Consider the following 72,089-nt stretch of genomic DNA (forward strand, 5'->3'; position numbering starts at 1 on the left):
GATAAGCATGGAAAATATGGAAAATAGCATAATATTTTGACTTGGTCACAATAAGTGTTACAGTTGTATTGTAACTAACAAGTCTTGATATGGGGGGTTCTGACTGTAATAATCTATGGCGTTAATGTCATTGTTTTAAATGTTTTTTCATTAGGCCTATGTTTGGTCTTAAATACGTACACCATTGGTTCTCAAAGTGGGGTCCCTGAGGGAGTTCCAGGGGGTCCCCAGCTAAATGATAGATAGATAGTTGGGAGTTAGATTATTAACATTGATTTTACAATATAAATTGGGGTCTCAGAGATAGAAATGCCATTAAATGGGGGTCTGTAGCCTAATGCATGTCAAACTGGGGCTCCTTGGTTGGGAATCACTGCTAGAGCTGTAAACGGTAGCCAGATAAGTTGCCCTCTTTCAAAGTCGCCCCCAAACTCGTTTCCCAACGGGTCTGTGGCCTTAAGCTAGATGCAGAATAGACTAAAATCAAATATTTGCTTCTGGGGGTCCCTGGAACAAAATATTTTGTAATGGGGGTCCGTAGCCAAATACATATCATTCTGGGGGTCCTTCACATGACAAAGTTTGAGAAACACTGATGGCAACATAAGTTTTTTTCAGAATTTTTTTATGATTTAGAAGACATTTGTAGAATGTGCCTATCAGTGGTTAAAGGGGAAGACCACCCATTTTCAATATAGAAATATGTCATTAATATACCTTAGAGGAGTTGTGTGGAAAAAAAAAAAAAGTTCCCCCTCTTCTGTGTTGCCTAGAACTGGAGGATTGATTTTGGGGTTTGTATTGTAAATTACAACTTGATGACATCACACATTGTACTTTACAATACAAACCCCAAAATCAATCCTCCAGTTCTAGGTAACACAGAAGGGGGGGAACTTTTTTTTCTATTTCCACACAACTCCTCTAAGGTATATTAATGACATATTTCAATATTGAAAATGGGTGGTCTTCCCCTTTAAGGACCCCCAAAATGTGTTTTTGGCCGTAGACCCCCATCTCAAAATATTTTGTTCCACGTTCGATGGACCCCTATTGCAAACTTTTTTGTTCCAGGGACCCCCAGAAGCACAGATTTGATTTTAGTCTAATCTGCATCGAGTTTAAGGCCACAGACCCGTTGGGAAACGAGTCTGGGGAGACTTTGAAAGAGGGCGACTTTTCTGGTATTCCTGTAAACATCCTCTCTTATTATGGGGGACCGGACCCTGGCATATCTTTTCAAATGGGGGTCCGTGGGATAATAAGTGTCAATTTGGGGGTTCTTGACAAGTTTGAGAAGCACTGCTCTACAGTACACCTTGTAATTTGTCTAGAACGATTTTGAATAAAGAATTTTGAGTTTATACAAAAAAGAAAAAAGAAAAAAAAAACGAATTCTTCCGGTGTGGGCGGGGTCCCAGATGTCTACGTAGCACTAGTAACGCGTTGCCTTTTCCTCATCTGCCTCTCTGTGCTTTACTTTTAAACTAAAGTAGGGTATCGGCTGCAAAGAAGCCCCTTACAGGCACCGAGTCATTAATCTTCTCCAGATATAAAGAAAAACAACCGCATTGAAAGATGGTCGCCAAGCAGAGGATCCGCATGGCCAACGAGAAACACAGCAAAAACATCACACAAAGAGGCAACGTCGTCAAATCCACGGTAACGTTATCAGACGTTCTTGTGCTTTCTCTTTTTATATAAATATATATATTTTATATATTAAAAAAATATAGGCCTATATATATTTATATGACTGTAATAAACTGTTCATTCAAGAACTGGCTGATTTTCTTCTTGAACCTCATAGTTGAGCAGCAAGATATGTTGACACACTGTTTATGTATGTTACTGTTGACTTGGCTAAGATGACGTGTAAATATTAGCTATTTCAGCTGCATCTTTCCCCATTCCATATGGCATTGACGTATAGCGATAGTAGATTACGTGTGCACGTTTTGTATGTCGACATGATCTAATAGTAAATTGGTGTTGAAATGGTGTCATCTCTTACTGTGTGTGTGTGTGTGTGTGTGTGTGTGTGTGTGTGTGTGTGTGTGTGTGTGTTGCAGAGAAGTGCTCAGGATGACAGAGTGGCTGTGGGACCCTGGCTTCTGGCCCTCTTCATTTTTGTGGTTTGTGGCTCAGGTGGGTGTAAAACTTGAATTAATACTGACCAGACGAATACAACCTAATTACATCTGCCATAGTTGCTGTTTTATGTTCACTTCAACTCAATACAGTTCAAATTCTATTTCATGTGACTGTTGATGCAAATTTGACTTTTGGGGTGCCCTAATGTAACCCACACAAGGGGGTCCACCCTATGTTCCCCACCTCACAGCATTAGTTTTAGTGAGGTTAGGGTTAGGGTTAGGGGTAGGTTTAGGTGGTAAGAAAGTGGGGAACATAGGGGAACATAGGTACGGTCCCCAAACAAGTATGCCAGTTCCCTTGTTTCCCTTGCATAAATACAAGACAATATTAGTAATTGCAATGATAGGCTACAGTGATACAAGTTGTGTGCTGGTGAGGAAAAACTCAACTGTAACTGCAGCCTACCCTGTAAATAAAGAGGAGGTCGGAGGTAGGATGTGTAGCAATCTTTACTTCCCAGTCATTTTCCACTTACTTGCTCAATTATTATTATTATTATTTGGAACAACCAAAATATCAGGTGTTGGCATTCACACGGGTATTTTGAGTTTATCTACAGATTTGCCCTTGTCAGGAACACGACATGATTAGATGAGAGCACCTTATCTCCTTCTCTCTTGTGACATTTTCATGGTCAGCCAACTCACGTCACAAACACAGCATGGCCACAAACAGTTGTAATTTTATTTTTGCTAGTACCTCCTGATTACATTTTTTTATTCTCCTAAAGTGTGTCTTTTATGAAGGGAATAGTTCTCTCTTCCCTATCTAGTTAGGGTTTAGGGACTCAAGGAACAGAGCCTCCAAGCGCTGCTGAATGTTGTTATTCTTTCCTATGTTGGTAGTCCTAATCTTTCTAAGCAAGGTGGTTCTGTACACGTGTGTTTGCATTTTCCATGTTTGCCCACCTCAGCAAAGTCTACATAAGGACATCCACAATTTGATGAGTGTTGGCAGCCACCTTGCCTGTCGGGCTGCTGGAACTCAGATTATCTCTTAGATTGTCGGAAAAGAGTTTTGGTGTAGAGGGGGAAAGTATAATGAAAGGTCCAGTTTACTACACGTTCAACATGCACTGATGATAATGCTGGCAAACAAGTCTACGAAGTTATCTATGAAATCTAATAATATACTTTTATACAGTATGTAGTGGGGGTCCCTGCTTCATCTCTCTCTCAGCTAGGGGGTCCTTGGCATGAAAAGGTTGAAGACCCCTGTTTTAAAGTAATACTAAGCACTTAGGCTGTGTACGTGACTGCTGCTCTGGGTCACATAGCTCCATAGTTGACATTGTACTGTATGGTCATGGTGGTCTGGCAGCAGCATAAAGCATCAGAGGTTATAGAGAGGATTGTGGGTTCAGATTTGTAACTAGAATGTCCTCGTCTGGAATTTCCTTGTTGACAATTTTGTATGGTTATACTGTATATTGCAGTTTTGGGGTTTCTGGATATCTTGACTGTATCATGTGTTTTGGTTTCTTTGATCTGCTTATTTCCACATGTGAATGATAATGTTTCAATAGTCTATTATGTCTTAAAAAAAAAAGTGTTCAAGTGGGTTTACACCTGGTAACAGTTCAGTGGTGAAACTAATTAATAGGAAATCAGTAGAGTTTAGCACAGATTAAATTAAAGTGGCAGATTTGTTGTTTTTATTGTGATTTGATTCATTGAACTCTTATTAGGCATGTCACTCAAAGTCAATTATTACATAGTCGTCTGATCACAATTATTTCAGATAATCATTCATAATTCATAATTGTCATAATTGTTTCTATGTTGAATAATACATTTTCCCAAACATAATGGACATAACAGATCTATAAGCTCACAAATCATTGCGATGTGATGGTTTGTGAGCTTGTAGATCTGTTATTTCCATTATTTTAGTTTGTTTTTGTTTTTTCAGTATGTTATTAAATATCAGTCATTTCTTTCTATTGAAGTTATTTGGCATATCTGCCCTTTGCAATTGTTGTTTACGAACCCAGAAATGTAATTTTCCAATGTTCAATAATCACAATTATTTGTGTGACAATTAATCTTCAAGTAAAATGGCATGTGTGTGACAGCCCTATCCATCTTTTGTTTCTTTTCTCCACAGCCATCTTCCAGATTATTCAGAGTATCCGGATGGGCTTATAGGATGACATCTACTGTAGCTCAAAAAATCTGTTCATTCCACTGGCTACCTGTCCGTCCTTCTGTCTGTTCTCCAATCAACTTTGGATCAACTCTCTCCTTTGTTATTTTCAGTATTGTTTTTTCCTTCTAAAAGAAGAAATGTTTTTTATTTTTAAACTTTTTTCAATTAGATTGGTAATTTTTCAGGCCATTCCTTCTCTGTGCCTTAAATGATTCAGGTTAACACTTGATCACAGAACTAAAACAAAAGCAATACACATTCCATTCCATTCCATTCGCTGGTGGCAGGGCAGCCACCATATAAATACTTTATTCATATTTGTTCAATTGATTTTAATTTTGCTTTCTAGATTGTTTGCATATTGATTTATTATTTTGTATTAGTCTATTATTTCTTTCACTTTTTCTTTTCTTTTAATTGAAAATAATTTAGTCCGATCATAACATGGTTTAACAACATACTGTACACAATATGTTTCACACAGCTTTGGACTTAAGTCCACGGTACAACACATTACACTATTCTCAGCCAGGCACAAAGACACCTTATTTATTGACATTGATTTAATAGAACACTTTCTTTTTTTTTTTCCTTCCTGGATCAACATATTGCCAATTGTTTTGTTGAACTGTGGCAAATCCATCACTTGCTCTATGCCCTATAGGACATGCATATAAGGTTAATCCTGTATCCTAATGGTTATCTCCTCATCTGTGTAATGTTTGTAAAATCAGCCTCTCGTGTACAGCCCACTTTATGGCTCTTCATAACATGTAAATGCCTCTTGTCATTTGTCAGATTTAATGTGATCTAAATATTACATTTACTTATACTGTCTGGTTATACGAATAAGATGGAATCAAAAATATATGTTCAATTCATTTATTGTTTTCGTATTTATTTTGTTATCATCCAGGGGTTTCTGGGTATGTATAATGCACTGCAGTTAGAACATATAGCATTTGAGGAGATGTTTTTTTTATCACAAAGTAGAAGCAGGAAAATGTTAGTGGGACGTGTTCCACAGACCACTAACGATAGTATATAACAAGATATACTAGGTATAAACTATAATGCAGGTTTATGTGAATGGACATTATACTAGTGATTGGGGTCATCTAGCATGTTCATTAGCCTTCACGCAGTTAAAACAACATGAAGTGGAGGGCTGCTGTCTTTCAGAGCTACATGTTCTGTATACACAAAGCCTTTACAATCTTATTAGTGAACAGCCTTAGATTAGTCACTCAGACAAGTTCATCTAAATGTGTGTAATGTCTCGAGTAGGCTTATATGTTTATTATAGCATTGCTACTATATGAGCCAGAAATTATGGTGTTTCACAGTCTATCAGGGTATCAAAATGCAATTTCGGTCCGACCATAAAAGCTTTTAAAAGGATCATGAACCACACCTTGTGTATCAACAACGTTTTATATAATTTATCTTCAATGTAACACCAACATTTTACATTCAATATATTTCAAATAGACATGGTTATAGCTCCTGGTGGACCACATCTAATCAGTATAAGAGATGAGATGGTTGTCTGGCAGAAATGATTCACTAGGGGGCACCACAAACGTAATTATCCTGAAATTGCTGTGGCAGACAGGTCAAATTCAACTTTTCACTTTCACTTTTCAAGTTAAAAACATTTAAATCTGGGTGTCAGGACTCAGGAGTATTGAGTAACCATGAATCCTGGTGGGATTAAAATACTGTACATCATTTCCAATGTGTGGCACTGCTAGATAAAGGGACTGACGGAGCTGACACTGTACTTACTGTAGGCTCATAGGTTTTTTTACACTTATTTTTTATACTTATTTACTCAAGTACATTTTGAAATCCGGACTTCTACTTGTACTACTAGTAGTAGTACAAGTAGAAGTGTAGTAGTCTACTACATTGCAGTATTGATACTTTTAAGTCAAAAAAGAAATAGTACTTTCCACACAGGCTTTTTTTTTATATAAATCTTTATTCAAATATCATGACATTATACAAGACAATACAATGCTCTGTGGTGATGACGCAAGGTTCGGCAGTCACAAACGTGGGCCCCCGCCCCGCCCACATGATGTGTGACAGACAGCGACGGGGGCCAATCCAACGCGAGGGCCCACCGGAAGGCTGCAACCACTGCCACAGGACGTTGCGTCAAATCTAAAACAACCTCCAGGCTGCTGACCATGACGAAAACCCCCAGCTAGGTTTTCTTGAAGCAGAATAACAACAACACATTGTATATTATTGTTAACATTTTCATCAGTACGCGGAGAAACTGGACTGCGTGTTGGACAGGTAATTTGGCAGAACGGGTGCCGCAGGTCTTTGCTGCTGCCTTGAAGCAATCGGCTAAGCAGCGATGCTAGTTTAATTACCTGCTTTCATTAACGGGATAACGTTACGTTAGCCACCGCAAACAAAAACCACCACAATAATTGAATCGAAATGTTTTTAGTTTTTTTATGGGAGCTGCTCCCCCCTTTTTTTTATTTGTCAAACAAAAATACACCGTAAATCCAGAAATACTGCACATTGAATGATGACAGTTGGAAGCTTGTGTGTGCAAAGCTGTCCTTTGTTTGCTTCAGTGGATGGTCTGCAGAGCAGCCCAGTGCAATGACAGTAACGTTACTTTGTTGAAATCATAAACCAGCCAGCTTACTGTACAGTCGAGACTTGGATGTAACGTCTCGTCGTCAATTTCTGTTTTTCGAGTAAAGGTGACATTTGCTTGCAAGTCATTGTCGTTTGTTTATCACTATATCTATGTGTTGTCCCAGGCAGGCCAGCACCATTTCAATTCAATTCAAAGGAGCTTTATTGGCATGAGAAAACATATAGGTTTACATTGTCAAAGCAAGTGTCTGTCAAAATATAATAAACTATAATAACAGTTGAAAATGGGGACATATACAGTTAGAGGGAGTAGACTAGAGCATTGTGTCAACTCGTTATATACATGTTATATATACAGGGCATAAAGCTTTTTGGAACAAATAGCAGCAATATTTTGCAGTCGCTTTGGAATGATGTAAGCTTACGTTGTTATAATATTATGATCAGAAGAGACAACATACAGGATAAACTAGTTTAACACTGAACAGGCTACATTTTTACCTTCCTAAATCCAGTAGAGACACAGACACTACATCCAACATTTATGACTTGTGCACTGGACTAGTACCTCAGTCATTTATTTTTTATTAGTCTATTATTATTTAATCAAAAAGTTAGAGGAATCTTCTTTGGTGTGCGGCGACAACCAGGTAAAAAAAACTAGGATATTGACACTCGCATGAGTAAAAAATGCACATTCTATGATCTTAGACAGTTGTCTGTGACAAATCATGCCTATATAGACATCAGACAAAGTTCTAGATCCTTATTGCAATTTGCAAATCAGCCTAACTGTTATGCTATGTTTTCTTTTTCTTACAACTTCACCAGGCTTGTTGAAGATTCTCCTCGCCACTCAGCATGGTGGAGTATTACCACATATTAGGTGTGCGGCGAGATGCAACTGCAGAGGACATAAAGAAAGCGTGAGTAGCTGTATACTTCACTCTAGTTGTGGAGCTCCTTTTTCCCTTTACCTTTTCAGTTATCTCCAAATTTAGGGAGTAATTTGTTTAGTTCTGTCAGACCTCAAGTGGCAATGAAAGCATCAGATTGCCTCAATCTTAATGTTTGGAGTTTTGATCAATGAACAAAACCGTTTCACAAGTACAATGTTGACTTAACTAGAGGTTTGTTGAAAAAATATACATTTCCACACGAATAGCTAGTCCATCAGCAATAGCCTAAGTAAGTTTCACATTCTTAATGACTTTCATTTCTGCTTCCTTGTAGAGACAAGACCACAGTGCAGTGTGTAGTTGATGTATTTTTTCAGTGACTCTCTCACACAAACATTGTTCTTATGAAGCAGTTTATAGGTGAACTATAGTGGCAAGTTTACAGTAACGTGTAAAATAGACTAAGCAAACTACAATGCTAGTTTTATGACTTGGCATTTCTTGGTTTTACACTTCTAGCAGTGCCAGAAATATGTCAGTGCCAGTGTATTATCGTATAGCCATTCAGAATCGTGAAAAAATAAGCATTATTTCCTCTATTCACTTTGCTCTGAACCCTGGGGGCATGTCCGTCAGAGGCACTAAAATCACACCCATTGATGGGAGAACAGAGAGAACATGCTGGTGTGCCCCTCCCCCACCCAGTGAAACTGACCGACTCGCTGAAAAAAGGCTCAGAGTCAGAATGTTACTGACCTATAATTTAGCCATGCCCCAAATACTAATTAATTGTGAAAACCGGTTCATTCGTTACTACTTTTGTTTCCGAACCAAAATATAGTGTGTTATGAAATGTAGTCTTGTCTTGTCATATATATTATTTGGAATAGGCAGCAGTTGTGAGGTTTTGGTTAGTTTATTTTAGGAAAAAGTAGGGATTTTTATTTTAGGGAACGATTGTTGATCACGTGTTCATTTTCCTTATTACGGCGATCAATACCTGACGAATGGTGGGGCCAGTGACCTTGAAAATCCATTGGCCCGATGGGCCAGTGGATTGTCCCATAATGTCTACCTTTAATGGGGTAGACATGCTTTTATGTCTACCCCTGTATACACAATAATTGTTTAGTTAACATCATTGACTGTATTCCTCAAACGTTCTAGCCTGGAATCCAGACTGACTCGCTATGTTCAGCGTTTGTAGTTTTTTTTTTTTTTCACTCACTTCTCAATTTGGGAAGCTTCCATTCGATTTTCGAACGTCACCTATTACGTAGGCACTTCATTGCTGATGGGATGTTCAATGAATCACAGTAGGAAGAGAAGTGACTTGAATTTGACATTAGAAGGCTTTTGTCCCGCCATGCCTACATACCATTACATTGGAAGACTCTGGTCCCAATATGACAATTAGACATACTTGACATACTGTCGGGCTGTGTTGTGAGACTAGTATGACTCTCTGTATTCCGCAATGTATCTTAGCAATGTTTAAGAATTGCGAATAGTTTTGAAGTCATTGATAATAACAAAAGGTTCTAACACACACTCTTTCATTTGTATGATGATGATTTTCTAAGGCTGCTGTCGTTTCCCCCAATCCCCAATCCAGGTACAGAAAACTGGCCCTGAAGTGGCATCCAGACAAAAACCCTGAAAACAAAGATGAAGCAGAGAAAAAGTTCAAGGAACTTTCTGAGGCTTATGAAGTCCTGTCAGACGGTCAGTAGTACAATACCCAAATTCTATTTTAGGGGCAGATTTAGTGTTTGAAACACTTGAGCTCAACCCACCAGGAAAAGAATTGCAACATTGAGATCCATTTTCAACGTTTTTCATAACGTCATGTTTTTTGAAAAATGATTGGATAGTGTATCGGAGTCGATTAAATAAGTGTGTGACTGTGTGCATATTATACAGAAATATGTTTTTTTTTTCTTAATGTTCTGTAATAATCTTTCCTTCTATCTGTACGCTTGGTATGTTTCCCCCTCAGCCAACAAGAGAAGCTTATATGACCGCTATGGCAAAGAAGGGCTGACAGGAAGCAATGGAGGAGGTAAAATGACATCCTACCTCCTTAAAGAATTCTTTCCAATCATGGAGCACAAAACTGTGTCATGGCAGTTCAGTTGGTTGGAACCAGCAAAAATAAATAAAACATAATAACACGATAAGTTGATGTTTGGTCCACATTTTCTACAGCTCTTAATTGTGAAACGTTAATATTTCAGGAGGACATTTCCACAACGGAGACCACTTCCACAACGCAGACCACCATTTCACATTCCGCAATCCAGAGGATGTATTCCGGGAGTTTTTTGGGGGAACAGACCCATTTGGTGCTGATTTCTTTGGTAAGTCTTTTTTTCTTTTGAATTCCACACGCACACACACACATACACACACACACACACACACACACACACACACACACACACACACACTTTTGGTCCAAAAAAATTATATTGAAGAGGTTATCTGTGCTGGGTATGCAGCTTGGGCATGTGCGTGAAGAGCCCATTTGCGAAGGAAAGAGACAAGAACAGCATGGTGATGTTTTATTATTTAAACAGTCTAAATGTACACAGATGAATGCCTGCAGGGTCCGCCTGAACATACAGTCTAGGGCAGTGTTTCTCAAAGTTGATTCCAGGGACTCTCAGGGTTCCTTTAGGGTGGTCTAAATGTAAATTGACCCATACAAGTATGTAACTCTGACAGTGTCCCTGACGGGTCCATTTGGTTCCATTTGTGTTAAGAGGAGACCTTGAAATTTAAAAGTTTGAGAAACACTGGTCAGTCATTATTTGTGTCTGTGAGGACCTGAGTCCATCCATGGGCAGTGTTGTGCGGTTGGTACGCTTTGAGTATGCTTCCAGTACACTAGACTATGAAAGATCACAAAATTCCACTGACACACTGCGGTATTGTCCGTCCGCATACTTTGCTTGCTTTTTTCAACACTGTGTAAGCTCTGGTCTGTCTCCAATAGCCTACTACACTAATCCTGACAGCAGACTACAGAAAGGACTCAAAGGAGAAATAGTAGCCTTTGCTAAGGTGTTAAGTTTCCATGAGCCAGTATATGCCGGTCATTGGCCATTAAATATAAATATTGCTGGCTGTTCATATTTATTTATTTTAATTATAATAGTTTGGATATTAAATAAATGAACACAACGTTAGCCTACAATAGACTATGTAAATGTATTAAAATCATCATATCATCATCAAAGTTTTTTGTGAGCATAAAGTGACTGGCAAATCAGTGAAGTTTCCCAACAGCTTGCTGGCTCGTGTTCCTCTTGAGCTTCACAATAAACACAGAAAAACGAACACAGACACACAAAGGTCTGGAGTTGCGCTGTTTTGTGGCGGTGAAATAGACATTGATCTCTTGCCACATTTGTAAACGATTTACACGCGTCCGTACATGAAACGGGGAGCAATAATAGATCTGTCATATAGCGCAAAGTTGTACAACATGTAACAAAATGACATCATTAATCAATTTGTTGCAATGAGCGAGTTGCTAACTTGCTACAGTCTGTAAAAGCCCCCCTGGAGCCCATTTGGATATACAGTAATGCGAGCAGTGACTCTTAAGAACAAAGTCATAGAACAACTTGGTGACACATTGATGGCAAGTGACTTCCTTGACATCATGAAACAGTAAACATGACAGTAAACAGTTATTGACAGTTATTATGTTGGCTTCTTGGTTGGATGTGATCCAAAGTCAGAAACATGCTCAACCTGCTTGGTTTATACTTCAAAAGTAGATCTACAAGCTGACACGTAAGCTCCTAGATCTGTTGATAGCTTGTAGACAGTATATCACTTGTCCGTCTACTGTCTGTTCTTTTTGGCAAGCTACTCCCTGCATGATGGAGTTGATCATTTATGCTTTCGGAAACTGAGGATAAACGAATGCCAGAACAGTGCAGAGCACCCATGTGGTGGAAAGAATCACTGGTGTGCTACATCAAGGTATAGCGATGAGTTTGGTGGTGCATGTGCATATAGCCTATCTGCAGGCATGCATTACATTGTGACCCAGTGATGTTGAACTGTTTTCAGTGTAGTGGGTCCCGGGACCCACCTCATCTGATTGCTATGATTTATTTTCAGATTATTTACATGAAAGTCCTGAATAAACTGTTGCAGGTGTACCCTCTTTTTTGTGACTCAAGGCCTATAATTATTGAATGCTTTAACCAGTGAAAAATAGCAGATATACAAGCTCACAGCGCGGCACTCGGTGCCGCGCTGTGAGCTTGTATATCTGCTATTTTTGAAAAAGTCTTGAAAATGTGTGCAAATCTTTGACGCAAACGTTTGTAACTAAAATTTTGCTTCTGGGTGATCCCTGGAACTAGATATTTTGAGATGCGGGTCCGTGGCCAAATAAATATAATTTTGGGGGTCCTTCACATGAAAAGGTTTGAGAACCACTGACATAGTAGTCACTCAAGAACTAAAAGTCTGGGTTTCCAAGGCTACTCAAGAACAGACTAACTGAGCTCCAGTTAAGTGAAAAGGACCTTTACTTTGACGATGGCTTGCCAGATTGCTGACATATAGAAACACTAGAGGTTCGCGGGCCTTCGGCCCGCTCACATCTAGAGTCCACGCCCGCAAAAAAAAAAAAAAAAAGTAAAAAAAAAATAATAATAATAAAAATTAAAAAAAATTAAAAAATGGGGGGGGGGGGGGGGGGGGAGAGAACTATTGTGGCGGAACTATTGTGCCGCAGCGCACGTTTCCGGTTGGACATATTTGACCGCCGGACGCACTGGAGAGAAGTGACTGTTAAGCCTCTGCTATTTCTCTGCAGCAGGCACATGCAAACACAGTGGTGTCAAATGTCACTCTCTCTCTCTCTCTCTCGCTTGCCCGCACCCCCTCCCCTGTTGCCTCCTCTCTCTCGTGCTTAGCGAATGAGCGGACGGCATAGGGTTAGGGGCGGTACTCCTTACGTCCTAGACGACTACCTATGAGTTGAAGTCGATGTAAAGGGGGCGTGAAGTGGGATGCGGCTCTTAGAGGAATGTATATATAAGATAGGTTTTTCAAAAATTCTTAGGATTCAAAAGACACTCATAGAATTGGGTCAAAATTATAATTTTCACGATTTTTCAAAAATAGCAGATCTACAAGCTCGCTGTGAGCTTGTATATCTGCTATTTTTCAATAGTTAAAGCATAAAATAATGCGTTCTGAATGGGTTAAAGAGTGACCTCTCTCTAACCTGCGCTCCCTCGTAACTCTTTCTCTGCCAATCTGTCAAACCTCCCACTGTCTTTGTCTCTCTCCTCCTATCCCATCACTCTCCCAGGTGGTGACCTGTTTGGTGATGATCCGTTCTTTGGTGGAGGGCGACGGCACCACAGTCGCGTCAGTCGGAGTCGGACAGGCGGTCCTTTCTTTGGAGGCTTTGGTGGTTTCCCTCCCTTCGGTGCTGGCTTCTCTCCCTTTGACCCAGGTACAGAATAGAGCAATGTGAATAAGAAATATGAATGCTTTCCAGTGTCTGCATGTCCTGAAAAATCTTAGCCTAATGTATTGCATTGTATTTCTAAATTCCAGATACTTAGATTTAAAGTGGCACTATGAACCTTTTTTGTAATCGGTAATGCAAATGCAATTTTGTTCAATCTGTATGGTAGAGTATGTTAATATAATATAGGTTATACAATTGGGGTGGTTTTAATTTGTTTCCCTGCTCTTCTATTGAGACATTTAGATTGTGTCAAATGTCATGTCTCACCTAAACAAAGGATCTCATAAAAAGTTTGACCTGAAGGTCAATATTCTGTTCATCCCCTGAGCAAGCAGGCAGACTATTAGATTAATGGTAAAAATGTCAGCACTTATGCAGGAAATGGGGTTCAAAATCTGGCTTAGAAGAGCTTGCATACTGTAGCTTAGAATTCAGTCTAAAATGTTATTCCCCGTGAGAAATAAACAGGGCAACACATTTTCTTTATCTTCCAATTTATACCCGACTGAAACGAGTAATTTCATTCTAACTCATTCTAAAGTGATCATTTAACTTGGTGTGTAGACACCATGAATCTATCCTAGAAACACACTTCCACAGATGCAGACATTCACCAAAGGTAATGCACAGATTTATCTAGGGCTCCTGTGAACCATTAGATTTATTTTGGCTTATAGTTGGTCATCACCATAAATCCCTAGAGAATATCAAAATGTTAGTATTAGAGACTTTGCGTATTTCAGGGAGAATTACTTTTATTGAGAGGAAAAATGTTTTCACACAGCTTTCTAATCTGAATCTTAGGTCTGCTCTCCACTCGCCACTCCGACAGTGACTTCTTATTGTCGGAGTGGCGACACTTCCTAACCCAGATCAATCTACATGCAGCAGGGAATTGTATTTAAACTGAGTCAAATTGTAATCACCAACATGCCCTCTTTTATTTTAATTGTAATTAACAATTGACTAATTGTAGCCACATGCCCTCTTTTATTTCAGCTCAGGGTATGCAATCCTGTAGAAAAGGATGTGAGAGTGAGAACATTATCATTATCACGACCAAAAGTGGCAAGAGGTATCCGTTTAAAAAATATCACGAGGCCTGTGCCACGAGGTAGTGGTCCCGGCACCTAGGCTGGTGTGGTGGTCCTGCCCTTGCAACGTCACGGGTTTGGGTCCCGATCCTGACGACCTTTGCTACGTGTCACCCCCCCATCTTTTCTCTCCCTGTTTCCTGTACGCCTATCAATAAAGGCAGAAAAAGCAGACCCAAAAAAATATCTTAGCACTGAATAGCACTGAAGTCTGACTGACTAGGGAAATCTTGGATCATGTCATACAAGAACCGTGTTCCAAAAATAATCAAATCAGCCAGGCAATTTTACTCATATGGATATGAAGCATCAGCTGACTGTGAAAAAAAGTTGTAATTTATCCAAAGATAATTAATTTGCAATTGTGGTTGCCTTGACTCGAGTCACACTTGCAAATTAATTCTGTCTTGGCCATATACTTAGAGGTCTTCACGGGTCCAATTTGAACTACCCGAACCCAAAAGGACCCGGGGGAAATGGACCCGGACCCATATGGCCCCGTCTATCATTTGGAATTTGAGAACCGTTACCCGATCAGCCCCGAGACGTGATGGATCCGATCCGAACGGCCCCGCCTGTTATTAGAAAAATTGGATCCGATACCCGAGCAGAACGAGAGATCCGAGACCCGAACCTGTCGCCCCGAAATGAAAGAATGCCAACGTTATTATATTAAGAGTTGTATCAGACATATTTCTTACCTAACGTCGCCACGGTGCTGCTGTTGCTGTCAGCGGCGCTGTGCCTCTCGCCAAAAGATGATCTTTTCCCAGACCAGTAAGTCAATGCGGACAGTTTGTAAATACAAATAAATCCATGTTTTTATTCCTTCTTCTTTGGCTAGCCAATGCTAATGCTATCGTTTTCTGTCGCATGTGTTGTTCATTATATCTTTCTGCTTTGAGTGTCCATTTTGCTCTGCATAGCATGACAACACGCAATGACAACTCCATTGTAAACCGTTAACCAAAACGTTACGTTAATATCTTTGATAATAATAACAATCCAACTGATACAGTCAGTGTTGTTGTGACTGAGTGAGTTATACTTCTCAGTTCTCACAACCAATGCAACAGATTACATGCTGCATCTTTAGTGCCATCGTGTGGCGTTATCTATTTGGTGCAGTTGTTTTGTTCGCTTTCACTTCAATCTCGGCCTGTCTCGGCTCCACTCGGGTAACAGGAGATACCCGGGGAACCGGGGCAGACGGCCCCGGCCCCGGCCCGCCCCGCGGTAAAAGCTCGAAAACGGCCCCGTTACCCGGCTCGGGGCGGTTCGGATCGCGGGTAATTTCGGATCTCGGGCAGGTCCGAAGACCTCTAATATACTGTATGCAGCGTGACGCACATGAGATGCAGGTTTTCATAGTTTTAGTTAGTTTTAAATGACAATTGATGATATCGTCAGGCTGATTTGTTTATTTTTGTGATGTCAGAACTTCGGTACTCTATATTCAAATTCTAAGTTCACTGTGTGGAAAATGCTGCCGCCCACATCCACTCTCCTCTGCAACTAAACAAGGTTTGGCCATTAATTAACTGAGTACAAGCAATGACCAAGCATGGATTCATTTTTTATAAAAAATCGAGCCCTGTGAGTGAATAATATGCCTACTCTTCTTGGAGCCGCCCTTAGCTCTTAGTGGCCGTCCGGCCGACCGTTGAGCTTTTAAGCTTCACTCCTATAAGCTGCTCTTATGAACTAGCCAAAGCCTCACAGGACTGGGCTTTAGTGTACGTTGCTCTCTTGTTTTTTGAAAGATTGTCATGCAAAAATACTCAAAACTACAAGCTCACAATGCATTGCGATGCATTATGGATCTGCTATTTGGGGTATTTTGGGAAATTGACTATTTTATTTAAATTATTCTTCATAATCGATTAAACACATGGATTCAATCTTCTATTATGCCCCTAAACTCTTTCCCTGGAAATGACTGCATGTAGCCTCACACCGTTAAGTTAAAACACTGACTTCAAAAACACCTTTAATTTGCCTTTAAGTTTGGTTTACTATTTGCTTCATTAATGTATTATTACAACATGGGCTGTGCTCAAGGGTTGTGTAAAGGAATTAAATCCGGTCCATTCTCTCTGTCCTCAGGCTTTGGTTCTTTCGGTCCTATGGGCTCCATGGGCCACATGGGTCACATGACCTCCATGGGCAGTCTGGGAGGGGGCTTCACCTCCTTCTCCTCCTCCTCTTTCGGGGGAGGGGGAGGCGGAGGTGGTGGGGGCATGGGGAACTTCCGCTCCGTCTCCACTTCCACCAAGTTCATCAACGGCAGAAAGATCACCACAAAGAGGTACGGAGACTGCTGTTTATGGCTGGCTATTAGGACTGTTGCTATCTATTATTTTATTAGCGGTTATATCGATTAGGTTTTCAATTAATCGAATAATCAAGAAGCAATTGTTTTTCTTATGTTATTGTATTTTATAGCAACAAATCTATGCAAAAATATATATACAAATTCTAATATTCTAATTATTCTTATTCTAACTCATTGTTTACCTCCCGCTTCCCATTCCCAAAATTCTCTGTGTTCTTTCATGGGCAGATGTGACTTATGGAGGCTAGTAGTGTTACTGTAGGCTAAATAGTAATTAAGAAACCGACGGCTTATTGAGTCTAAAGACCTATTTAGCCACTTGTACAAAGCAGTAAATTAAAACATTTTAACGCTCATCTTTTCTTTTCTCTAATTACAATCTAAAACATGAAACCTTGTTGTAAAAAAAACAAAGTTGTCCTGTAACCACTTAAATCCCATTTTATACTGTGTTGTACTTGTGCACACCTACGGAGTCGGACAGGTGTGTCAGGACCGCTCTGAAAGTGATCCCAACAATATATATAGTTCACCAGCTGTCAGTTGTGGTGTGGACCTTTACTGCTGACTTTTTATATTAGGAATCATTCACAAGGGCGGAATAATATTCGGAATAATATTCTACCTATGAGAGTGGATTCTGCCAATGTATTTCAATGAGAATGGAGGAGATTTTTGCTGAAATCCGCAAATGGCAGCAAACCGCTCCATTCCCATTGAAATGCGTTGGCAGAATCCACCCTCATTGGTAGAATATTAGTTTGGTTTGACCGTGCACTAAGATAATATTCATTTAGTTTAGTTTTGTGCCTTTTACAACAGCCACCAGTTTTAGCTTGGCTCATCCATCCCTGCTATATTGGATATATCCAGCATGCCAGTTTGGCGGTAACCCACTACTATGCACTACGAATACTCAACTGTCAGTTGAAAATTGACACTTTCAGTTGACTAAGGAAATTCGAGTTTGGGGACAGCGCTAATGTATATACATAATAAATACATCTTACGTTGCTTTGTGTTGAACTGAAGAGAGGGTGTTTTCCAGGTGTCAAACACTTTCACATGGGGTGCCCGGCCCGCTGGCCTACTGGTTCAGGGGCATATCACTTAGGCATTGCCGATTCCCGAATCCGGACGACCTTTGCAGCGTGTCACTCCCCATCTCTCTCCCCATTTCCTGTCAGTCTACTGTCCTATCAATAAAGGCATAAAAACCCCAAAACAAATCTTTAAAAAAAAACACACTTTCACATGAGTCACAGCCGTAATGATACTATACAGCCACCACTATTTGTTATCTCATATATATTTTTCGCACATTAACGCCCTACTTTGTCATACTATAGTGTCACACAAAAGTTGCAGAAATAATCGATCTACAAGCTCAAAACATGTCACATGCAGTTTCCACCCGACAGCAACAATTTGTTCCTCTTCCATTCCTTCAGGATCGTGGAGAACGGACAGGAGCGTGTGGAGGTGGAGGAGGATGGACAGTTGAGGTCACTGACCATCAATGGTAAGGAACAGCTACTGCGTCTGGATAACAAGTAAAGAAAACGCCTCTACCTCCCTTCCTCGCACAAGCGGCACAAACACACAAATTTGAGCTTGAAACAAACACAGAAAAAGCAACAAGCAACGCTATAACAGTGCTACCATTATTTGGATGTACTTCCGGTGTTCCAAGAAAAAAAAAAATCCTTTTATTTTCCTCACCTCCTCTTCCCAGATTAGTGTTTGTTTCTACCTACCACAGGTCCGATGTGTTGATCTTAGATGGGGAATTTTTCTATGCATTTTGTTTAACGTATTTATGAATATGGAGCTGTCAGTATGTTTTGGCTCAGGGTGGTGTTGTCGTTTTAATAACTTGTGTTCGGGACCACAATGTTAATATGACCATGTATAGGACAAGAGAAATCTTCCCTTCTTCATCATGTACTGTCTTCTGTATGCACTCCGCTCTGTTACTGTCTCTATCGTCCTCTTGTATTGATCTATCTATAATGCTTTCATTCCTGGGCATATTGCCTTTTGACTGGTGTTTCAGGCAGTTGATACAACATGCATTCTGAAAATAAAAGCATGATGTTTGCTTTTTTCCCCATCTGGATATTCAAAATTGAGTGTTGAACTGGATCATCATCAGAAATAACTAAACCCCAACTTTTGTTTGCTTTGACTAAACTTAGCCCTTAATCTTTATGGCTTATCTAACCTCGCCAAGTAACATTTCATTTTTGTAAAAAAAAAAAAGAAAAAGAAAAAAAAGAAAGAAAAAAGAAGAAAAATGCTGGTAGAATGTGATATGTGTTTTTTTATGTCCTAAAACAAGTGTTTTTGTTTTTCCCCCCCTTCATTTAATAAGCATGTATGACAATAATTGTTGAGTCTTAATGTTATAGCTGCATAACGATGCACAAATTAATGATTCTATAAATTATATATGAATAAACAAGGAATTTTGTGTACTTTGTAAAACTATTTCAAACCAATAAATTTGAGTTTCATCCTTTTTTGGGGATGTGTAAGTCTGGGGTGGCCTGTGCTGTTTTTTTCCCCCACCAAATCAACTGTCATTGTCCATTGTAAACGTGATTGTTTTAGAAAAGAGGCAGCTGGTCTGTTGGTATCAAGAGGTTGTCACCATTGGTGTTTCATCCAAATATGTTACACATAAATTAACTTTAATGTGAATGGTTGATTTCAGATTGCTTTATTAACCCAGAGCCCTTCCCTTTCTTTGTGTGTTTTGCAACTGATAAAAGCATGCATGTAAGCACACTGGCACTAACATAATAGGCAATTTGCCCATAATTGAGTTTCTGCATGATCTGCACATCTTTCCATGCTATGCATTTTGGCCTTTATTTAAACAATTACACCATCAGAAATAAGTACTGGAGACTGTTTTGATTTAACATGCAAATATATGCACACCCTTGAAAATAATTCCAATTTTAGATTTCAACCTTGCCATCACCTCTGAGACAGTTGAGTACCCTTATAGATATTTATAGAGTAACATTTCTTTTCACAACTGAAAAAAAAAAACGTTGGGACTTTCACTGAAAATGGTTTCTTGCTGCATGGCTTGGCATCGCACAGACTTCACACTACATTCTCTCTCTTGTCACCCCACATGGACACATTAACCCCCGGCTCCACCGGGCACGTCGCGTCAACGTCAACGCTGGGAACGCTCCCGTTTTAATTAATGAAGGGTGCTCCACTGCCAACTGCCAACGTCGGACGCTCAAATTCGCCCCGGTTAATTTTTTTACGCCGGCACGACGCCGTCATTTTGGTGGAGCCCTAGCCTTACAGTGTCTAGAAACTTACCTATTGCTCCCTACTGCCACGACAAACTCATTTAGTTTGGTCCTGTTTTATTATATTATTATATATAACCAAAATCCTAGCCTAATTCAGTTGTATTTCTGCAAAGAAGCAGAGCAGTGGGTTGATAAGTTCTTATTCTGTTTCCACATGAACCCTGGCATCACAATTCTGGGGGCCAACACTTGACGAAACTAGCTGATCTACAAGTTCAACACATCACCTTGCGACGTGTTTGTAGAATGGTTATTTTTTTGTGAGGGGATGTGGGTTGAAGGGAAATACTAGCAGACCTGTACAGGGCCCTGGGGGACCCCTGTCAACTAAATGATTTACGTGGTTAAAATGGAGCAGAAAGCTTTAACCCATTAAGACCTGAAACTGTATCTACTGTAGCGTCTAAACCAGTAATTCTCACACTTCCAAGATTCTTTAAACATGTTTAAAAAGAATACCAGATGTACAAGATGTGAGCTTGTATATCTGCTATTTCTGAATAGCCAATGCAAAAATCTAATCTAGTGTTGGTTCTTGTTTGTGCCACAAATCATGCGTAGCTTTTATTAGATTGCCTTATTCATGCAAAATCAATTACCATTGTGCTAAAGTTCAAATAAAAATGTTTACGTGCCTAACATATTTGTCATAAAATTAAAAATAAAAGACCCAATGGGGCACACGTGAATGTGCATTTGATTTGCGAGTGGTTATCATCTGATACACCTGTGATCTGCACAAATCAAGGCCTTTACTTTAAAAAATCAACAAATTTACAAAGAGCTTTGTGATTGAGGCACAATGAATCATGACTTCTGAAGAGACAATTTACTTATACAATTTTCCAATTAAGAATCCCATGCTGAGAAGAGTTTGGGGAAACGTATGCGTGCTGTACCGATTATAATAACAGGTGAATGGTAAAACGGATTGCATTTTTATAAAAGCCTTTGCATCAAGGCTCATGTACCGTTAACGCATTGGTTGGGCTGGACAGAATCGACAACATTGTTGCCAGTTTTAACCATAGTTAACCTTACTTGTACTACTTTGCAAGCCTATCAAGGAAGCTACTGTAAGGAAATTGGAATGGGTTGGCATTAAATTGAATAATGAACTGGAACACAAGGGGAGGAGATGTGGGCAACCGTACTAGCTCCCTAAAGCACACCTACTGTAAATACCCACTGCAGCACAGTGATCCAGTGACACTTCACTTAGACACTAAAATGTACAGAAGAGCAGAGATGACATGGAGCTCATCAAATGTCCTCCTGGCCACAACATACTGTATATGACGTGCCCGCACAATCCCGATTCTGTAGCCACTACTATAAGGTGTGTCCATGAGAAACTCCTTATTCTAGTTCCCCTTCTCCAAGAAAATTAGCGGATGTACTAAATGCACCCTTTTTGCATGCATTCCTTTTACAGATGGTACATTCTGCCACTCCACGGCACATACACAATTTGCGAAAAGCCAAAAGTAAACAAATGTTATCCAGCACTTTTCCGCATTCCTTTTCAAGCATTATCACATTTCCTCTTCTTACGTATCTTCTGCTAGGGTCTTCCTCAACAGTAGAGTTCAGCTGCTGCTATACTTACTGTACCCCTGATTTATACTGGTTGTCACACACAGAAAATAGGAAATCTATACAAGCTCATGGGACGCATTGTGAGCTTGCAGATCTGCTATTTTCAGAAAGCGACACTGGCATGCAACTAAATCAGCTGCCTCGTCTTCCCACTGACTCCTGTTTCTTAGCACCTTTGTTGGAAAGTTATCAGTAGCCAATCTGAGAAATGTGCCTATATTCCACCAAAAGCTAGTGATGAACCCCAATATGCCCATTGCCCAACAACCAAGCCTCATTTCTACATAAGCACTCTCCCTATGTTATGGCAGACCTGATAGACCAGGCGGTTATTGGTAACTGTGAAGTTGTATTTCCTTCTCCCCCAGACAAACCTAATGACAGTACAACGGCTGTTGTAGAGACCAGAGGCAGAATCTCCACACACACCTCTTCTCTCACCTCCCACACCTCTCACACCTCCCAACACAATACAACCTCCTCTTCCTCAAAAAGGAGCTCAGAGTCAGGTAAGTACATATTGTGTGTCAATGTCTAGTGACCAAGGTTACTATTTTCTGACAAAGCTTAGTAGTGACGTTATGTGATTTTAACTCCTTATATCTCTTTTTGGGTTATGTTTTCTATGGCCTACCAGTTTCATATTCAAACAAATACCAAATCATGCTCGTAAGACCGATTTCTTAGCAACTGACTTCCACTTCAACTCAAAGCTCAAAACCGAAAATAAACACATGCTGTAAATAAAATAGAGTACCTACAGTAATAATGAAAAAGCTGCAATGTACTTTTTCATCTGTGGGGCATGAATAATAGTTTGAGTTATCTTGCATGCAAGTGGACATCTTGGCCTAAGGGTGGAGCTACAGGAAAGGCCATAATAAGAAGGCTCTGTGGTCTGTGGAGCATGGTTCACAAAGAAATTTTAGACAGTAGTTTTTATTATATTTGGCTTGGGACCAAGTGTACTGGAGCAACTACTGTAGGTGGTTAATAGTGGTTCCTACCCAACTGATAGGTGATTGCTATGGTGTTATTAGGTTATTGCTAGGGTATCACTGTGTCATCATAATGCTGGTCAGCAGTGTTTGCTAGGTGGTCCCAGAGCAGCCAGAGTATTGAATCATCAGCTGACGCCTATCTGAAGATTCCACCATTCATTTCAAGTTTCGGACATAAAATATATTATTGTAAAATGTACAATCACATCAAAAGGGAAACTAACAGACCATTACTGAATATGCTGAACAATATGAGTTAAGTGTGTGGATTTACTCCAACTCAGTTTGTTATATTTGACTCCAGGTCACACAGACTTGAAGAGGAAAAAACCTTTAACCCCAGAAGAGGATGCCAAGAAGAGAAGACCATAACACATACATACACACTCATACATTATTTATGTCTGCATAGAGAGCAAAGGTAAAGGACATAAATACTGGAGGTACAGTACATGTCAGTGCATCGAAGAGGTGCATGGCATAATGACTCTTATATGAACACACAACTATCAATTGTCTAGAAACATCACTATGTCAAGGCTAGAAGCAGAGGTAGAACTGTGTAGCCTTATTTTTGTCTAAGCTTTGTACCAGCTGCAATCCCCTTACAACCAGCTAGGGGACATGTTGCCTTACTAGGGAATCTTATAAAAAAAAGTTGCCTACATTGATAGGTTGAAATCTTATCAGCTTTGTTTGAAAGACTTAGACTGTGGTAGATCAACACTCGCACGCGCGCGCGCACACACACACACACACACACACACACAGTTTAGAGAGAACAACTTCAGTACAACTTCAGTATGACACCATTTAGAACTGGAAAGGTATGAGCATATCGGAAACATTAATATTGTCAGTGTCAGGTGGAAACCTTGTATCTACATATTTGCTTTTCTTCAATGCTATTGGTCACACCTAATGTCTTTTACAATAGAATATAGTCCGTGCACACTGGATAAAGCTCCATAAGGAAACTACCAGTAAAACATATTAAAGCTTGTGGTAACTCCATTTGAACCACTGGAGCATCATGGAATGATTTTGGACATACAAGGTTTTCCACCCAAGGGCAAGGATATGTTGACGCATACTTATGTTTATGGTGGACATTCAACATAAAGAATATTAGTCTGCCTGTTTGAAGGATGCTTAAACAAAGCAGTGTTACTATGTTATGTGCACAATGTTATGTTACACACATTTAAATTGTTGGCCATAGACATTTGAAAAGGGTGGGTTCTGGACATTGCTACCAGGCCCGCCATATTATTGTATTCTTCTAACATTTGCTTTTAAGTCGTCAAAAGTCATAGGTGAAATAAAACAAGATTTTATTATAAAGTGCCATTGGTGCACAAATACAACACACATCAGCCCTATATTTACAGTTAGAAAGAAGATCTTTCCCTGAAGTACATTTGTCAGAAAAGTGAGCTCAATCACAATGCAACCTTGGTTAAACGTGTTTAGGGGATTGAAAGAGCAATTTCTTTTAATTAACCCTCTTGTTTTTTTTTTGTATAATATCTGAGACAATTCTTGTCTTTATTTAACTTCTATTTCCTATATCATCTTGTCAGTGTGTTAGAATGTGTGAAAGCATTGCTTTTAAGTGAAAAATATTAAAGAGTAAATGTATGTTGGTGTTGGTGGTTCGTGTTTGAGATGAGTCTGCCTGTTATAAAACTCTGTAGTGTTGGAGACAGTTTGTTGGTTTTAGTGTACATCGAAATTCTGTTCATTTGTTCACAGCAAAAATGAACTGGACTTTGTTTAATCATTAAAATATGTGGCAGGAAAGATTCCTTTTCATAAGATGTCTTCCTCAATTCAAAGGGACATACATACTGTACGTGTATGTGTCATGACCACAAAACCAGTAAAGCAATGGCTCTCAAAGTGGGGTCTTGGGACCTTCAAGGTTCCAAGAGGGTTCCCTCCCCAGCAAAGTTGGTTAATACAGTATAGCATCAAAATCAGTTTAACAACATTGAATTCTACATACATCGGGCTATTTGAAAATAGACAAACGTCAAGATGTGTTGTGAGCTTGTAGATTGGCTATTTTCAAATAAATGTTGAATATTTTTGAACATTTTAACAACACATATTCTGGGGGTTCCTGGCACAACATATTTTCAGATGGGTGTCCGCAACCAAATAGAGATTAGATGAAAAATGATTCAGAACCACTGTATTAAAGCATGCTAAGCTAATCCTGAAAGAATTGATAATGATGTAATAATCAAACAAAAATATCAGCGCCAGGCATAGCAAGCGGAAGCTTACAATTTGCTCTATTAGGCTGAAATGGCCTGGGATTATAGATTATATATAAATTCTTAGTGGTCCAACATGCTTTTAGTGGTCCCACAAGTCATGTTCTTAGTGGTCCCACATGCTCTTAGTGGTGGGTGGAGTAAGGTGGTAGCTAGTCTATGTGTCTGTAGTCCTGGGGCCCATCACATTCCTCTAGGTCCAAGCTGATGTCCATCTTCTGGAGGATCAGTTTCAACAGCTGAAGCTGTTTCTCCTGCATACAGGTGATCTCCCGCAATCTGAACATGAAGAGAACAGAACTTTATTGACTCACAAGTGGAATCTACACAAGGAAGAGAAGGAAAACAAATCTCAAACGTATGAACCAGCATTACGTTGCTTGTCAGGTGGAAAAGTCTAAAACTGTTCCTTTTTCTTTATTTACAAAATGATTTAAAATAGTGAAAATAGCTGATCTACAAGCTCACAATGCCTCACATCGCGAGGTGTTGTGAGCTTGTAGATTGGCTATTTTCATTAGTTTTGTGCGAAACGCTTGTATGATTAAGTAGGGCATAAATTTACAACAAAATGTACTTTTGGGCTCCTCGGACTGGCCCGATGAAGTGAATGGATGTGATGCAACTCTCCTTATATGGCTCTGAACCAACCCTATTTATTTCTTTATACTTTCTTATTATTCTTTTTGTTTTTAGAACAAGCAGGTCATCTTGGGCATCACAGTCAAATATTACATTTCAGGCAACACTTAACACTATTCAGTCAAGAAGCGAGGGATCCTAAAGTAGTCCCTTACAAAGTTCTCAGTCCGTTTTTTCCTTGATGGCAGTTTGCCAACAGATATTCCATTGCTTCCAAATATATCAGAAAAACAATATAAAAGAAAAAACAAAGAGAATTAAAATACAAGAAATAAAACACAAATGTATATAATATATAATATTAATAATATAATATAATACAAGTACTATACCTCCACACACTCAGTTTCACATACTTATACCAACATATAAACATACACACATTTTGCCAGCCAGCACTGAAACTAAGCACTAGCGATTAGGGAAAAATCACTACTAGACTCATCACTCGAGATCCAGTAGACTGGTCTTACATACAGTATGTGGAAAATCTCCATATATGGGCATAAAAAGGATTTGGTTCCCCAGGCATCACAGGGATCAGACAACAATAAAGGCCAAAGCGCAAAACCTCCTATCTGCAAAAATCACTTTGTTGGGAAAATGATAAAGAAAATGTGTGTTTAATGTTAAAACCTATCAACTATTTCTAGTCACATGACATTTTTGGCAAAATGAGGGGCAGAACGATCTTGCAGACAGACCGACCATGTGCAGCATAGCCTATAGTACCCATTTCAAGTGAAATGCAAAAATCATACAATTTGCAGATAGGAGGTTTTGCGCGTTGGCCCTATGGCAATAAAAGGGATTTGGTTCCCCTGATATCACAGTGATGTCAGAGCTGATATATCATGATAATCACTTATCATGATCTCTCATGTTGCATTGCTTTTATCCCATGGAGTTTGGATATGGGTCGAATGTGGAAAAAGTAGTAGAATGCTCCTTTAGAGAGACTAGGCATTCATAGGTAATCATTAATGGGACAGATTAACATGGAACTGAATGAGCATGAGAGGGAATAAATGTAAACGTTATCCACCTGTTTCCGCAAGAATTTACTGTAGCATTATCTGTGGGACACTTCCGGTTAACAGCAGACATACAAGCTCACGTCGCGTCGCAGATGCAACCGTTGTGGGCTTGTAGATCATTCTCAGCTGCCGGAAACTGCCGCACACCTTCTGCGCAATGCACGGCGACGTGACGTGGGAAAGTTGTGGATAGGCAAATGTTCTGATGCATTTGTGTTACATTAATAAAGAATGAACTGAAGTAACACTTTTAAGTCAAATCAAATCACCCAAGTCTAAGTGGAGGTTTCCTCACCTGTTCTTCTGTTTCCTGACTTCTCTCTCCAAAGGAAGAACCTCCTGGGAGGTGAATGAGAAACTCTGTTTAGTCTCACCACCCAGATAAGACAGCAGTCTTTGCTGCAGGAAGAGAGAAACCAACAATGAATTATTTTAATTTATACAGAGTCCTATATGCAGTATATATATACTGTATGTACAGTATATATATATACAGCCACATGCTCATTACTTCAACTTCAACTCGTACATTCAATCCCTCAAATGCAAACAGTGAACACATTTGGAGATGACTAACATGGGCATCACTTAGCAACTTTACAGTCTGTGTTGTTTATGAACTGCAATGTGGAAATATTTACCCCTTTAGATTTGTTGGGGTATATTGTGATGGTGTCCTGGTCAACTCGCTTCAGTAACCAATATGGAAGCTTTTTCTCCAGATTGGTGTGAAGATCAATCTAAAGAGAGAGAAAGTAATCTGATTTACCGGAAATATGGTACTATCAGAGCACACACAGAGCATACACTGTGTCAAATACATATTCCTTGAATATGTTGAGGATGACATTTTGAGCATTGTAGCAGCAATAACAGAGATAACTAGAAATACTGTTCCTACGAAACAGTGTGGGCTCGCATGGAACACCATGTATGGGCATAAAGCTCTACCCAACGGGCACTCCAACATTGCTTCTGAGACTCCTACATTCAATCCCTCAGAATCCCTCAGATACTGAGGGATTGAATGGGTCTCTCTTGGATGGGCCATCGGGCGTCGCGTCAGCGTTAACGCAGGAAACGTTCCCTTTGTAATCAATGAAGGGTGCTCCATTGACGACATTGCGCTGCGTAGTAAATCAAAAAGCTACGTTGCTAAACAATAATAATCCTGATAGGAACCGGAACGCATATCTAATTTCCACCCACCTGCATTGCAATCTGTTTCAGCACAGCATTGTTTTGCACTGCTGCAATATCACCAACAGCCAAACCAATCTGCAAAATACCATTATTTGTGTTACATTTGAACACGTTAATCTGTAAATGAGACATACTTTTGAAAAATGACTTCTGTTTTTACCTCATGACTGCACTTCTTTAGAATAACTTAACTATTTGTTTGCCATGTCTCATCTTCTTACCATGAGGTTCATGAGCAGAATTGGCACCAGCAGAATAAACCAAGTAAAGATGACAAAGGTGACGATGGGGAAGGGAAGCTCTCCACGTATGTAGGGATCCCGGATATTAGTCTGGTAGCTAAACTCCCCCACCATCATCATAAAGGTTTCCATTAGAGACAGGAACATCATATTATCTTCAAAGCCACTCTGCCAATCAGAACAGATTAATGATTAAGTCAACGGATCCATTATAATTCTCATCAATCTTTCCAGTGAAATATTGGTGATGCAAGTTAAACAAATACCTCTTGTTTCGCCACCACAGCATAGAAGGCCAGAGCGAAGGCCAGGATGAGGAAGAAGAAGAGAACGACGATGCAGAGCAGAGTTTTGGAGATCTGCCTGAACATCACCACATAGATTCCAACACTTTCAAACCTGCATTAGAATTGACACATACAGTACATTAGAGTATATTAATTTCAACAAACCTATTGTAATTACAACATATTGTAGCTGTCGGCAAAAGCCCTGTATGTCCATGTATTATTTTCTTTTACAGCTTGGTAAAGCTGTCAATAAACAGACACTCCAACTAGTCGTCACTTTCTAGTCGTTACTTTCTCTCTATTGGCTAAAGGCCAGCCAATGAAGGGTCGCCAATGGCTTCCCATACTCTGAACCAAGCCCCCAGAACCACGGTAGAACAGTGAAACTGGTGGTCAAAACTGGTATGCCAAGAAAGACTACATTTACAGCACTACTGAGTGTGCATTACAGACAGACACAGACGCACTTGTTGCAATGTGATGCTGCCTTCCCTATTTTTCATCTTTTTTTAAATGTTCACCTATATGTCCAATAGAGGGATGCGAGGTTACAAGTCGTTAAGTCTGTCTCTGGGTTTCATAAAAACTACGGCCTAAAGTCAGGAATGCATGTCCCACTCGGTTATTCCATACTCGCTGTAACCGTTGTTAGAGTACCTGTTGTACCCGTCTGTTATGCATATTGTCGTTGTCGGGTGGAAACCTCGTATCTCCAAGTTTCAAATGTGTACATTCTTTCGCAAAGTAAAGCCCTGCTTCATCATACAAGGCCGTCGCACAAAAGTAGTGAAAACAGCAGATCTACAAGCACACAACGCCTCGCGCCGCGAGGCGTTGTGTGCTTGTAGATCGGCTAGATCGGTGTGTGCTTGTAGATCGGCTAAACCGAGCCGATCTAGCTAGATTGGCTAGATCGGCTCGGTTTAAATCATTTTTAAAATGATAAATGCAAAATGAATAGTTTTGGACATACAAGGTTTTCACCCGACCACGACGATATACAGTATCCATTCGAACACAGTTTTCTTTCTTTTTTGTTCTTTTTTTTTTACTGAAAAGGTAACTGTTTTGGTTCTACAAGGTTTCCACCCAACAGGGACAATATGAGAATCATGGAAGATTTCTGTATTCAGTACCGTTGCAGGTAGAAGAGGAAATTGATCCAGGATATGAGAACCGCCACTGAGCCAGCTTCCCAGGGCCATGACTTCTTGCTCTTCAACAGTAGAGGGATGACAAAAACCAGCGAGTTCACAGCAGCCGTCCAGTCCAGTAGGTTGGACACGTCACAGAAATATCCCCAGCGCTCCACACAAAGGCAAAAGGTAAATACCAACACAAGGTCATGATTCAGAGTTCAAAATAGCAGAGCTAGCAGATTTTATATTTGTCTTTTCACTGAATGTTCTCCTGATTTAGCAGAATGTTCTATTTTTGCAGAATGTTCATCTATGATGACCTGCTCAATATAGGGATCATGTGGTTTACATTTATATTTAACTTATTAACACCTTCATTCAGATTTTTTTTTCATGAGATAGTCCAGTCAGTACCTGCTGAACGATCTGCACCAGCTCCTTGCACACGGCGTACAGATTCATAGCCACCACCAGGAACATACAGACGCTGATCATGTAAGGTTGCTAGGACAAGGATTGCATAGTAATTACAGAGTTTGTTAAATTGTTCATTAAAAAACTGATTGAGAATCACTGCTTTAGCCCAGATGTTGTAAGGCTTCAGAAGTGTAAAAACCCAAGAATAATTATGTCTCCACACACCTGATCAGTCCTACTGTCAGAAAAGGAACAAGAGAAGTGCCCACAAATAAATAAAGACAGCCAAGTGTATTTCTCACCTTATCCAGAGAAGTGGGGACCAGGGTGCGAGGGTTGCTAGAGTTGCTGGAGTTGTTGCTGCCTTTTAAGAACACAGGTCTCAGGTTGATGATGAGGTGGGTGAGAGGCACAAGACCCAGACAGTAACACCAGAGGTTCAACATGTGCACGATTACACCATAGGCCCTCCTGGTGGTGGTGGGATAGAATTATTATATTAGAGTGGTACTATTGTCTATAATGAAAATGATGTGTTCTCCAATTGTTTTCACCAATTGATAAAATGGCAGTCCGAAGCATTTTACTGTAGAAGGCTTGCTTAATTTAAAGCAAGCTGTGACTTAACATGAGTATTGTTTCATTGGTGGATAAAGAAATAGGAACTGTGCGCCAACGATAAGCTTTTCAGGGTTTGATCTAGGCCTCATGATAACGTAGGGCTATAGGCCTGCTGCGTCTGTTTACATGGGCCCGGGAGCTAACGTAGCGTGGAATAGCGTGGGACCCTGAGCGTTTGATGTGGTAATAAAATTTTTTTTTGCCGAAGTCGATCAAAGTCGATCGGCAGGGAGCCCCCTAGTTAGAATGTCGATATGGGAGTTGATTGGCATAGAAAAAGTTAAGTACATTTTGATGCCAACACTTACATACTTTTACTCAAGTACATTTTGAATTCCAGACTTTTACTTGTATTTCTACAGTGCAGAATTTATACTTTTAGGTATGTTAAGTAAAATATGTGAGTATCTTTTCCACCACTGGCTACAAATAGGCATTATTTACCATTTCATATCCAGATATTGCCTGCACACAGGATGGGTCAACAACTCAACGCGGTTGAACTGCACCAAAGTCTAAACAACAACAACAACAACAACAACAACAACAATATCAGCACACTAAATAAAAATCATGTAACTACAGTATGCATCTACAGTAACATCATGATTTCTCTGCTTGAATGCCTGTCCTGCCCCCATCAACAGGGGCTCACCAAAAGGCCCATACGCTTAACTATAACTAACTAACTATAATAATAATGTATCTTAATATAATCGATCCTCATTCATGCTTATTATACGATTCCACCATTTCTGTCAACTCGCTCTGTGTCTCAGAAGAGGGCTGTGGAGTGTGGACAGTTTGTAAACATCGTAGATCTCTTATTTTTTTGGCGAATGTTCCCTCAAAATAGGTATACTAGGGTTCAAGTGGTTAATGTACAAATAAAAATGAAACTTTCTGTCACACAAAGATTTGGCAAATCTCATAGTGTGAGAGGCTTTTGTCAAAGTCTTGTAGTGTAGGGGGGCTAGCACCCCTGTAGTGTACACAGAGTGAGTAGACAGAAATAGTGGCACCTGATAATGATACATATCTTCAATAAAATGAAGATACGGTATATGTTGAAAATGGGTGCAGATCGATGGGTCACGTGCATTTTCACAGCATGCTTATTTTAATGATCAATCAATCGATTATGTTGCGGCTTTGATTGTTGCAATTGATGTAGTATACTTTACGTTTCAAGGTTTAAAAGTTTATTTTTAATATATTCATTGTTGTAATGTTATATTATCATTAAAATCGTAATAATTTGTCAATTATTTGGGGACCCACTTGCAATATCCTCACAGCTCAACAGTGGTGATCTAGCCCACTGGTCTGGAATCACCGGCCTAGGCTTTATGATTCATACTTACATTCAAAGAAGCAAGAGGCTTGATCTTTTGTATTTTGTATTCTTTTGTAGGCCTATTCTTCATTACTTTGACTGGTGCCTGAAGCCATCTGAAATCATAACTGACCTGTAAACAAAAGAACAACAGCACTTACATATGGAGCCAGAACTATGGAGCCAGAACAGTCTCATAATTCACAAATGCGTACCTCCAGTTTTGTAATTTTTGAAATTTTGTGTTTCCACATTTTGAACTCACATGCCCAGATTTGAAACTCACAAGGTCAGATTCTTGTGTATTTTGTATCTGTGATTTGTATCTGTGTTTTGTATTTGTGTTTTGTATCTGTGATTTGTATTTGTGATTTGTATTTGTGTTTTGTATTTGTGATTTGTATCTGTGATTTGTATCTGTGATTTGTATTATTATTTGTTATTTGCATCTCTGATTTTTATCTGTGATTCAAATCCACAAAATACAAATCCACAAAACACAAATCACAGATACAAATCACAGATACAAATCACAAATACAAAACACAGATACAAATCACAGATACAAATTACAAATACAAATCACAAATACAAATCACAGATACAAAACACAAATACAAATCACAAATACAAAACACAGACACAAAACACAGACACAAAACACAGATACAAATCACAAATACAAAACACAAACACAAAACACAAATACAAATCACAAATACACATCATATAAATCCACAGATCATGCACGTCTGCTGTGAGGATTTTTTTTCCGCCACTAGGGGGAGCTGTTTTGCAGTGGATCTGTTTTACAGTGGATCTGTTTTGCAGTGACTTTATGAGACTCAGTCTGACGGTTGAGTGACAGGCCTCCCAGACCCAGTTGTTGCCATGTCTGCTTATTATAAGCGACTTTATTATTACCATTATTATTATTAATATTAATAGTAATTCTTCATCTCCAGAGGCGAGGGGCCGGCGGCCGACCGAGGGGCCTCTGGAGTCGGGGTCTGACCACCCGGGGACCCCCTGGAGCCCTGGGGACCCCCAGCGGACCCCCTGCTATCTAGTCCCATGTATTTAAAAAATGTTCGGCTCTACAATGGTTTCAATGGGAGGGCCGACATTTTTTTGGGGAAATCCGGGACTTAACCCGCACGGACACCCTCCAGGGGGCCCAGGGACCCCCGCAAAATTATAGCGCCGCCTAGCGGCGGCGCGCCGCCACTGCAGCGCACATAAACTTCCATAACTCGGGCTAGGAGCGACCGTTCGAGACGGGACCGGTACCCACACGTCCGGCTCGGGTCCCCGGAGCCGGCCGTGCCACTGCGCCGCCTGGCGGCCGACGCCAAACAGGAAGTGCCTCTATATCTCATGAACCGTTTGTCGTACAGACGCGTGGGTGGCGTCATATGACTTGATTAAGAGTCCTTGACCTTAATTGGTGCAACAGGAAGTGCCCTTCGCCAAACAGGAAGTGCCTCTATATCTCATGAACCGTTTGCCGTACAGACGCGTGGGTTGCGTCATATGAATTGATTAGGAGTCCTTGACCTTAATTGGTGCAACAGGAAGTGCCCTTCGCCAAACAGGAAGTGCCTCTATATCTCATGAACCGTTTGTCGTACAGACGCGTGGGTGGCCTCATATTACTTGATTAGGAGTCCTTGACCTTAATTGGTGCAACAGGAAGTGCCCTTCGCCAAACAGGAAGTGCCTCTGTATCTCATGAACCGTTTGTCGTACAGACGCGTGGGTGGCCTCATTACTTGATTAGGAGTCCTTGACCTTAATTGGTGCAACAGGAAGTTCCCTTCGCCAAACAGGAAGTGCCTCTGTATCTCATGAACCGTTTGTCGTACAGACGCGTGGGTGGCCTCATATTACTTGATTAAGAGTCCTTGACCTTAATTGGTGCAACAGGAAGTGCCCTTCGCCAAACAGGAAGTGCCTCTATATCTCATGAACCGTTTGCCGTACAGACGCGTGGGTTGCGTCATATGAATTGATTAGGAGTCCTTGACCTTAATTGGTGCAACAGGAAGTGCCCTTCGCCAAACAGGAAGTGCCTCTATATCTCATGAACCGTTTGTCGTACAGACGCGTGGGTGGCCTCATATTACTTGATTAGGAGTCCTTGACCTTAATTGGTGCAACAGGAAGTGCCCTTCGCCAAACAGGAAGTGCCTCTGTATCTCATGAACCGTTTGTCGTACAGACGCGTGGGTGGCCTCATTACTTGATTAGGAGTCCTTGACCTTAATTGGTGCAACAGGAAGTTCCCTTCGCCAAACAGGAAGTGCCTCTGTATCTCATGAACCGTTTGTCGTACAGACGCGTGGGTGGCCTCATATTACTTGATTAGGAGTCCTTGACCTTAATTGGTGCAACAGGAAGTGCCCTTCGCCAAACAGGAAGTGCCTCTATATCTCATGAACCGTTTGTCGTACAGACGCGTGGGTGGCCTCATATTACTTGATTAAGAGTCCTTAACCTTAATTGGTGTTTCCTTCTTCAAACAGGAAGTGCCCTTTGCCAAACAGAAAGTACCTCTATACCTCATGAACCGTTTGTCGTACACGTGTGGGTGGTGTCATATGACTTGATTAAGAGTCCTTCAGCAATGATGACCGGGCCCTCGCAGCTCTACCCACGTCAAAAGGGGCAGCAGCCATCAGAAGAGATGCAGGGCTAGTTAAACCAATTAAGCTGAAGGACTCTTAATCAAGTCATATGACACCACCCAAACATGTATGACAAACGGTTCATGAGATATAGAGGTACTTCCTGTTTTGCAAAGGGCACTTCCTGTTGCACCAATTAATGTCAAGGACTCCTAATCAAGTAATATGAGGCCACCCACGCGTCTGTACGACAAACGGTTCATGAGATATAGAGGCACTTCCTGTTTGGCGAAGGGCACTTCCTGTTGCACCAATTAAGGTCAAGGACTCCTAATCAAGTAATATGAGGCCACCCACGCGTCTGTACGACAAACGGTTCATGAGATACAGAGGCACTTCCTGTTTGGCGAAGGGCACTTCCTGTTGCACCAATTAAGGTCAAGGACTCCTAATCAAGTAATATGAGGCCACCCACGCGTCTGTACGACAAACGGTTCATGAGATACAGAGGCACTTCCTTTTTGGCGAAGGGCACTTCCTGTTGCACCAATTAAGGTCAAGGACTCCTAATCAAGTAATATGAGGCCACCCACGCGTCTGTACGACAAACGGTTCATGAGATATAGAGGCACTTCCTGTTTGGCGAAGGGCACTTCCTGTTGCACCAATTAAGGTCAAGGACTCCTAATCAAGTCATATGACGCAACCCACGCGTCTGTACGGCAAACGGTTCATGAGATATAGAGGCACTTCCTGTTTGGCGAAGGGCACTTCCTGTTGCACCAATTAAGGTCAAGGACTCTTAATCAAGTCATATGACGCCACCCACGCGTCTGTACGACAAACGGTTCATGAGATATAGAGGCACTTCCTGTTTGGCGTCGGCCGCCAGGCGGCGCAGTGGCACGGCCGGCTCCGGGGCCCCGAGCCGGACGTGTGGGTACCGGTCCCGTCTCGAACGGTCGCTCCTAGCCCGAGTTATGGAAGTTTATGTGCGCTGCAGTGGCGGCGCTATAATTTTGCGGGGGTCCCTGGGCCCCCTGGAGGGTGTCCGTGCGGGTTAAGTCCCGGATTTCCCCAAAAAAATGTCGGCCCTCCCATTGAAACCATTGTAGAGCCGAACATTTTTTAAATACATGGGACTAGATAGCAGGGGGTCCGCTGGGGGTCCCCAGTGCTCCAGGGGGTCCCCGGGTGGTCAGACCCCGACTCCAGAGGCCCCTCGGTCGGCCGCCGGCCCCTCGCCTCTGGAGATGAAGAATTACTATTAATATTAATAATAATAATGGTAATAATAAAGTCGCTTATAATAAGCAGACATGGCAACAACTGGGTCTGGGAGGCCTGTCACTCAACCGTCAGACTGAGTCTCATAAAGTCACTGCAAAACAGATCCACTGTAAAACAGATCCACTGCAAAACAGCTCCCCCTAGTGGCGGAAAAAAAATCCTCACAGCAGACGTGCATGATCTGTGGATTTATATGATGTGTATTTGTGATTTGTATTTGTGTTTTGTGTTTGTGTTTTGTATTTGTGATTTGTATCTGTGTTCAGTGTCTGTGTTTTGTGTCTGTGTTTTGTATTTGTGATTTGTATTTGTGTTTTGTATCTGTGATTTGTATTTGTGATTTGTATTTGTAATTTGTATCTGTGATTTGTATCTGTGTTTTGTATTTGTGATTTGTATCTGTGATTTGTATCTGTGATTTGTGTTTTGTGGATTTGTATTTTGTGGATTTGAATCACAGATAAAAATCAGAGATGCAAATAACAAATAATAATACAAATCACAGATACAAATCACAGATACAAATCACAAATACAAAACACAAATACAAATCACAAATACAAATCACAGATACAAAACACAAATACAAAACACAGATACAAATCACAGATACAAAATACACAAGAATCTGACCTTGTGAGTTTCAAATCTGGGCATGTGAGTTCAAAATGTGGAAACACAAAATTTCAAAAATTACAAAACTGGAGGTACGCATTTGTGAATTATGAGACTGTTCTGGCTCCATACTTACACACCATTTCCTTTTACGTGTGTGTGTGTGTGTGTGTGTGTGTGTGTGTGTGTGTGTGTGTGTGTGCGTGTGCGTGTGCGTGTGCGTGTGCGTGTGCGTGTGTGTGTGTGTGTGTGTGGCACACACACCGTTGCTTCCAATGTAAAACTCGAGTCACTTATGTAATTGGTGACGTTTGGAAATACGAGTCAAACGTGAAAGGGACACAGAGAGACAGGCAGACGGGTACAATGGGTACTCTGACAACTTACAGAATAGTTGGTGCTGTTGATGTCCTCCTCTGATTCTTTCATGCACGTGTCCAACAGCGTCTGCAGGCAGCCACAGTACTATGAGAATCAACTCCATTCTAGACAGGCTTCTGCTACACACAATGCACACAATCTCCTGTGTGTTATGCTACAAGGTACCATTAGATGCCAGAGGGAGTGCTGGCTGGTAAAGAAGGGGTTGGAAAGAGATGCTCTACTCGTTTAACCACATGAACGCATCCCTTTAGCGTCCATTTTCTGGGCATGTCGTAATAGGTTAATATTCAGCTAAAATTGTTAAAATAGCCAATCTACAAGCTCACAATGTGGCCGGCAGTGGCTCAGGGGTAGAGTTGCCATCTTAAAACACAGAGGGTTCAGAAAGGGTTCCCAGTTCGATCCCGGGCTCCACTAGAGTTAGTGTCGAAGAGTCCTTGAGCAAGACTCTGAACCCCTAGTTTCTCCCGGTAAGCAGGTTGGTGCCATGGTTTCTTCCACCATCAGTGTGTGAATGGGTGAATGTAATGCACAAATTTACCATTTACAATGTGATGTGTTGTCAGCTTGTAGCTCTGTTTTTTCCATAATTATTTTGTATTTCTGAAACGAATTGATTTAAAAAGATTATAATATTTACTTGCAACCCATTAAAAATGGCAACTGTATGTGTTTGGAAAACATTGAGGTAATTCTTTTATTGGCCAGATACAGTATATGTTCACAGAGAAGGACGAATTACAATAGACACAGTTACTGTATATATTAAATCAGTTTTGTGCTTTATAACTGTTCATGCAAAACATCTATATTACTGACCTTGAATGCCTCGGGTAGCATCTCAATCATGTCTCTAGTGACATGGCGCCGGTGTGAAGATTCAGGATTGAATGCATACGTAGCTTCAATGCATCTGTATCACATAAACACAGGCATACACAAATAATTCAAGTATAAATGGGTTAGTAAAGATAACGTTTTTAGAAAACAGAAAGCATATTCTGAGCTTGTATGATGCATGTAGGGTTAAAGTGGTTAAACTGATTTTGATGCTATTAACTCATTTAGCTGGGGACCCAGTGGAACTCCCTCGAGGGGATTCCCAGACCCCACTACGAGAACCGAGGAGCTGAAAAGAAGCAGTGCAGACCTGTCACTCTTCACAACAGCATCACATGTCTCCTTCCTCCCGTTGAGCACTGCCTCGTGGAGAAAGGAGGCGTCCATCTTGTTGAGTGTCATCTGAGCCCCTCGACCCAACAGTAAGAGTACGGCTCTAGTGTGGCCTTTTCTAGCGCACAGATGCAGCGCAGTGTTCTGAAACGTAGCAATCCACACCAAATGCGTTAGCAGATCTACAAGCTCACAATTGGGTTATTGACAACAATTGACTTTTCGTGACTCGAGACCTTATTCACACTGCGGCCATCTTTGATCACATGACCACGTCGGGTGGCAAGGAGCCAATCAGAAGCTTCCGCGGGTGGGTCTTGCCTTACCCAAAATGCTGTTTTGAGCTTCTGATTGGCTGCTTGCTACCCGACGTGGTCATGTGATCAAAGATGGCCGCGGTATGAATAAGATCTATACTCTGCGACTCTTTGTGACATCAACTCTGACCTTTGCCGCATGTCGCTACTCTACTGTCCTGTCCAATAAAGGCATAAAAAGCCGAAAAGCAAATCTTTAAAAAAAAAAAAATAATAATAAATAGCACCGCTCACTTCACACTAGGTGTGATTTTTATTTGAGAAGCTGTCGGATCAGTCACTTGCTAACATTGTCAAGATTGTATTGATTCTATAAGGGAGCTTTGCGAGAGACTTGTAACAAAGCTTGCAAACAGATATTCCTGGACACATTAACCCCCTCGTGAAAAGCATGAAAAACATTGGTTAACCCCGTCTTCATCAGCTCTGTCCAGGAGTTTGAGGTCAGAGGTGATCAGAGTGGATATGGTCTTGGTGTAGCCCTCCAATGCTGCATAGTGCAGACTGGTCCTCCCCTGGTAGTCACTGGAAAGCATGCAACAAATGTATTAGATTTTATTAGATGTCATACAAGAAAATCACATCTCTGTTCAGTTCATCGGAGAAACGTCAAGGATACAAACACAACAAAGTCGTGAGACTTATTTCCATTGTGATCACCATGAATTAGAAAACAAATGTTTAAGAATTTGTGGAAATAGCTGATCTACAAGCTCACAACGCGGCGAAAGATCTTCTGTTTTCACTAGTTTGGGTCCTGGGCAAACGTCTAATCTCTCTTTTCTAATCTTTTTTCTAATCTCTCTCAACCTGAAAGTTTTGGGAACCACTGCTATAATGCTTAGTAACATTTAATTACCAATTGTTTTCTACCACTGTGTGCTACTGTATGATATACAGTAGATGTCATATTACAATATGACAATATAATCCAATTTAAAAGCAATGATGCTTACATAGTACATATTATGTACTATGTAAGCATCATTGCTTTTAAACTTACTGGAGTTACTAAAGCCCACTTTTTGCTCTCTTTTATTTCTCCCACCAATTGACCACCATGACACCACATTTTAATCATGTCCACCTATGTTGATAAATGCCAATTAATCACTCATAAATCAGAAGAGTTTTCTATTCTATTCCCTCCCAAAACATACCTGTGAAACAGTGCACCTCTGCGGAGCAGGAGCTCCACCACTTGGACATGGCCACCATGGGATGCCAGGTGCAAAGGCGTCATCCCCCTTTCATCCCCGTCGTTCAGCAGCCGGGTGTCTGTCGTGCTGTCCAGCAATCTCTGACAAGTGTTGATCCTGCCATACCTGATGGAGAAAGAGTTTTATACTCCAGGTCAGTGGTTCTCAAACATTTGTTTTTATTATTTTTATTTGCTTTGTTTTGCTTCAGTATCCCCTTTCCCTTTGATTTTAATTCCAATTTTAAAGTATACCCTAAAGTATCCAAAAACATAGCGCATAAAAAGCCATCAATGTTCAGAATAAAAAATATTATTGTTTATTCTTTATATAAGATTGTCATTGTTTGAACATTAATTGTAAAGTCTCACTGACTCACTCTGCAGCAAAATGCAGGGCAGATTTCTTCCTTTTGGACTTTTGTTCCAGAGACACATTGAGACCCAGCATGTTGTTGACAGAGTCCAGAACCCCAAGTCTACAGGCATAGTGAAGGGGGGTGCAGCCCTCATGGTCCTCTGCCTGTAGGAGCTCTTTGACATTGCACAGCTACAGAAACAAAAATCATTCAAAACGGTGAATCAGAATGAGCAAAAACAATTAATACACAGCAAGCAATAGAAGAAAAGGGGGAGCCTTTGAGCTCAATCATAGATAGATCGATAGATTGTTAGGTCGATAGAGAGGAGTCCCCCATATAACATCCCATCGTGCATTGCGCAGAAGGTGTGCCCGAGTGTGATCTACAAGCTCACAATGGCTGCATCTGCGATGCAACGAGAGCTTGTATGTCTGCTGTTAACCGGAAGTGTCCCGCAGATAATGCTACAGTAAATTCTCGTGGAAACAGGTGTATATATATATATATATCTCAAACATATAATTTTCCGAATGTCTGTCTGAGTGTCTGTCTGTCTGTCTGTCTGAGTGTCTGTCACAGCGTTTCTCCTCGGTGGCTGGAGCAATTGATCTGAATCCGCATCACCATTAGCATATGAACACACCTGACATAACTTTGAAGCCCGTTTGTCACTTTCACAAATCGTATGCTGTATATTAGCATTTTTATCGTGTATCGTTTCTGCATCTAGCATGAGGCATATCTATTCTGCATCTAGCATGAGGCAACATTTTTAACCAAAATCTTTGCTTCTGTTGGTCTCTATAGCCATTAAACCAAACGGGTATTTCTTACATTGATGCTCCTACATATTATCATGCAAGCACCAGTTACTTTCCATCCCTCATATACTGTGTGCACAGTGCACACCCCATAACCCACACACTGCACATAATTTCGGAGCTCATATCTTCTAACGGGTAAGGACTAGTATATATAGCCCATGTTTTATTTTGTTGTCAAAATAGAAATATAGCCTATAATTGCGACCGTCAGGTCGCATGTTACTATGAAAACCTCCACCGGCTGTCTGTCTGTCTGTCTGTCAGTCAGTCAGTCCCTCCGTCAGTCAGTCCCTCCGTCTGTCCGTCACGCCACGTCACACTTTTGCCCCTACTCTTATCTCTGGCACCGTTGCCCCATCCATGCCAAACTTTGCACACACACTCCTTTGCTGGCAAACCACAACCTACGCCTCTGATTTCTCACATGCCCCTCTTCTAGCGCCACCATGAGGTTGCTTTTTGCAGACAACATTATTGTGTATACATGCAACCTGACGGTCATTTATCTCCCGACTAGGGAGTCTTACTGGTGTGTATAAGTGTATAATGTCTGTTGGACGACAGTAGAATTTTTTTTTTTGTTGTTGTTCATTCAGCCATCCATCCATTCATCCATCTTTGTATCTGTCCGTCCATCCATCCATCCATCCATCCATCCATCCATCCATCCATCCAACCATCCATGACCTCACCTGGAGGACACCCAGTGTCAGGTTTTTCAGTCCCTTGGGCTGCAACATTACTAAATGGAGGAAGTTACGACCACACTCGTCTCGGGTTTGCAAATCGGCTCCTTGAAATGAATACATTTTATTTGGACATGTCTAAAGTTCAAGGAAGAATTGAAAAAATTACCAGTAAATTGATCATTACTCAAACTCCTTCAAAATGCATTTCTGAGTGGTCTGTACATTTGTAAGCAGGTAGTGCACAGGTAGAATATCTGAGGCTATCAATAAATGAGTAATCTTCGAATTATACAGTGGTTTATTGTTTCTCTATATTGTGGAACTTTACCCATTTCGGAACCCTATACCACTTTTTGGTGGATTAACACACTAGTTGCATCTTGATTTACATTTTCTTGTTGTGCAGACAGTTTATTAATTTATTTATTTAGATGGGAAATGGGAAAATACAGGTGATAATAATTATCTCAAGATGATCTTGTGATAAGCAGCCGTTCCAGAGTCAAACTGCTCTATCACGTTACAAAAAACTGAAAACTGAAGATGGTAAATGTGTTCTCTTTCCTGACTGGATGAAATTGATATCCCATGTATTATCTTTTTAATAATGAAGTGGGGAGACTGTTACTGAACAAACACTCTATCTATCGAAACGATTACTCTCTGAAAGTGGCTTTCACTCACCATTTGAAAGGAGCACTTTGATAGTTCTCCATGCACGACAGCTGGAGGCTAGTAGCAATGGGGTGTGTCCCTTACAATCTATGGCATTTACATCTGCCCCCTGGAAAGGATGGACTCATTCATTTACTGTGTAGTATATCCAACCACTCATCCATCTAATTATTTATGGCATGTGATTCAGCATAATGACAAAACACTGGCTCTCATTCATGTAAATGTTTTCTCATTTTGTGTAAATTGTTAGCACCGTGGAATTGACTCTACCATATACAGTATATACTGTATATATTTGCCAGGTTTTCCTTTTATTTAAACAGGACAGTGGGGAAAGGGAATTAAGGACAGATGTGGATGACTAATTTCGTTTATTTACCAGTGCTCCACAAGCACACACAACTGCACGCACGCATGCACGGACGGACGGACGGACGGACGGACGGACGTGCGCACAAGAAATAAACTGACATAGCAGGGCAGCCCTGCACTTGTAAATAATACATTTAAAATTTCCTTAATTTTTAGGGTCACTAGTGAGAGTACGGGACTCAAAGGACAGGGTCAGGTCAAAAACACTTTGGTCCAATTGTGTGTAAGGAGTAGCCTAGCCTTTTGGGGGTTTTAGACATTTGTTTGTGATGCCTGATTTGTGTGGCATGTGGTAGTAAGGACACTATAATGGTTTCTGAATGTCACTCAATGAGTTTTAACAATGTTTAGTAGACGTTTTCTAAACAATATTAACTTTGTTACAGTACCTAGTTTCCAAATGATTGGAGGAAAACCAAAAACATTAGAGCATTAAGGAAATAATACTTCAAAGGAAGTCTCATTATCCATGAACCTGAATAACATTTTTTTGCAAGAAGCTAAAGGGTAAAACGTTAAAAAGTGCGGAAACTTAGAATTTTAATAACATTTCATAACTTTGTAACGGCGAGTAAACTACATACATGTCATTGTTGAAGAGCTAATGTGATCATTTGAAACGACAATGAACAATAAATAAGCAGTCTCAACAAAATGTTACTTTGTTACATACCTTTGAAATGAGGTATTCAGCCAAGTCATTGTGGTCAAATAGTGTTGCTCTGTAAGGGAAACGCAATCGCACACATAAACACAGTGCTCAGCTCGATTTATGTTAAGAGATTGTGTTATCTCAGTAGTCATTCTTAAACAGTTCTCTCAGCGGACTAGCTTTTAAGTTCAAGCCAGTGAAATAATAGTGAACATTTATCCATACTTATTTAGTCCTTACTAATACTGTACCATGAAAATCGATCATAGCACTCCAGTTCTTAGATCTTAACACTGGCTCCCTGTCTTTCAAATAATTTCCTAAAGTATACCTCTATCTTCAAGCTTCCATTGTTTCTCTATATTGTGTAACTTTGCCTGATTGGGAACACTTTCATTCCCTTTTTAGTGGATTAACCATAGACTAACACATACATGAGTTGCATCTCGACTTACATTTCCTTGTGCATACTGACTGTCCATCTCTAATATCTGTCAGTCTGTCTGTATGTCTATCTAATCTTGAGCGTTATATTATTTGTATACCTATACTATCTATGTTTTCAATTTAATTTAGTTTCAGCCAATTAAATCACATCTTACTTGTGCAGTGGGGTCTGGTTGGCTCCGTCGCGGATGTTGATGACATCACAGCCTTTGGTGTATGATGACAACATTAACTTTACAGCTTCGATGGAGCCCTGGGTGCAAGCGCAGTGGAGCGCTGTTGAATTATCACTCTGGAAAGCAGAGAATGGATGTTACTAACAGCAGCGGTTGATTCAGAATGCTGCTTCTCAAGTCCTTACTAATACTGTACCAAAATCGATCATAGCACTCCAGTTCTTAGATCTTAACACTGGCCCCCTGTCTTTCAAATAATTCATATACAGTACATCAGGGACGTGCTGGGCCCCTGATTCAGTCCGGGAAAAAGAGTTGGAGAGGCACTATTTTTATTTTTTTTCTCTCGTCGTTGTAGTTATCATTTTAAAAATGATTTAAACTAGTGAAAACAGCCGATCTACAAGCACACAACGCCTCGCACCGCGAGGCGTTGTGTGCTTGTAGATCTGCTGTTTTCACTACTTTTGTGCAACGGCCTTGTATGATGAAGCAGGGCTTTGCTTTGCGAAAAAATGTATACATTTGAAACGTGGAGATACAAGGTTTCTGCCCGACAGTGACGATTTACTTGGAACGAAGGCATTTTATTTATTTATTTTTCCTAATGGCCGGCCTGGACCGGCCGGGAATGAACCGGCCGTTCGGGAGTTGTCCCGCTTTTCCCAATGGCCAGCACGTCCCTGCAGTACATACAATTAAGCATTTCACTGTTATGATGAAACATCCAGACCTCTTGACTCGATTGGTCAGTTTTACGTCCCGAGAGTCCAAACTAAATGTGGAGAAGTAGCATTCTGTTTTGTTCACCACACACCTTATTTATTGTGTCTGGAACAAACTCATAGAAAACTGCAGATCTGCTTCAACTCTGTCATTTTAATGTTTTAACTTTTATTTGATCTCATTCTTATTCTATATACTCTTAAAACTCTTTAAAAACTGTATTTTTTTCTTTTTTACTTTTTTACCTACAGTATGATGATGACTAATGCAGCAAAGCTACACAAGAGAATAACATGCTGTCAGCTATGTAGACATCTCAAATCATTTAGAGGAAACCATACACTATAGTTTGGGAAATGTAACAGATATAATTGAAGCTAATTTGATTTATGATGGCACAGAGTTGTTTAGAAAGTTTAATCACATTTCCGCCATCTCAAGAGGCTGTAACATAATATGATAATGCAACAATTATGGGTGTATGGTGGTTTCACCACTCTAATACATACTCAGTGAGCAATGAGCAATGCAAAGAAATCTTCACAGCACACAAGAGGACTGAAATGTGTCCTCTTTTTATTTCTACAAGTGCAATCTTAAAAACATGGTGAACAATTAATAACGATAAGTGTGTCCCCTTTTAGGTGTTGGGATATTTATCAAATACATTTGCACGTACATGGAAATTGTGCTCTGTATTTACCCCAGCCGTGGTGGTCGCTATTAATGCACTTCGGTTGCAGCTTTGCTACATACTGTACATACTTTACTTCGAATATTAATATAACAATCTTCATCCCAAGCATGTGTGACCTGCACCTGTTGCTGGTCGATACAGGATCCCATCTCAATAAGGAGTCTGATGACATCCAGGTTTCCACCACGGACTGCTAGGTGCAAAGGGGAGCAGAAATACTTATCCACGCAGTTTATGTGAGTCTCAATAGCGTAACCCAGCTCCTCTCCTATACAAAACACAAGGGGAGAGAAACGGGATGTGGGAGATAGAAAAGATAAGGGGTAGAAAGGAGAGAGGTGGGAAGAAAAAGAGAGAAAAAAATAAGAAGGAGGGATTACTCTTCGATACTCTGAGGGGGCCCAGGATCGAACTGGGAACCTTCTGGTTCACAAGCGGCCGCTCTACCCCTAAGCCACTATACTGCCCCAAAAACTACACCTACTGTAGTGTCAAGTGAGCGGTGATATTTATGAGTTAATTTCATTAAGCGACCGGTGAAGCTTGTCCAATATGGCCCTGGGTGTACAACAAACGTTGAGTGCTTTGTGCCAAGATGTAGGCCAGATGTAGGCCACGCTTCAGAGCCCGGACATGGATTGCTAGCTCCTTCAATAATATCTACAAGAACATTATCCCTATTTGGGAGGGGACAAACAAAAACATGAAAATACTTTCTAAAATCGCATTTCCATGTGTCCTTTATTTGCTTAGCTGAGCAGGAAGACAGGATATCATGTTTGACTATTGTATATAACATTTCTAGAGGCCTGGAGCCAGGCAGTGTTTTATGGTTGACTTACCTTTCTGTAGAACTACCTCCACGGACCTCCTGGCTCCAGCAAATGCAGCTGTGTGGATGGGATAATGCCCCAGTTTGTTTTGTTGACACAGCTTAGCGTTGTGTTTGTACTACAGCGGAGCAGACAGGACCACAATATTAAAGCTATACATACTGTATATACAAACAAGTTTTCAAAATGAAGAACAACCATGGATGGACTCGGTCTATATGGGTTTTAATATACCGGTACAAATTGAATAGATACTTCTCTGTAATCACAAACAAAGTCACAATGTGTTAATTCCATCCATGTTCCAACATGACGCAAGGTGACTTCTAACTACATTTTCAGCTGAACGGCTTTTACAATCTGCATCCATGCAAAAAGTACATTTTCTCAGTTTGGCTGTCAATTAAATGGCAATGTCTGTTGGGTGCATGAAACATTTTGTATTGTCAATTGCCCTTGATTATCAGTAAGGGCCCTTCATCGTTGCCGATGCAACCATTTATCACCCAATGGATCTTAAGGGATAGTGTTAATGTACTGTATGCTCACCAGTGGAGCGTTAAGGGATGGATAGGGTTGTTTGTACTGTTGGCTCACCAGTATTTTCAGAGCTTCGTGATTGTCCACAGAGCAGGCCATCATAACTGGTGTGTTCCCCAAGTCCCCTGCAAGATCGGCATCGGTGGTACCAAAAGACAGCAACGTCTACATGTGCACACACACACACACACACACACACACACACACACACACACACACACACACACACACACACACACACACACACACACACACACGCATGCACAGTCGCACAAATGCACGAAAGCTGAGTATAACAGTCAGTAATATTTATTGCTTGATCAAGAGGCTAGCCAGGGTCTGTTTGCTGTTTGTCTCTGTCTGTCTGTCAGTCAGTCAGTCAGTCAGTCAGTCAGTCAGTCAGTCAAACAAACAGACAGACAGTAGCTACCCCCCCATAATTATGTTTTGTGACTTTATTTGACTTACTTGACTTTTATTATTTTATAATATAATGGAGCCATTGGAGTCAGGCTGTTTCAATTTACCCCAAGATCCACATCATGTCCTAGTTAGTTTTATTACATTCAGGAATCAATAGGTAAGATGGAGATACACACATGCTAACCTCTACTAAGTCGTTGTATTGCAGGTTGACAGCGAGATGCAAAGGGGACATGGATTGATTGTTGAGCAGGTTGGGGTCGGCCCCCAGGTCCATCAGGCAAACACAGCTCTGTCTCTGCCTTTTCTGAACTGCCCAGTGTAACGGAGTGTTCCCCTCCTTATCCACGCTGTTCACATCTACACAGCACAACATGTGAATAAATGAAGGAAGGGGAGAGAGTGGGTGGAAAGACAAATAACAAACAAAATGACGAAACACAAAATGTTTGCTCTTGGAATTGAAAACGATGTTCACAGTTATGTAATCTGTATACTCAATTTTGGACTCATTGCAACACGTGATTTTGTTGTACACCTGCTATTTTCGCACGCACGCACACTCACACTCACACACACATTCACTCTCTCTCACTCACTCACACACACACACACACACACACACACACACACACACACACACACACACACACACACACACACACACACACACACACACACACACACACACACACACACACACACACACGCACACACACACACACACACACACACACACACACACACACACCTTGTAGTCCGATGACTTCCACTATGCTCCTTATGGTGTCTTCGTGGCCCCCTGCTGTGGCATGGTGGAGAGGGCTGGCATCTACACTGTCCCTGACACCCAGGTGGACTCTGTGCTTCCTTAGAGCCTCTGAGTTGCCATTCTTAGCCCACTGGTACATCAGTTCAGAATTGAGAGTGGAATTGTTTAATACATTTTCTTAAAAATATACTTTATTTCTATATTATTTCTGCCTATAGTTTCCTATTCCTATTTATTTCCAAACATGACATGGTTATTAATGCATTTTTATTATTTCTATTGATCTATTGTATCTTTCAAAATCTTGACTCACCTCAAATACTTTGGTGCTAATCTCAGCGGTGTCATCTCCCTCCATGACATTGTGGTAAATGTTGCTCATTGCAAGATTGTTCTTTGACATCTCCTTGACTCAGGAAGACATTTCCACTGTGGTTTATTTATACAATGATGAGTCCCAAAAGAGCACCTTCCCACGGGGTGGAGATTGTCTGTATAATTATAATCCAAATTGGGTAGCACTTTAAACTAAGGTGCTGTTAATAAACATTTATTAACATTTATAAAGATCATTTATTAATGTTAATAAGTATATGTATAAGAAGCTTATTAATGTTTGTAAGCAATCTAACAAACATTTATTAATAGTTGAGAGGATGTTAATAAGACAATTAGTAACCGTTAATAGGCGATTTATAAGACGCTTATTAACCTTATTACTTGTTTATAAACATTTGTAAGGCATTCAAAAAGTTAATAGGAGGTTTATAAGACATTTATTAACTGTTAATTGCTTATTTATAAGACACTTGAAAAACGTTTTCATTTTTCTAAAACGTTTTTAAGGAATATAATAAACATTCATAAATTGTTAATAACCATTAATAAAAGTTAAAAAGATATTTACATAGCATTAATTAACAGTTTAATAGATGTTAATAAGATATTTACACAGCATTAACTAACCGTTATTAGTTTACTGAACCGTTGGTAAGGGAACTAATAAACATTAATACATTGATAATAATATATTAAGGTAACTAAAAAATGGTATTATAAACAGTAACAAACCCTTATAAGACGCTTGAAAAACCACATTTAATCTTAATAAATGTTTATAAGGAATTTATAAATCATTAATAATATTTATTAAATGTTAACACATGTTAATAAGATGTTCATAAAGCTTTACTTAACCGTTAATAAGTTACCCTAAGTTAACCTAACCGTTGGTAAAGGATCTAATGAAAATTAATAGAACGGTTTATAATATATTATTAAACTGATAATAGGGTATGAACAAGTCTTATGCACTTGGTTTAAAGAGGAACGGTCATTTATTAACTAGAAAACAGACTTACAAACATCAACAACTTGTTAACAATGTATTTATTAACACTTAAATAGGCAGGAAGTGGGAACAGTCATCTATGAACATTTATAAACCACTTATAAGAACTAAACAGTGTCTATTAACATTAACAAATTGGTAATGTTGGCACTTATTAACACGTTATTAGACATTTAGCAGGTACTTGGTTTAAAGTGGGGACAGTCATCTATAAGCATTTATATAGGCTTTAAAAACACCTAAACAGAGTCTTATTAACATTAACCAATTGTTAACAATGCACTTATTGACGCGTTAATAGGCATTTTGCAGGTACTTGGTTTAAAGTGGGAACAGTCATCCATAAACATTTATAAACAACTAAACAGTGTCTTATTACCATTAACAGACTGTTAACAATGCACCTATTGATGTGTTAATAGGCATTTTGCAGGTACTTGGTTTAAAGTGGGAACAGTCATCTATAAACATTTTTAAACAACAAAACAGTGTCTTATTAACATTAACAGACTGTTAACAATGCACCTATTAACGTGTTAATAGGCATGTTGAAGGTACTTGGTTTAAAGTGGGAACAGTCATCTCTAAACATTTATAAACCACTTATAAGAACTAAACAGAGTCTATTAACGTTAACAAATTGTTAATGTAGGCACCTATCAACACGTTAATAGACATTTTGCAGGTACTTGGTTTAAAGTGGGAACAGTCATCTATAAACATTTTTAAACAACAAAACAGTGTCTTATTAACATTAAAAGACTGTTAACAATGCACCTATTAACGTGTTAATAGGCATTTTGCAGGTAGTTGGTTTAAAGTGGGAACAGTAATCTATAAACATTAATAAACACATTATAAGAACTAAACATTGTCTTAATAACATTAACACATTGTTAAAAAGGCACTTATTGACGCGTCAATAAGCATTTCGCATGTACTTGGTTTAAAGTCTAATGTTAGTCATCTGTAAACATTTATAGTCCCTTTAACAACAACTAAACAGTGTCTTATTAACATTAACACATTATTAACAAAACACTTATTAACACGTTAGAATGCATTTTGCAGGTACTTGGTTTAAAGTGGGAACATTCATCTATAAACATTTATAAATAACTAAACAGTGTCTTAATACCATTAACAGACTGTTAACAATGCACCTATTGACGTGTTAATATGCATTTTGCAGGTACTTGGTTTAAAGTGGGAACAGTCATCTATAAACATTTTTAAACAACAAAACAGTGTCTTATTAACATTAAAAGACTGTTAACAATGCACCTATTAACGTGTTAATAGGCATTTTGCAGGTAGTTGGTTTAAAGTGGGAACAGTAATCTATAAACATTAATAACCACATTATAAGAGCTAAACAGTGTCTTAATAACATTAACAAATTGTTAAAAAGGCACTTATTGGCGCATCAATAAGCATTTTGCATGTACTTGGTTTAAAGTCTAATGTTAGTCATCTGTAAACATTTATAACCCCTTTAACAACAACTAAACAGTGTCTTATTAACATTAACACATTAATAACAAATCACTTATTAACACGTTAATATGCATTTTGCAGGTACTTGGTTTAAAGTGGGAACAGTCATCTATAAACATTTATAAACAACTAAACAGTGTCTTATTACCATTAACAGACTGTTAACAATGCACCTATTGACGTGTTAATAGGCATTTTGCAGGTAGTTGGTTTAAAGTGGGAACAGTAATCTATAAACATTAATAAACACATTATAAAAAACTAAACAGTGTCTTAATAACATTAACAAATTGTTAAAAAGGCACTTATTGACGCGTCAATAAGCATTTTGCATGTACTTGGTTTAAAGTCTAATGTTAGTCATCTGTAAACATTTATAACCCCTTTAACAACAACTAAACAGTGTCTTATTAACATTAACACATTAATAACAAATCACTTATTAACACAAAATGCATTTTGCAGGTACTTGGTTTAAAGTGGGAACAGTAATTTATAAACATGTATAAACCCATTATAAGATCTAAACAGTGTCTTATTAACATTATCAAATTAACAATGCACTTAACGCGGTAATAGGCATTTAGTGGGAACAGCCATCTATAAATATTTATAAAGCCTTTAAAAACACCTAAACAGAGTCTTATTAACATCAACAAATCCCTAATAAAGTGTCTTATTAACACTGAAAGTGTATTATTAACATCAACAAATCGATGATTAAAGGGGCACTCCACCACTTTTCAACCTATGTTCATATAATTGGTCCTCACTCAAAAATAGTAAATACATTTTCTTTTTTTCTTTTTCTCAGAGAAGGGTTGTGGGCAGGTCAGAAACCCATCGTCTTGTGACGTCATCGATTGCCAATCCAGCTTATAGAAACTGCAGGCTTCCTATTCCTGAAAAATTGCAATTTTGGAAAATGATGATGTCACAAGACGATGGATTCGGAACTTCCCACAGCTCTCCTATGAGACCCGGACTGAGTAGAAAAAAATGAACATTAGTGAGGACCTATTATATGAAGACAGGTTGAAAAGTGGTGAACTACTCCTTTAAGTATTCATTAACACCTTAAATAGGCATTTTTCAGCTACCTCTGCAAAGTGGGAACAACATTAACAACTTACTATTTATCTTTCTTTTCACTTTAGGTAAATAAAAGGAGGTCATTCATTCTTAAAGGAAGGCTGTGCACAAACAGAAGTAGGCTAGTAATGTTTTGGGACTATTCCTTTGCAGCTTATGTAATATCATTCCAGTTTATGTACAACTATCACTGTTGTACACCTCTTCCTCCTCCTGCCATCGCTTGAAGATGAAGAGCTTGAGGAATTTGAGGCGAAGGTGGTCGAGTAGCTGGACTCGGACGGTGACTTGACAGAGGTTGGAGACTCATTTCTTGATGCTGTAAAAACAAAATGCAAAATGTTATATAAATAGGAGGTTAGGCATTTTAGACATGTTTTGTTCATAAAGGGGTTACAGTGCACTTATTGTAAATAATAATAATAATAACAATAAATAAATAAATAGGAGCAGCGCTCTTCCGAGCACAGGTCTCCAATATGATAAGCAAATGTGAAAAGGGTGCCATGTCATCTGTGGCCTATCATGATTTCGTTCCAAAGATGTGTTTTGCTCAAATTGAGCTGCTGGTGGCGCTATAACAGGCCAATGTGAAAAGGGTGGCATTTGTTCCTTGACCTACGGAAATCACAAGCTGCGTTTATGATTTGAGGCATTTTGTTCAAAACGGACCAATCCTGCAAACTTTGGAAGCCACTCAACTAGGATGGAATATGAATTATCGGACAGCTCAGTCTTGATCACTTTGCCTATAGCTATACTCAGTTCCACACATATTCCTGTGATTTTTGGAACAAATCTGGAGTAATTTAAAAAAATGTGTTTTACTTAAGTCAGCCTCCAGGTGGCACTATAAAAAGCAGATGTGAAAAGGGCAAAGGTTTTTCCTTGGCCTCTTGGGAGTGCGCATACAAAGTTTTACACTGATCGGTGGAGTTAGAACCATAGACTGTAAAAAAAATATGGACGATGCGAAGCCATTGGTTTCTATGCTGCGAAAAAAAATATGGACGATGCGAAGCCATTGGTTTCTATGCTGCGAAGATGACGTTTTTCGTTCAAAAGGGAGCACACTTGCAAAAGCCAGTCTTAGCCTATCAGGATGGAATTTGAAGAATCTGAAAGACCTGTTTCGTTTAATGACTATAGAGATAACATGTACCGATTTGCGTGATTTTTGGACAAAATCGTTAGAAGTGCTGTCCAAAAATCTTGGATCACATGACCACATGGGGTGGCAGCCTGTATTACAATTAGGGGCGCGGTCTTTTTGTGTTTGCAAATTAATTAATTTCTTACAGCTGGACAGCCACTGTGCATCGTGCACAAGACAATCTCCACTAAACCCCGCTCCGCAAGTAAACACGCACTAATGTCCCATCACCGTAGCCCTCACCCCCACCTACTCTGTAACAAGAGCCGACATTCACACTCGCAGCAGAGCAAAGCAGTTGAGAGTCCTCACAGAGACAGAAAAACAAAACGAAGCCAGTCTTGCTAGTCGCTAAGCTGTGCAGTGCGGAGCGCATAGTTGTTGTAACATGGAGAACAAGTCCAGGAGAAATCTGCTTGTTGTTGTTAGTCCCATACATCATTACAGTCTGTTTTTAGACTGACCATAGCAGGCAGCGTTAGCAAGCAACAAAGCCAAACGTAGCGTAGCCCCAAGCCAGAGTGTCAGACACCCGCTAGCCTCACTGACTGACTGAGTGGAGGAGCAACGCATGGTGAGTGTTGTTGCCATGTCTGATTATTATAAGCCTCATTGAGCTTGTTTTTATGTAAAGTTGCTTGTAGGCTAAATAATGGTGGATGCGGTGAGCTTGTAGATCGGCTTGGCCACTTTCAAATAGCCGACGTGTATAGGTTTAACAACCTCATGTGGCCTATATTCAATTATTTAAGCATTGTTTTCATAGATCTGGTTGCTTATTCCTCTCGCAAAGTTTGGCAACACAGTGAACACACCCGTCTATTTTGGTTATAGTAATGAAAACTTACAGAGGCTATTTGCTCAAAATTGTAGCCTACTATAGTATCAATTGTTGTGTGCAAAACAATTTGTTCATAAATAAAGCACTTTGAAACTGAAGACGATGGCCAATATTGATGATAATGATAATAGAAAAGAAAATCATTTTTCCCCCTTTTTATTTTATTTTATATTATTATTATTATTTAACCCACCTTAAGGCTAAGAGGCACTGTCATAATTCAATTTGCTTAGAAGCAAAATAAAAATAGATTTTTGGAAAGTCTTTTTTTTTAATGCAAAACACGCACCGAACCGTACTGAAACCGTGACCCCAAAACCGAGGTACGAACCGAACCGTGGGCTAAACGAACCGCTGCACCCCTAATTACAATCCATTGTAAACAATGGAGCGATGGTCCCAAAATATGAGTTCTGTTCAACCAATTTATTTTGACCAAATCGACAAATGGGCAGATGACAATTTGGATTAAATAGATGGGTACATCCACAATATTCATGGCAGTTAGGTTGCAATGTTACTCTGTACAAGAGACTTGATACTAGGGATGGAGCTCGTTAATTTTTATTGATAATGAGCACCTTATCGATCATGCTTATCGAGCCGGGCTTTTATCGAGCCCACTATTGAGCATTTTCTGTTATTTTGTGGAAAGACATGAGACACTATCAATTCTGAAGTTTTTTTTTAAATATGTTATATGTATATAGTATAGTTTTACAGTACTATTCATAAGTTATTAATACTAGCCTGTACTGTAAAATTATACTATAAATTGTATGGTATATAATATAAACTATAGGCTAAAATTTCCATGCTTTTCTTTTTTTTTTACACTAATGCATAGGCCTATCGATTTTTTCCATAATATCTTTTTGTTTGTTTTAAGCAACAACAAAAATCTATATTTGCACTACATTTGACTAGGGCCTTCAAACACAGTACTTTAACTTAACAGACAGAAGGCAAGTAACCTTTTTATTTTTGGAAAATATTTGAAGAAACTAAATGTGTACCGTCTCTTTAAAAATGTAATTTATAACACATAGTACGACGGTGTCACGCAACAAAAAATACCCAATCAACAAGCTCACACAGCGTCTGCTCGCACCGCGTTGTGAGCTTGTAGATCTGCTATTTTCGGTAGACTGAGAAGAAGTCACGCTGGCAACGCTATACGGATTCATTTGCACGGAGCGATATATTATAACTCTGCGGCGGGGATTTTGAGTGTCCCAAACGGATTTATTATCAATGGAATCATTCATATTTTCAAGCACCACATACTTTGGGTGGAAGAGATCAGTTGTCGCGCTGCTGAAACTCGCTGCTGACTCGTCGTCACAGACATTCAAAGTTATTGCACTTGGGTGGGTCTTATGTGATGCACTATGGACAATTAGTGCCTCCGCATTGTCGAAGTGTTCCTTCCCGAGCATGTAACCGTGGCCGTGCTGCATAAGGCCTATTGCATTTAGCTCTCCCCTTGTCTTTTCTAAAATGTAACCAAACTTTTTAGTGTTTCACAAGTTCAACCATTGTTCCACGGCACACACTTGCAAAGCACACAACTATCAACGACGCAATGTAGCCTACCTCCTGTCCCAGCCCCCTCTAGCGGTCCATGACGTGATGTGAGGCTTACCCGATAACAGGCTCGACAGAGCAAAAGCTTATTGATACTCGGGTCTCGATAAATTCATAACCGGGTTTGTAATGGACCCGGTTTTCGGGCTCCATCCCTACTTGCTACAGTATCTGTGCAGAATAGTGCTTGCTCTGCCATCATATTAACTTACTGTATTGTGATTTTTGCATATAAATCAGGAACAAGAAATTGTTAATATGATGGCAGAGTAAGCACTGCAAAGATTGCAAGTCTTTGTACACATTAAGGTTGCAACCTAACTTGAATATCGTTACCGTGGATTAAATCAATCCAGTTACTGTAGCCCTTCTATTTAATCCTTTTGGGGATTTTTCATCGCCCTGCTGGACGGAGGAGCATTAGGACCATTCATTCTTTTACATTAAAACAGGCTTCACTGTAAACGTAATGATTTATAGCCGTTTGTGGGGGGTCATTTAGACGAAAATGGCGTCTTCGGGGGGTGAAACCGTAACAAAGTGAAAACCCCTTTGAAAGTGGAAAAGGTAAAAACGCTTTGTATCTCCCGCTTTCATCTAAATACCGTAAACGCAGCAAACCACTGAAAATTATAAGATGTGGGACGTCCTAATAGGGCTGTCACGATTAGGAATTTCTCCAGATGATTAATTGTCATAGAAATAATCGGCGATTGACGAATATATCGTCTTTTTTCCCCCCTTCATTTTATGCCACTATGATAAATAGCTTTGAGCTCATACACATACTGTACCTTAATGAAGAGCAATTTAATTGCTTTTTAAACATCAGTTCAGTGGTGTAAACTGTAAAGTAACTATTAAGTACATTTATTTGCTAACGTTAGCCCTAATTTATACCGTAGCTATTTGAAAATAGCCGATCTACAAGCTCACAGCGCGTCGCGGTGCGTTGTGAAAATAGCCGATCTACAAGCTCACAACGCGTCGCGGTGCGTTGTGAAAATAGCCGATCTACAAGCTCACAACGCGTCGCGGTGCGTTGTGAAAATAGCCGATCTACAAGCTCACAACGCGTCGCAGTGCGTTGTGAAAATAGCAGACAACTGCAAAAATAGCCGACACTGAAAATAGCGACAGTAGCCTATAATGTTTATCATGACACGATCCAGCATCTATAGCTCGTCGCCGTCTGTGTGTAATCATCATCCCCTCCATAAGCTGCAGTAAAGGCATTGACTCCAGTCCTCTGTGTTGAAACGAAACGTGAAGTGAACGCCTTTTTCTGTATCGTATCATAAGGAATAAATGTAGTCCCGGGATGTGTATGGTACATGTGTCTGTTCCGACCGTCTGGAACAAACTTTTTAAGCATTTTTAGTTAGCCAGCCAGTCTGCCTGTGCTGTGTGACGGCAGTGCGTTGTGTTGACTGACTGACTGAGGAGGACCAGCATTGAGCTGGCTGCTAGGAAGTAGAACGGAACTTGGGCAGTGCGGTCATGGCGACATGCGCCACCTAGCGACCTGGCATGCAAATTACCGACAAATTGCGTTTTCATCTAAAGACCACATAAAAAATGAAAACTAAACGGCTCTTAGCCGTTTTCCACGAAGCTCGTTTTAATGTGAAAGTCATTTTGAAAATGAATAAGGGTAATAATAACAATAATAATAATAATAATCCAGCAACAATTTCATGGACCCCTTGCAGTAACTCCGGACCCCCTAGGGGTCGTGGACCCCCCGTTGAGGACAGGGGGGTCGCACCAAATTCTGGGCCCTGGGTACAAGGATTCACTCACATTTTGTGCTTTAAAAAGTTGCTATATGCAGTTTTCTGCTGAGATAAGCAGGCAATTGCTTATTTTTTTTTTTTACTTTATTATATTCAGACGGCTAACCATGCTTCCTAAATAAATGTTGTCTCTGTGACACTTCCTGGGGCCACAATCTGCCTCCAAAACTATAATTTTCCTCTGTGAGAAGTTCTATCATTGGTCGATAGACAGATAGCCTGCCCAGTAAGCAGAGCAATCAGGACCGCCTCTTGTTGTTGTTCGGATTGGTTGACCTGTCTGTCAATCCTTTTAGCCCCGGTTGGCTGGTTCATGCACCAATGAGCTGCTAGTGACAGAGACTAGATTCTTTTTAGGGAGCATTGTTTAGCCGCCTGAATATAATTAAATAAAAATAAAAAAATAAAATAAGCAATGGCCTGTTTCCTGCTTATGTCAGCAGAAAACTGCTTATAGCAACTTTAACCATTGAAAAATAGCAGATGTACAAGCCCACAGCGCGGCGCCGAGTGCCACGCTGCAAGCTTGTAGATGTGTTATTTTTGAAAAATTGTGAACATTTTTCATGGGGTCTTTGAATATTTCAAATCCCTCTAAGGTTTTAGAAAAAACCTATGTTTCTATGTCAGTGGTGCTCAAACGTTTTCATGTGAAGGACCCCCAAAATGATACGTATTTGGCCACATCTCAAAATATTTAGTTCCAGGGACCCCCCAGAAGCAAAATTGTATCTAAAAATGTTACCTTAAAAAATACCCATATTCAAAGATTTCCACACATTTTCATGACTTAAAAAATAGCAGATCTACAAGCTCGCAGCGCGGCACTCAGTGCCGCTCTGTGAGCTTGTGGATCTGCAATTTTTCAATAGCTAAAGTATAAAATAACAATATAAAATCAAATTGGTTTAATCTCATGCTCTCAAGAGTGCTTGTTACAATAAAACACTTAAAATATCTGTAAATATTTTCTAAATCTACAGCAGTGGTCCTCAACCTTTTCAGGCTGTGACCCCCTAAATAATCATATTTTAACTGGGGTCTGGGGACCCCCCACCCTGACAAGCATTAAGAGTTGAGGCATTACATTTTGTATAACTCGGTTATATTGTGAAAATAGCAGATCTACATGCTCACAATGCCTCGCGTTGTAGATCTGCTATTTTCACAATTTCTGCGTCTAATATATGCCAATTTGGCCAATGTTTAATTTGTCATTTTAGAAGTTTTAAAAGGTCCTTAAATTGTCACTTTAGAAATGTGCAGATACCCTCTATACACTTAAACTTTATGTTGGTTTGTTTACTGTTGAGTGAGAAAACAGTGTTGCACATTAGGCTAATCTTCTGGAGACCCCCCAAAATAATTTGGGGACCCCCAGGCCCTGGTTGAGAACCACTGATCAACAGTAATGCACTTAGCAAATTCGTTTAGCCCTTAGCAGGAGGTTACATCACAGCCAACAAAAACAACATTAAACAGGCCTAAGTGAAGTAAAAACGAAACAAAAAAAACGTCATACTGTACCTTAGGATGCATACATGAACAAAGAGGGGCTTGTAGGTGATTTCGCTGACTTGTAGGCACTTAAACTGTTAGAACAACACGCAGAAGTTGCATGCATATCGACGTTGTGTTTACTGTGTTGTACAATATGTCCGTGTTACGTTCAAATGCGGCCGGACGGAAACGGCGTTTTGCCGATAATAGTTCCGCATTGTTCACAGGAGGGTGGGAACCATAGAGTTATGCTGCATTCACACTACAGATATATAGTTGAACGTTTTGCTTGCTTGGTCAATGTTATCTCAATGGAAACCAGCTTTAAAGATACAGGAAATACACAGAACAAAGCTTTGAAAGCTTTAAAGCTGGTTTCCATTGAGATAACATTGACCAAGCAAGCAAAACGTTCAACTATATATCTGTAGTGTGAATGCAGCATTAGGTGGGAACAGCTTTAGCACTGACTGACACAGCTGCAATTAATTACTGTCACGTACCACGCCACCTGTACTGTGTGGAACTGAAGTTTCAGATTGGCTATGAGTGTCAGGCAGTGGTTTAAGCAAAGTAACTAAGTATTTGTACTTTACTTGAGTATTGACACAACTCCTACAATGTTTGCCCTAACATCACACAAATTTGTACACAGTAGGCCTATATGTCTAGACTCGATCATGTCATCAACATGGGTCTGTCCCATTTAGCGCCACCTTCAGGCCGATTTTTTAAAACACATTTATGGACACCGCTTAATGTTGCCCTAAATTCACGCAAATCGGTATACAATATGTCTAGACTCATGTCATCAACATGGATCTGTCCCATTTAGCGCCACCTTCAGGCCGATTTTTTAAAACACATTTTTGGACACTGCTCCCACAAATTTTGCTCTAAAATCGCGCAAATCAGTACACATTCTGTCTACAGTCATGTCATCAACATGCATCTGTCCCATTTAGCACCACCATCAGGCCGATTTTTACATGCGACCTGACAGTCTCTTATCTCCCGTATGAAACCCTTGTTGCGACCGTCAGGTCGCAGTTACTATCAAAACCTCCACCGGCTGTCAGTCAGTCCGTCTGTCTGTCTGTCTGTCTGTCACGTCACGTCACGTCACGTCACGGCACGGCACGGCACGTCACACTTTTGCCCAACTCATATCTCCGCCACCGTTGCCCCTATTCATGCCAAACTCTGCACACACACTCCTTGCCTGCCAAACAACAACCTTCAACCTCTCACATGGCCCTTTTCTAGCGCCACCTTGAGGCCGATACTTGCAAAAGACATTTTTGGACACTGCTCCTACGAATTTTGCCCTAAAATCACGCAAATCGGTACACAGTATGTCTACACTCATGTCATCAACAAGGATATATAGCGCTACTATTAGGCAGAGTTTTTCAAACACATTTTTGGACACTGTTCCTACAGATTTTGCCCTAAAATCATGCAAAGTGGTACACATTATGTTTAGTGTTTATTGTCACTTTTTCAGTTTATATTCCTTCCTATGGGATCCATAGACACTCGGAAGCGACGATGACCAACACCTGATCACCCAAATACCCAGACTAAATGTGCTGCATAACCAATGAGCAGAATAAGTCCGCCTTATAAGGTAATGGGTCCACCTTCACCATGACCAACCAAACTCACTGGTCATGGAAGGAAAACATTGGAAGGACTATACCCACCAGTCCAATTGCCACTTGGAAAAAGGGAAAGGACTGTACCCACCATTTTCACTTAAGAAGAGGAGGCAGCCACGTGTAAGACTGAGTGTGCACCAACAATGCGGGAACCACGTCCAGGTGATAATAAGCTGCAAACGTAGATGGTGACGCCCAATTGGCCGCCATGCAAACCTCCTGCATGGAGACCCCCTGAGAGGGCCCATGAGGTCTACAACCCCCTGGTGGAATGTGCCTAAAGGTCCTCCGGCAGAGGAACCTGAGCACTATCATAGGCTTCCCTGATAGCCTCCACAATCCACCTAGAACTGGAGGCCTTAAACACCTCTTTTCTCTTTGGAGAGTTGCTAAAGGAGACAAACAGACTGTCTCTCATTCCTAGTCCTCAACTAACTATTATGCCTTCAAGGCCCTCACTGGACAGAGGCAATGCAGATGCCGGTCCTCCTCCGATGCAAAAGGAGGAGGGTGAAAGGCGACCAACTCGACCGGGTCCCTAGTCACAATCCCGTTCTTTGGTACAAATTGGATATTGGGCTTAAGCAGAACCTTACGGTCACTGTTAGCAAACCTCATACAGTCCACTGACCCTTTTGGCTGTAGTCAACGCCAATAAGAGCACAGTTTTGAGACTTAGGTGTCTCAAAAAAACCTTCCCCAAAGGCTCGAAAGGGCCTCGTCTCAAACCCCTCAAGACCACCTCTAAATCCCAGGCGATCTGGCCATCTGACTGGTGCGCTTGGCACCAGCCATAAACAAGGTCACAAGAGGGCACATCACCATTGACACCTAGGTGACAAGCATTAATAGCCGCCATATAGCCCCTGAGCGTAGACGGTTTCAGGCCTCCACACTTGCGAAGCGGCCAAGAGAAATCCACTTCTTCTGCACTCAACATATTGTTAGCTTTAGCTAGTATACGGGGGAAGGGCTAGGTTAGCCGTTAGCTAATACACAAATGTTTGGCTAGCACTGCTAATCCTACCGGTTTAAGCACAGAAGTCTGCAGTGGATGGGAAAAACCAACGGAACTGTAGCAGATGTACAAACGACTGTAGACTGTGTGCCGCTTTGTGTGATTTTAGGATAAAATCTGTAGGAGCAGTGTCCAAAAATGTGGTTGAAAAAATCTGCCTAATGGTGGCGCTATAAGGGACAGATCCATGTTGATGACATGAGTGTAGACAAACTGTGTACCGATTTGTGTGATTTTAGGGCAAAATTCGTAGGAGCAGTGTCCAAAAATGTGTTTTAAAAAACCGGCCTGAAGGTGGCGCTAAATGGGACAGATCCATGTTGATGACATGAGTCTAGACATATACCGATTTGCGTGAATTTAGGGCAACATTTGTAGGAGCGGTGTCCATAAATGTGTTTTAAAAAATCGGCCTGAAGGTGGCGCTAAATGGGACAGATCCATGTTGATGACATGAGTCTAGACATATTGTATACCGATTTGCGTGAATTTAGGGCAACATTTGTAGGAGCGGTGTCTATAAATGTGTTTTAAAAAATCGGCCTGAAGGTGGCGCTAAATGGGACAGACCCATGTTGATGACATGAGTCTAGACATACTGTGTACAAATTTGTGTGATTTTAGGGCAAACATTGTAGGAGTTGTCAATACTCAAGTAAAGTACAAATACTTAGTTACTTTGCTTAAACCACTGCCTGACACTCATAGCCAATCTGAAACTTCAGTTCCACACAGTACAGGTGGCGTGGTACGTGACAGTAATTAATTGCAGCTGTGTTAGTCAGTGGAACTATTATCGGCAAAACGCCGTTTCCGTCCGGCCGCATTTGAACGTAACACGGACATATTGTAACACAGTAAACATAACGTCGCTATGCATGCAACTTCTGCGTGTTGTTCTAACAGTTTAAGTGCCTACAAGTCAGCGAAATCACCTACAAGCCCCTCTTTGTTCATGTATGCATCCTAAGGTACAGTATGACGTTTTTTTTGTTTTGTTTTTACTTCACTTAGGCCTGTTTAATGTTGTTTTTGTTGGCTGTGATGTAACCTCCTGCTAAGGGCTAAACGAATTTGCTAAGTGCATTACTGTTGATCAGTGGTTCTCAACCAGGGCCTGGGGGTCCCCAAATTATTTTGGGGGGTCTCCAGAAGATTAGCCTAATGTGCAACACTGTTTTCTCACTCAACACTAAATAAACCAACATAAAGTTTAAGTGTATAGAGGGTATCTGCACATTTCTAAAGTGACAATGGACTTTTTAAAACTTCTAAAATGACAAATTAAACATTGGCCAAATTGGCATATATTAGACGCAGAAATTGTGAAAATAGCAGATCTACAACGCGAGGCGTTGTGAGCATGTAGATCTGCTATTTTCACAATATAACAAAATGTAATGCCTCAACTCTTAATGCTTGTCAGGGTGGGGGGTCCCCAGACCCCAGTTAAAATATGATTATTTAGGGGGTCACAGCCTGAAAAGGTTGAGGACCACTGCTGTAGATTTAGAAAATATTTACAGATATTTTAAGTGTTTTATTGTAACAAGCACTCTTGAGAGCATGAGATTAAACCAATTTGATTTTATATTGTTATTTTATACTTTAGCTATTGAAAAATTGCAGATCCACAAGCTCACAGAGCGGCACTGAGTGCCGCGCTGCGAGCTTGTAGATCTGCTATTTTTTAAGTCATGAAAATGTGTGGAAATCTTTGAATATGGGTATTTTTTAAGGTAACATTTTTAGATACAATTTTGCTTCTGGGGGGTCCCTGGAACTAAATATTTTGAGATGTGGCCAAATACGTATCATTTTGGGGGTCCTTCACATGAAAACGTTTGAGCACCACTGACATAGAAACATAGGTTTTTCAAAAACCTTAGAGGGATTTGAAATATTCAAAGACCCCATGAAAAATGTTCACAATTTTTCAAAAATAACAGATCTACAAGCTCGCAGCGTGGCACTCGGCGCCACGCTGTGGGCTTGTACATCTGCTATTTTTCAATGGTTAAAGTTGCTATAAGCAGTTTTCTGCTGACATAAGCAGGAAACAGGCAATTGCTTATTTTAATTTTTTAATTTTATTTAATTATATTCAGGCGGCTAAACAATGCTCCCTAAAAAGAATCTAGTCTCTGTCACTAGCAGCTCATTGGTGCATGAACCAGCCGACCGGGGCTAAAAGGATTGACAGACAGGTCAACCAATCCGAACAACAACAAGAGGCGGTCCTGATTGCAGCCTCTGCTTACTGGGCAGGCTATCTGTCTATCGACCAATGATAGAACTTCTCACAGAGGAAAATTATAGTTTTGGAGGCAGATTGTGGCCCCAGGAAGTGTCACAGAGACAACATTTCTTTAGGAAGCATGGTTAGCCGTCTGAATATAATAAAGTAAAAAAAATAATAATAAGCAATTGCCTGCTTATCTCAGCAGAAAACTGCATATAGCAACTTTTTAAAGCACAAAATGTGAGTGAATCCTTGTACCCAGGGCCCAGAATTTGGTGCGACCCCCCTGTCCTCAACGGGGGGTCCACGACCCCTAGGGGGTCCGGAGTTACTGCAAGGGGTCCATGAAATTGTTGCTGGATTATTATTATTGTTATTATTACCCTTATTCATTTTCAAAATGACTTTCACTTTAAAACAAGCTTAGTTTTCATTTTTATGTGGTCTTTAGATGAAAACGCAATTTGTCAGTAATTTGCATGCCAGGTCGCTAGGTGGCGCATGTCGCCATGACCGCACTGCCCAAGTTCCGTTCTACTTCCTAGCAGCCAGCTCAATGCTGGTCCTCCTCAGTCAGTCAGTCAACACAACGCACTGCCGTCACACAGCACAGGCAGACTGGCTGGCTAACTAAAAATGCTTAAAAAGTTTGTTCCAGACGGTCGGAACAGACACATGTACCATACACATCCCGGGACTATATTTATTCCTTATGATATGATACAGAAAAAGGCGTTCACTTCACGTTTCGTTTCAACACAGAGGACTGGAGTCAATGCCTTTACTGCAGCTTATGGAGGGGATGATGATTACACACAGACGGCGACGAGCTATAGATGTTGGATCGTGTCATGATAAACATTATAGGCTACTGTCGCTATTTTCAGCGTCGGCTATTTTTGCAGTTGTCTGCTATTTTCACAACGCACCGCGACGCGTTGTGAGCTTGTAGATCGGCTATTTTCACAACGCACCGCGACGCGCTGTGAGCTTGTAGATCGGCTATTTTCACAACGCACTGCGACGCGTTGTTGTGAGCTTGTAGATCGGCTATTTTCAAATAGCTACGGTATAAATTAGGGCTAACGTTAGCAAATAAATGTACTTAATAGTTACTTTACAGTTTACACCACTGAACTGATGTTTAAAAAGCAATTAAATTGCTCTTCATTAAGGTACAGTATGTGTATGAGCTCAAAGCTATTTATCATAGTGGCATAAAATGAAGGGGGGAAAAAAGACGATATATTCGTCAATCGCCGATTATTTCTATGACAATTAATCATCTGGAGAAATTCCTAATCGTGACAGCCCTATTAGGACGTCCCACATCTTATCATTTTCAGTGGTTTGCTGCGTTTACGGTATTTAGATGAAAGCGGAAGATACAAAGCGTTTTTACCTTTTCCACTTTCAAAGGGGTTTTCACTTTGTTACGGTTTCACCCCCCGAAGACGCCATTTTCGTCTAAATGACCCCCCACAAACGGCTATAAATCATTACGTTTACAGTGAAGCCCGTTTTAATGTAAAGGAATGAATGGTCCTAATGCTCCTCCGTCCAGCAGGACGATGAAAAATCCACAAAAGGATTAAATAGAAGGGCTACAGTAACTGGATTGATTTAATCCACGGTAACGATATTCAAGTTAGGTTGCAACCTTAATGTGTACAAAGACTTGCAATCTTTGCAGTGCTTGCTCTGCCATCATATTAACAATTTCTTGTTCCTGATTTATATGCAAAAATCACAATACAGTAAGTTAATATGATGGCAGAGCAAGCACTAGTCTGCACAGATACTGTAGCAAGTAGGGATGGAGCCCGAAAACCGGGTCCATTACAAACCCGGTTCTGAATTTATCGAGACCCGAGTATCAATAAGCTTTTGCTCTGTCGAGCCTGTTATCGGGTAAGCCTCATAACGTCACGTCATGGACCGCTATAGGGGGCTGGGACAGGAGGTAGGCTACATTGCGTCATTGATAGTTGTGTGCTTTGCAAGTGTGTGCCGTGGAACAATGGTTGAACTTGTGAAACACTAAAAAGTTTGGTTACATTTTAGAAAAGACAAGGGGAGAGCTAAATGCAATAGGCCTTATGCAGCACGCCCACGGTTACATGCTCGGGAGGGAACACTTCGAGAATGCGGAGGCACTAATTGTCCATAGTGCATCACATAAGACCCACCCAAGTGCAATAACTTTGAATGTCTGCGACGACGAGTTAAAACAACGGCAGCGTCGGGGCGTCGGCTGTTTCAGCAGCGCGACAACCGATCTCTTCCACCCAAAGTATCTGGTGCTTGAAAATATGAATGATTCCATTGATAATAAATCCGTTTGGGACACTCAAAATCCCCGCCGCAGAGTTATAATATATCGCTCCGTGCAAATGAATCCGTATAGCGTTGCCAGCGTGACGACTTCTCAGTCTACCGAAAATAGCAGATCTACAAGCTCACAACGCGGTGCGAGCAGACGCTGTGTGAGCTTGTTGATTGGGTATTTTTTGTTGCGTGACACCGTCGTACTATGCGTTATAAATGAGCCGGTACACATTTAGTTTCTTCAAATATTTTTTCAAAAATAAAAAGGTTACTTGCCTTCTGTCTGTTAAGTTAAAGTACTGTATTTGAAGGCCCTAGTCAAATGTAGTGCAAATATAGATTTTTGTTGCTTAAAACAAACAAAAAGATATTATGGAAAAAAATCGATAGGCCTATGCATTACTGTAAAAAAAAAAAAAAAAGAAAAACATGGAAATGTTAGCCTATAGTTTATATTATATACCATACAATTTATAGTATAATTTTACAGTACAGGCTAGTATTAATAACTTATGAATAGTACTGTAAAACTATACTATATACATATAACATATTTAAAAATAACTTCAGAATTGATAGTGTCTCATGTCTTTCCACAAAATAACAGAAAATGCTCAATAGTGGGCTCGATAAAAGCCCGGCTCGATAAGCATGATCGATAAGGTGCTCATTATCAATAAAAATTAACGAGCTCCATCCCTAGTAGCAAGTCTCTTGTACAGAGTAACATTGCAACCTAACTGCCATGAATATTGTGGATGTACCCATCTATTTAATCCAAATTGTCATCTGCCCATTTGTCGATTTGGTCAAAATAAATTGGTTGAACAGAACTCATATTTTGGGACCATCGCTCCATTGTTTACAATGGATTGTAATACAGGCTGCCACCCCATGTGGTCATGTGATCCAAGATTTTTGGACAGCACTTCTAACGATTTTGTCCAAAAATCACGCAAATCGGTACATGTTATCTCTATAGTCATTAAACGAAACAGGTCTTTCAGATTCTTCAAATTCCATCCTGATAGGCTAAGACTGGCTTTTGCAAGTGTGCTCCCTTTTGAACGAAAAACTTCATCTTCGCAGCATAGAAACCAATGGCTTCGCATCGTCCATATTTTTTTTACAGTCTATGGTTCTAACTCCACCGATCAGTGTAAAACTTTGTATGCGCACTCCCAAGAGGCCAAGGAAAAACCTTTGCCCTTTTCACATCTGCTTTTTATAGTGCCACCTGGAGGCTGACTTAAGTAAAACACATTTTTTTTAAATGACTCCTTCAGATTTGTTCCAAAAATCACAGGAATGTGTGTGGAACTGAGTATCGCTATAGGCAAGTGATCAAAACTGAGTTGTCCGATAATTCATATTCCATCCTAGTTGAGTGGCTTCCAAAGTTTGCAGGATTGGTCCGTTTTGAACAAAATGCCTCAAATCATAAACGCAGCTTGTGATTTCTGTAGGTCAAGGAACAAATGCCACCCTTTTCACATTGGCCTGTTATAGCGCCACCAGCAGCTCAATTTGAGCAAAACACATCTTTGGAACGAAATCATGACAGGCCACAGATGACATGGCACCCTTTTCACATTTGCTTATCACATTGGAGACCTGTGCTCGGAAGAGCGCTGCTCCTATTTATTTATGTATTGTTATTATTATTATTATTTACAATAAGTGCACTGTAACCCCTTTATGAACAAAACATGTCCAAAATGCCTAACCTCCTATTTATATAAAATTTTGCATTTTGTTTTTACAGCATCAAGAAATGAGTCTCCAACCTCTGTCAAGTCACCGTCCGAGTCCAGCTACTCGACCACCTTCGCCTCAAATTCCTCAAGCTCTTCATCTTCAAGCGATGGCAGGAGGAGGAGGAAGAGGTGTACAACAGTGATAGTTGTACATAAACTGGAATGATATTACATAAGCTGCAAAGGAATAGTCCCAAAACATTACTAGCCTACTTCTGTTTGTGCACAGCCTTCCTTTAAAGCTATACTGTGTAAGATTCTCAACTAGTGGTCAGTAGCCATATAGCAAACCGCGGTCGCGTTCGCGTCTTTCGCCCGTTTTTCGTACCTTCACACCCCCGCGTCTGCCTCCACAACGCCGAGAGCTATCTTTAGAGGGGTCCCTGGTTCCTGTGCGTTCAGGCATTCCGGAGAAACGGACTACTTCACCCTGCCTGGTAGGCGAGATTATTTTTTGAGTAAAGAGACACACGGGCGACTACAAATATGGCGACCCCACTTCAAGATGCGCTGCATTGGCCGGTAGTGTACCATGTGTGCATGATCGGCGATGTGATTGGGCAACGTATACACAACGTATACAGATGATGCAGATTACGTCATCATGGCGCGAAAACCGGTCCACGGCCAGGATCATAGAAAACATATAAAGAGAAGGCTTCAGAAGCTGAAAATAACGGAGTGGGTGTTCTAAAACTTTAGCGATTTAACAGTTAGGACAATTTTAAGATTTGTTTTATAAAAAAAGTTACATAGTAAAACTTTAAGAATGAATGACCTCCTTTTATTTACCTAAAGTGAAAAGAAAGATGAATAGTAAGTTGTTAATGTTGTTCCCACTTTGCAACAGGTAGCTGAAAAATGCCTATTTAAGGTGTTAATGAATACTTAAAGGAGTAGTTCACCACTTTTCAACCTGTCTTCATATAATAGGTCCTCACTAATGTTCATTTTTTTCTACTCAGTCCGGGTCTCATAGGAGAGCTGTGGGAAGTTCCGAATCCATCGTCTTGTGACATCATCATTTTCCAAAAAAAGGATTTAATCAATATTTTTGAAAAGAATATTTAGATTTTTATTATTGCGAGAACAATGGCTTCCACTTTAAAATTGCAATTTTTCAGGAATAGAAAGCCTGCAGTTTCTATAAGCTGGATTGGCAATCGATGATGTCACAAGACGATGGGTTTCTGACCTGCCCACAACCCTCCTCTGAGAAAAAGAAAAAAAGAAAATGTATTTACAATTTTTGAGTGAGGACCAATTATATGAACATAGGTTGAAAAGTGGTGGAGTGCCCCTTTAATCATCGATTTGTTGATGTTAATAATACACTTTCAGTGTTAATAAGACACTTTATTAGGGATTTGTTGATGTTAATAAGACTCTGTTTAGGTGTTTTTAAAGGCTTTATAAATATTTATAGATGGCTGTTCCCACTAAATGCCTATTACCGCGTTAAGTGCATTGTTAATTTGATAATGTTAATAAGACACTGTTTAGATCTTATAATGGGTTTATACATGTTTATACCTTACTGTTCCCACTTTAAACCAAGTACCTGCAAAATGCATATTAACGTGTTAATAAGTGATTTGTTATTAATGTGTTAATGTTAATAAGACACTGTTTAGTTGTTGTTAAAGGGGTTATAAATGTTTACAGATGACTAACATTAGACTTTAAACCAAGTACATGCAAAATGCTTATTGACGCGCCAATAAGTGCCTTTTTAACAATTTGTTAATGTTATTAAGACACTGTTTAGCTCTTATAATGTGGTTATTAATGTTTATAGATTACTGTTCCCACTTTAAACCAACTACCTGCAAAATGCCTATTAACACGTTAATAGGTGCATTGTTAACAGTCTTTTAATGTTAATAAGACACTGTTTTGTTGTTTAAAAATGTTTATAGATGACTGTTCCCACTTTAAACCAAGTAACTGCAAAATGCATATTAACACGTCAATAGGTGCATTGTTAACAGTCTGTTAATGGTATTAAGACACTGTTTAGTTGTTTATAAATGTTTATAGATGAATGTTCCCACTTTAAACCAAGTACCTGCAAAATGCATATTAACGTGTTAATAAGTGATTTGTTAATAATGTGTTAATGTTAATAAGACACTGTTTAGTTGTTGTTAAAGGGGCTATAAATGTTTACAGATGACTAACATTAGACTTTAAACTAAGTACATGCAACATGCTTATTGACGCGTCAATAAGTGCCTTTTTAACAATTTGTTAATGTTATTAAGACACTGTTTAGTTCTTATAATGTGTTTATTAATGTTTATAGATTACTGTTCCCACTTTAAACCAACTACCTGCAAAATGCCTATTAACACGTTGATAGGTGCATTGTTAACAGTCTTTTAATGTTAATAAGACACTGTTTTGTTGTTTAAAAATGTTTATAGATGACTGTTCCCACTTTAAACCAAGTACCTGCAAAATGTCTATTAACGTGTTGATAGGTGCCTACATTAACAATTTGTTAACGTTAATAGACTCTGTTTAGTTCTTATAAGTGGTTTGTAAATGTTTAGAGATGACTGTTCCCACTTTAAACCAAGTACCTTCAACATGCCTATTAACACGTTAATAGGTGCATTGTTAACAGTCTGTTAATGTTAATAAGACACTGTTTTGTTGTTTAAAAATGTTTATAGATGACTGTTCCCACTTTAAACCAAGTACCTGCAAAATGCCTATTAACACGTCAATAGGTGCATTGTTAACAGTCTGTTAATGGTAATAAGACACTGTTTAGTTGTTTATAAATGTTTATAGATGACTGTTCCCACTTTAAACCAAGTACCTGCAAAATGCCTATTAACGCGTCAATAAGTGCATTGTTAACAATTGGTTAATGTTAATAAGACTCTGTTTAGGTGTTTTTAAAGCCTATATACATGCTTATAGATGACTGTCCCCACTTTAAACCAAGTACCTGCTAAATGTCTAATAACGTGTTAATAAGTGCCAACATTACCAATTTGTTAATGTTAATAGACACTGTTTAGTTCTTATAAGTGGTTTATAAATGTTCATAGATGACTGTTCCCACTTCCTGCCTATTTAAGTGTTAATAAATACATTGTTAACAAGTTGTTGATGTTTGTAAGTCTGTTTTCTAGTTAATAAATGACCGTTCCTCTTTAAACCAAGTGCATAAGACTTGTTCATACCCTATTATCAGTTTAATAATATATTATAAACAGTTCTATTAATTTTCATTAGATCCTTTACCAACGGTTAGGTTAACTTAGGGTAACTTATTAACGGTTAAGTAAAGCTTTATGAACATCTTATTAACATGTGTTAACATTTAATAAATATTATTAAGATTTATAAATTCCTTATAAACATTTATTAAGAATAAATGTGGTTTTTCAAGCGTGTTATAAGGGTTTGTTACTATTTATAAGACCCTTTTTTAGTTACCTTAATACATTATTATCAATGTATTAATGTTTATTAGTTCCCTTACCAACGGTTCAGTAAACTAATAACGGTTAGTTAATGCTGTGTAAATATCTTATTAACATCTATTAAACTGTTAATTAATGCTATGTAAATATCTTATTAACTTTTATTAATGGTTATTAACAATTTATGAATGTTTATTATATTCCTTAAAAATGTTTTAGAAAAATGAAAACGTTTTTCCAAGTGTCTTATAAATAAGCAATTAACAGTTAATAAATGTCTTATAAACCTCCAATTAACTTTTTGAATGCCTTACAAATGTTTATAAACAAGTAATAAGGTTAATAAGCGTCTTATAAATCGCCTATTAACGGTTATTAATTGTCTTATTAACATCCTCTCAACTATTAATAAATGTTTGTTAGATTGCTTACAAACATTAATAAGCTTCTTATACATATATTTATTAACATTAATAAATGATCTTTATAAATGTTAATAAATGTTTATTAACAGCACCTTAGTTTAAAGTGCTACCCAAAATTGCACAGTATAATTCACTATAGAGATTCTTCATAAACTTAACGTGGAACAGAGAAATAGAAACGTAACATGGGTAACTTAGAGGTATGCATATTTTGGGCAGTGAAAAACTAAACTTCGACATCCGTTTACATCATCAACTTGCATAATCTAGGTACCCTTAATGCAGAGAAGTGAAACGGCTGATTGCAAATACAATCAGTCTTACCCTAATACGGTGAATATACAATGTGTTAATCAATAATTGACCTTTCTGACCTTTGACCACCAAATTACACCAAGTCACACTGAGTGAGAGATCTAATATATTGTACAAAGTTTCATGGCCTTGTGTTGTGATTTGACAAGGATACACTGTATAGTAGTTGTGGACAGAGTGACACTTACATGAAGTATGGGATATGTAAATAAAAGAAACAAAGGCACAGTGATTTGAAAACCCAATAAAAGCATACTTCATGAAAGTGACACTTACTTGAAGTATGGGCTGTGTAAATAAAAGAAACAAACGTACAGTGATTTGAAAACCCAATAAAAGCATACTTCATGAAAGTGACACTTACATGAAGT

At 39.8% G+C, this 72,089-nt stretch overlaps 3 protein-coding genes across 3 annotated transcripts; 2 read left to right on the forward strand and 1 right to left on the reverse strand.

Moving 5' to 3' along the window:
* Positions 1 to 1,426: 1,426 nt before the first annotated feature.
* On the forward strand, positions 1,427 to 5,190 carry LOC308285562 (stress-associated endoplasmic reticulum protein 1). The gene is made up of 3 exons (XM_080726350.1): positions 1,427 to 1,662; positions 2,073 to 2,148; positions 4,264 to 5,190. The coding sequence occupies exons 1-3, from the start codon at positions 1,579 to 1,581 to the stop codon at positions 4,302 to 4,304; spliced, it is 201 nt and encodes a 66-aa protein (XP_080582476.1). The 5' UTR covers positions 1,427 to 1,578; the 3' UTR covers positions 4,305 to 5,190.
* A 1,289-nt stretch (positions 5,191 to 6,479) lies between these two features.
* Positions 6,480 to 24,502, forward strand: LOC308285555 (dnaJ homolog subfamily B member 6-like). Its single transcript, XM_080726343.1, has 10 exons — positions 6,480 to 6,612; positions 7,765 to 7,859; positions 9,448 to 9,557; positions 9,832 to 9,894; positions 10,070 to 10,192; positions 13,177 to 13,323; positions 16,542 to 16,743; positions 18,222 to 18,292; positions 22,079 to 22,219; positions 23,016 to 24,502. The coding sequence occupies exons 2-10, from the start codon at positions 7,795 to 7,797 to the stop codon at positions 23,081 to 23,083; spliced, it is 990 nt and encodes a 329-aa protein (XP_080582469.1). The 5' UTR covers positions 6,480 to 6,612; positions 7,765 to 7,794; the 3' UTR covers positions 23,084 to 24,502.
* Positions 24,503 to 25,145: 643 nt separating this feature from the next.
* On the reverse strand, positions 25,146 to 48,097 carry LOC308285006 (transient receptor potential cation channel subfamily A member 1-like; the record flags this gene model as incomplete). The annotated part of the gene is made up of 26 exons (XM_080725726.1): positions 25,146 to 25,272; positions 26,968 to 27,071; positions 27,314 to 27,412; positions 27,882 to 27,950; positions 28,097 to 28,285; positions 28,384 to 28,516; positions 29,544 to 29,713; positions 29,961 to 30,050; positions 30,266 to 30,434; positions 31,029 to 31,099; positions 36,840 to 36,899; positions 37,656 to 37,749; positions 37,987 to 38,153; positions 38,737 to 38,851; positions 39,487 to 39,651; positions 39,905 to 40,074; positions 41,403 to 41,503; positions 42,084 to 42,183; positions 43,123 to 43,171; positions 43,704 to 43,840; positions 45,264 to 45,415; positions 45,990 to 46,098; positions 46,578 to 46,685; positions 47,128 to 47,303; positions 47,695 to 47,845; positions 48,029 to 48,097. The coding sequence occupies 26 exons, from the start codon at positions 48,095 to 48,097 to the stop codon at positions 25,146 to 25,148; spliced, it is 3,144 nt and encodes a 1,047-aa protein (XP_080581852.1).
* Positions 48,098 to 72,089: the final 23,992 nt, after the last annotated feature.

This window comes from Nannobrachium achirus (genome assembly GCF_963921795.1).
Source record: "Nannobrachium achirus genome assembly, chromosome: 5".
Lineage (NCBI taxonomy): Eukaryota > Metazoa > Chordata > Actinopteri > Myctophiformes > Myctophidae > Nannobrachium > Nannobrachium achirus.

Bases quoted from the DNA above. Each gene is read 5' to 3' on its own strand.
- LOC308285562 (XM_080726350.1), top strand. From the start codon at position 1,579: ATGGTCGCCAAGCAGAGGATCCGCATGGCCAACGAGAAACACAGCAAA. The intron at 1,663-2,072 runs GTAACGTTATCA...TGTGTGTTGCAG, and splicing joins GCAACGTCGTCAAATCCACG to AGAAGTGCTCAGGATGACAG. The intron at 2,149-4,263 runs GTGGGTGTAAAA...TTTTCTCCACAG, and splicing joins TTTTGTGGTTTGTGGCTCAG to CCATCTTCCAGATTATTCAG.
- LOC308285555 (XM_080726343.1), top strand. From the start codon at position 7,795: ATGGTGGAGTATTACCACATATTAGGTGTGCGGCGAGATGCAACTGCA. The intron at 10,193-13,176 runs GTAAGTCTTTTT...TCACTCTCCCAG, and splicing joins ATTTGGTGCTGATTTCTTTG to GTGGTGACCTGTTTGGTGAT. The intron at 13,324-16,541 runs GTACAGAATAGA...CTCTGTCCTCAG, and splicing joins CTTCTCTCCCTTTGACCCAG to GCTTTGGTTCTTTCGGTCCT.